General features: G+C 53.1%; 1 protein-coding gene across 1 annotated transcript; it reads right to left on the reverse strand.

Moving 5' to 3' along the window:
• Positions 1-40,596: 40,596 nt before the first annotated feature.
• DIPK1C (divergent protein kinase domain 1C) lies at positions 40,597-59,410 on the reverse strand. Its single transcript, XM_058277105.1, has 4 exons — positions 59,243-59,410; positions 50,255-50,908; positions 46,166-46,330; positions 40,597-42,895 (listed from the first exon to the last, which is right to left on the reverse strand). Exons 1-4 carry the CDS (start codon positions 59,408-59,410, stop codon positions 42,686-42,688), a joined length of 1,197 nt encoding a protein of 398 aa, XP_058133088.1. The 3' UTR covers positions 40,597-42,685.
• Positions 59,411-65,092: the final 5,682 nt, after the last annotated feature.

Below are 65,092 nucleotides of genomic sequence, written 5' to 3' on the forward strand. Positions count from 1 at the left end.
CTAGAGGGAAATTGACATTTTTATATTATAAAATTCTTTCAATACCTGATCTAGTTAACACTTTTACCTACTTAAGTCTCCTTATGTCTTCCTATGAAAATTTTCTTCTTAATAACTATGCACATCTTTTGCTAGATTTATTTGCTAAGTACTTAATTTTGTTGTTGAAGCTGTTATAAGTAGCATCTCTATCAATTACATTTTCTAAACATTTGTTGTTTCCAGCAAAATTGCTATGTTTTCTTTAATTCACTGTATTTATTCTTAATCAACTGACAATTACTTCTTGTTAATTATTTTGGGTTTTCAATTTAGATAATCATATGATTCTTTCTTTCCAGTACTTTTAACTTTTATTTCTATTTATTTTTATGACTACACTGGTTGGGCCTTCCTACCCAGTTTTGATCTCTCTCCACTAAGTCATTTTGTTTTCTAGTTGTCTTGTTTTTTATTTGGCTTTTTTGTTCTTCATTTGTATTTTCAATAGGACTTACCAAATTTTCTTTATTCCCCACCTTTTCCTCTACTTGGTAGGGAAGTTACAGTTTCTCTTTCTATTATATTTTAGCATTATTCTCAACTTTTAAAAGGTTGGAATATTAGCTCACTATTCACACCCCTCTCTGGGAAGTCTCAAGGCTCTGGAAGGTTCTGCTTAGATAACTGCAAATCATGTTGCTGTGAATGGCATCAACACTAGCAGCTTCAGCCTTTCTAAGCCAGGGATTTGGGTTTCTGGGCTTCCTTTCCAAGCACTGACGCTAGAGAAGACAAATACGACAATGTGGGGACATTGTACGGGATTTCTTCTCTAGCTCTGGTTCCATCTGAGATCAGTGGCCTGCAGCATCTAGCAGCTTCCTACTTAAAAATCACGGAATCTCCCGAAGGTCCTTAGTATTAACCTCTCACTAGTTGCTAGTGGGCCCCAGTTTCCTAGAGCATCCGGCAAGCAGCCCGTGACTCTTCTCCCAGTTGCCACCCAAATCCTGGGGAGATGGGGCACCAGCGTTGCCCCCATCCAGATGGCTGGATCCACTCGAGTGCTTCTCCCCTGAGGGAAAGACATTCAAGCCATGGAAAGATTGGAATTCTACTAGTTAAAACTGGGTGACAGCTTCTCCCCATGAGGCCTGGTTTGTCTGTTTCCTCATTTAACTCCTCTAAATCAGCAGAACGCTTTTCCTTCCCTTTCACAGCTTCCCCTTTGACTCATCCGATGCCTCACTCTTCCCACTCCAAATTTATTAGTCAGCATATTAATTCCCTGAACAAAACCACTCCCTTAGAATGCTTTCACTCCAAACTCCTTCCTAATTTCCAGGTTATTTTCTAAGTTCCCTCAAAATAGTAATTTTTGAGGGCTACATTTCTTTACATTTTCTGCCAGGCTTGATTGTTCTCTTCAGTCGTCCTGGGCCTGGCCTCAGCCACCGCCCCGGAGGGCTCCACGCCCTTCTCAGTGACCGCCCACTCAGGCACTGCCCCGAGCGGGCGGGACTGGCAAGCGTCTTAGGGTTGGTCGACTGAAAATATGTTTATTTCACTCTCAGTCTTGAATGATAAGCTAGCTGAGCCTCGAATTCTAGGCTGACAGTTTTTTTACCGCCACATTATTTGCCAGCATTTGTTATTGCTTATGAGAAGTCGGCTTTTAGTCTAATTGTCTTTCCTTTGTAAAGGATGTGCTCTTTCTCTCTAATGTTTTTTCCCCCTTATCTTTAATATTTCATAGTTTCAGTATGATCAGTCTAAGTGTATATTTGTTTTTATTTTTCCTGATCAAGACTTTGGATTCATCTTCAGCTTGAAGACCTAAGTTTTTCTTAAGTTCTAAAATTCTCAGCCTTTATTTCTTCAAATATTCCCTCTTCCCTATTCTCTCCATTCCATCCTTCTGAAGGAGCTCTGTGGGTTCCACTATTTCTAAACCAGGTCAAATATCCTTTGGATATATGCTGAGCTTTTCATTCTACCTGCTGTGTTGCTTGATCTCTCTTTTGTGTTTTCCATCTTTTTAATTCTCTGTGATCTATTGTGGGTGACTCTTCGGATCTATCTTCTAGTTCAGTAATCATCTCTTCAGCAGCATCTAGCTTTTTTGCCTACCTATTGGGTTCTCATTACACAAATCATATTTCTTCTTTCTAGAATTTCTGCTCAATTCCTTTCTTCTCTTTTTTTTTAAGGATTTATTTATTTATTTATCTCCCCTTCCCTGCTTCCCCCCTCCAGTTGTCTGCTCTCTGTGTCCATTTGCTTTGTGTTCTTCTGTGTCCACTTGTATTCTTGTCAGTGGCACTGGGAATCTGTGTCTCTTTTTTATTGTGTCATCTTGCTACGTCAGCTCTCCATGTGTGCGGTGCCACTCCTGGGCAGGCTGCACTTTTATTGCATGGGGCAGCTCTCCTTGCGGGGGTGCACTCCTTGCGTGTGGGGCTCCTGTATGCGGGGGACACCCCTGCATGGCAGGGCACTCCTTGCGAGTATCAGCACTGCACATGGGCCAGCTCACCACAGGTCAGGAGGCCCTGGGTTTGAACCCTGGACCTCCCATGTGGTAGACAGATGCCCTATCAGTTGAGCCAAATCCACTTCCCTCAGTTTCTTTCTAAACCTTTTTTCATTATTCTCTTTTAAGATTTCAAACACGTTTCTTTGAAGTCTGTTCTGGATTGCTCCATCGTGTGCGTTTCCTAGGGTGGCGTTACCCGTCGTGGCATCTGCTCTCCCTCCCACGCAGTTTGCTTCCTCACGTCCCATGTAACGTTTGGCTGCGGAATCAGCAGTACACACTGTTCCTTACAGTCCCTCCCTAGCGTCCCTCCCTAGCTCCCCCTGGTTTCACGTGTCAGCTTCAGCTCAGGGTTTCTGCACCTGGTGGTGCGAGTTCAGACCATACCCCTGCGGGTGGCCCAAGGTTCCGCTGCCTCTTGCGCCCGTGGGTGGGTGAGGAGCCCACCCTGAGCCAGGCGGGGTCTCTCCAGCCCTGCTCGCTCCCTGCTCTGTGCCGAGCGCGAGGGAGGACCCTGTGCTCCAGTTCTTTCTCTTGTCCCACCCAAAGGCAGGCATCCAGCTCAGCCCCGGGATTCTAGTTCCCAGCCATGGCTCTGAATTCCCTTCCCTTCTGGCACTGGAGCGTTTCCAGCTTGGATCTGAATTTCCAAGTGCTTTGTTATTTTATCGAGCGTTTTTACCAGTCTGGAGTGTGGCCAGGATGTGAAGCTGGTTTCCCATATCTGCTACATCTACAATGTATCTATTGAGATCATGGGGCAGAATGGGAGTTTTAATCACTAAAAGAACCAAGTGGAGCTTGATCCGACACACCTGAGGGGTTCAGCCTCTGGCCAGCGCAGCCTCTCCAGGCCTGAACCTCTGGGCCGCTGGGCGGGGACGGGTGACCCCCGCCTGCCCCCGCCGTTGTTCCTGTCTTGAGCCCCACGCTGGCCTGGCCTCGGCGCTCAGGCGGCAAGCTGCTTACAGGTGCAGGATCCTCACACCTTTTCGAAGCAGGCGTGTTTTCAATCCCCCTTTAAAAACACAGAGGCCGGAGCCAGGGAGATTAAGTAGCTTGCCCAAGCTCACTCGGCTGGAAAGCCGTGCCGTCTTCAGTGGCCGCCGGGCCCCACGCTCGGGGGCCTTCAGTGTCCGTGAGCAAGCTACCGGAGAGGAAGAGCCCCTCTGCATGACCTCCTGGGCGAAACGAGGCTCGGTAGAGGAACCGGGCCCTGGATTGTACCAGGGCTGACATGGGACGGGTACCGCTGAGCACTGAAAGGGCACCTGGGCAGAGCGATGGCAGGGGGTGCCACAGGCGTCCCACGTGGGGCCCCACGGTGGTGGCTCCTGTCCCTCCCTCGTCCTGGGGCTCTGGGACGCTAGTCAAAGCCACCTCTACACCTGCCAGAGCCTGCCACCGGCCGGACTTGATCCCCTGCCGGGTCCAATCGGGCAGCGCCCAGTGGCTGTCCCTGTGGCCGAGCTGGGGTGTGTCCCCTCTCAGCTGCCCAGCAGGCTTTCCTCTCCACACCCTGATCATGCCCGAGGGGCAGGCCTGAGTGGGGTGCAGGAGCAGGAGAGGATGAAGGAGAAGAAGGTGGAGGCCTGGAGGGCTTTCCCAGGCGCCCTGGGCTGAGAGGCGCGTGGGGCCCCCCGTGGAGGGCGCCTTGGTCCCAGTCCGGCAGAGCCATGCGCCAGGGCTCCGGGGCAAGGCCTGCCGGCCACGGGGCAGGGCCAAGGCTGCGGCGCTTCTTGGGAGTCCTTCAGCCTCTGCGGCGCCTCCGAGCCGCAGGGTCATTGCCCTTGGTGGCAGAGTGGGCCAAGCCCACCTCCCTTGCGTCCCCCTGCAGGGCCCCGTCCTCACCGGCTCTCGTGCAGGGCCCTGGGACCCCACTGCGCTGACCCCGGCGCACCCGGAGGGCCTCGGAGCCTGCCCAGGACCACCCACTCAGGGGTGACACTGTCCTGGGAGCTGCCGTGGCCCAACAAGGGGGCGGGGGGCAGAGGACAGCAGAAGGGACCTTCCCGGGGCCCCCAGCCCTCCTGGTGTGGATTCCCGCGAGCGCTGGGAGGCAACGAGAGCCTCTGCCGCTGTCCTCCTCTTTTCCTGCAGGCCTCCTGCCAGCGGGAGAGGCCCTGGCTCAGGGACACTGCGGCGGGGGCATGACGGCTCCAGACACTGGCCACGGCACATGCCGACCTTGGCGGGGCAGCAGAGGAAGGCGGCTGGCGGCCCCGGCCTGCTCCAGGGGGTCTCCCTCCTGCACAGCATGAGGGTTTGCGCCTGGGGGTGGCCTTGGAAGAGGACAGCGTGCTGCTTGGGCCTCCTTACCTGAAAGGGGCCCTCTCTGGAGTCGGGGTCGCCTCTTGGGACTCGCATTCTTCTGTAGCCTGGGTCTCGGCATCTCCGTCTCGTGGGTGTCCCCTGACACAGCTGGGAGGAGCCGGGCTGTGAGGGTGTACACACGCGGTGCACACACATGGCTCCGTGGGCGAGCAGCCAGCAGCCACCGAGCACGCCCCTTCTGCTCTAAAAACTAGGCAACAGGAGGACAAGACACTGCCCCCGGCCCCCTATGTCATGAGCAGGTGCGGACATCGGATCTGGGGTATCCCCGATCTGGGAGATGGCGGGGGGCGCTCGGGGCCCGGCGGAGTGGCCGGAGCTCAGCGGGGTCCCCGTGGCAGGAGGAGCCGCGTCCCACACTGCGCAGACGTGGGAGAAGAGGCCGTCACCGGTGGGGGTGGCCTGGCGCGGCCCCACGGCAAGGGGCCAATGATGGGTGGCCGCCTGGGGCCCGGGGCAGGTCTGGGGGGCCCGCCCTCTCCATGCCTGTCTTCCACATCGCGCAAACCGTCGAGCGTTCCAAAGCTGGCGGCTGCTCCGGGGCCTGGCGGGGGGGGGACAGCGCATATTCCAGGTTTTTTCCTTCTAAAATATGTTTTTCTTTCTTTCCGGTGTGCCTGGCATTATGAACTGCAAGGTCCTTCTTCATGGGCTCCCCTTTGTCTGTGCCTCGCCCTGAGGCGCCTTCGGCCTGAGGCCAGGCCTGCCAGCAAAAATTCCTTTTCAATGATGCAAACCTATAGCGCTGGAGCCTCCAAGAGCGCTTCCTTAGAGGCTCCCCACTGCCGGGTGCTTTCCATCCCCGGCCTTAAGGCCGCATCCCTGCTTTCCCCTCCAGCCCCTCATCGGCATTGGATGGGAGCCACGCGGTCCTCCAGAGCACTCTGAGGTCCACGTGGGCCCACCACCCTTCCAGATCAACACCCGGAGCACCCTGAGGTCCACGTGGGCCCACCACCCCTTCCAGATCAACACCCTGAGCACCCTGAGGTCCACGTGGGCCCACCACCCCTTCTAGATCAACACCCGGAGCACCCTGAGGTCCACGTGGGCCCACCACCCCTTCTAGATCAGCACCCGGAGCACCCTGAGGTCGACGTGGGCCCACCACCCCTTCCAGATCAACACCCAGAGCAGCCTGAGCTCCACATGGGCCCACCACCCCTTCCAGATCAACACCCGGAGCACCCTGAGGTCCACGTGGGCCCACCACCCCTTCCAGATCAGCACCCAGAGCAGCCTGAGGTCCACGTGGGCCCACCACCCCTTCTAGATCAACAGCCTGAGCACCCTGAGGTCCACGTGGGCCCACCACCCCTTCCAGATCAACACCCGGAGCACCCTGAGGTCCACGTGGACCCACCACCCCTTCCAGATCAGCACCCAGAGCAGCCTGAGGTCCACATGGGCCCACCACCCCTTCTAGATCAACAGCCTGAGCACCCTGAGGTCCACATGGGCCCACCACCCTTCCAGATCAACACCCGGAGCACCCTGAGGTCCACGTGGGCCCACCACCCCTTCTAGATCAACAGCCTGAGCACCCTGAGGTCCACGTGGGCCCACCACCCTTCCAGATTAGCACCCGGAGCACCCTGAGGTCCACGTGGGCCCACCACCCCTTCCAGATCAGCACCCGGAGCACCCTGAGGTCCACGTGGGCCCACCACCCCTTCTAGATCAACAGCCTGAGCACCCTGAGGTCCACATGGGCCCACCACCCTTCCAGATTAGCACCCGGAGCACCCTGAGGTCCACGTGGGCCCACCACCCCTTCCAGATCAACACCCTGAGCACCCTGAGGTTGATGTGGGCCCTCTGCCCCATCCAGATCAGCACCCGGATCACCCTGAGGTCGACGTGGGCCCACCACCCTTCCAGATTAACACCCGGAGCAGCCTGAGGTCCACGTGGGCCCACCACCCCTTCTAGATCAACACCCAGAGCACCCTGAGGTCCACGTGGGCCCACCACCCCTTCCAGATCAGCACCCGGAGCACCCTGAGGTCGACGTGGGCCCACCACCCCTTCCAGATCAACACCCAGAGCAGCTTGAGGTCCACATGGGCCCACCACCCCTTCTAGATGAATACCCAGAGCACGGAGCCCGGGGTTGGAAGATCCACGCCCAGAGCCGTGGGAACACCAAGCCTGAGCCGCCCAGGCCACCGCAGCTTGTCCCTGTGGAAGGTTCCCGCCGCCTGACTTGGCCAGGCAGACCCAGATCGGTGCGGCAGTGTGTGTGTGTGTGTGTGTGTGTGTGTGTGTGTCAAGGGGAGGGGGCCCAGACCCCACAGTGAGGGGTTTCCTCAGCTTCTTTGGCTGCTCCGAGCCCACTCAGGCCCTGCTGCCTGGGGGGCATCTGAGTCTACTCCAGCCCCCACTGCCCCGGGGAGGGAGTACCTGAGTCTACTCCAGCCCCTGCTCCCTGGGGGGGCATCTGGGTCTGCTCCAGCCCCCGCTGCCTCCAGCTTCCGCGCGTCGCTCAGGGCTGACCGCTGGGTGGCACATCTGGTCTCCACCCCCCGTTCCAGCCCTGCCCTCTCTACCCCAATGGAAGGGGGACCCCTGAGAGGCCAGCGACCCCTCGCCCTGTTCTCCAGAGACCCCCACGGCGAGAACCTCCCCAGGGGTCTCTTCTTCATGCCTCCCACACCAGCTCGTTTTCCCTCTGGGAGGCTTTCAAGAGAGGGAGCCCTTCCCAAGCACGACAGCGCAGACGAGCTTCTCATCTTAGATGGTTTTGTTTGGTGTCGAAGACCAAACATTATCCACCATTGCTTCAAGGAAAGGAATGTCCTTTTTAAAATATAATTATTTGAGTTCAGGAACTTTCTATTCACAATCTAGAGGGGTGTGTGTGTGTTTTTTATTCCCTCCCTTCCAATCTCACCAAAAAGACCTTGTCCAGACATCCTCGCTGATCTGTCGTCCGCTGGTCTCATTTTCGTATTTGCAGCCGGTGAGCTCAGGAACATGCGTCGAGTTATTCACACGAGCAAAATCTTGCTTCGCAGAATAGTTTCTGTAGTTTGAAAGGACAAATAAACCTAAGAGCGGATCCCCAACTCCTATTTCTTCCTGCCCCTGCTGGCAGGGAGTCTCCCACCCATGAAAAGAAAAGTTGCCAGAACTTGGCAAAAAAAAAAAAAAAAGGACAAATAAACCAAGTGGAAACAGCGCATTTCCTTTGAGGAGGCCGGAATGGCCGCATAGACGCTGTCCTGTGCGCAGGTAAGGCGCTGGCGACAGCAGCAGCCGCGGGCACGCAGGCGTCTCCTCCCGCCGCCTTCTTGCTCCACGTCTCTTCGAGCCTCCGGGTCTTGCCCACAGCGGGCGTGGGACAGTGACCATCGTCTCCCTCGCAAACCCTCCTGCAAACAGCAGGACTGGCCCCGCGCGCCCGCGCCTGGCCTTGCCCTCCGTGCTCCGCCGGGTGTGGGCGCAGCCGTCGCCCCCTTTGCAGGCACCACGCAGCCACGGCCATTGGCCCTTCAGCTCCCTCTGCTTGGAGCTGACCCAGGAGGTCAGCAGGCTCGGGACACGCCTGTCCGTGTCACTGTGCTCGGCCGAAGGTGGAGAGGAGCCCAGCGGTGGCCCCAGGATGCCCACGCGCTCCCTGCTGGAGCCTGAGGACGCACCTGCCACAGCCAGAGGGACCTTGTCCTGGGCCTCACTGCAGTCAAGGTGTCCTTGGGTGAGGACGCAGAGGAGGGAGGACGCCGGCCCAGAAGAGGAGGCAGCTGTGGCCCTGAGGCCGGAGCGGCCAGCGGGGGCTGTCCCTGGGTCCCCGGGAGGAGCGAGTGCAGGCGCTCGGCTTCAGCCAGGGGCCACTGATCTGGGCCTCCGGCCTCTGGACTGCTCAGGACACCTGTCACAGCTGCACGGAAGGCAGCGCAGGGGTGTCGCCGGCAGTTCTCTCGCCCTGAAACGCAGCACTGGTGTGTGCTCAGGGCGTCTTTGTCCTGGGAATCCTCTGCGGCTTGGGGAGGCGTCCATGGCGCAAAGTGCCCGCGGGGCGACACCCCCCACTAGCCAGCTCGGCCTCGCTTATGCCCGCAAGGCTGGCCCCGGCCGCCAGGGGCACCTTCGCCGCGGCGGACTTTTCTGTGCTAACTGCTGATAAACCCACCAGCGGGTCCTCAGAGTCACACAGGAAGCATTTCTCAAAAAAGAGAAAAAGAAAGAAAAAGGAAAATGATGAAAAGCAGACTCCAGAGTCCCTCGCATGGGCCTGTACCTGTGGCCTTTGCTAGAGCCCCTGGCAATTCGGGGGGCCCCGTTGAGGGGTGATTCCAAGGCTTCATTCACCTCATAGGGCAAGCGCTTCACCCATTTTCACAGCCAGCTGTTTGCACATCTGTCCCTTTCCTCCATCACCTAATGCGTCTAATGCCCCGCGTTCCTAGCCCTCAAGAACCAGATCTTGGGGTGGCGGACTTGGCCCAGGGGTTAGGGCGTCCGTCTACCACATGGGAGGTCTGCGGTTCAAACCCCGGGCCTCCTTGACCCGTGTGGAGCTGGCCCATGCGCAGTGCTGATGCACGCAGGGAGTGCCATGCCATGCAGGGGTGTCCCCCACGTAGGGGAGCCCCACGCGCAAGGAGTGCGCCCTGTAAGGAGAGCCGCCCAGCACGAAAGAAAGTGCAGCCTGCCCACGAATGGCGCCGCCCACACGGAGAGCTGACACAACAAGATGACGCAACAAAAAGAAACACAGATTCCCGTGCCGCTGACAACAACAGAAGCGGACAAAGAAGATGCAGCAAACAGACACAGAGAACAGATAACCGGGGTCGGGGCGGGGAGGAGAGAAATAAATAAATAAATAAATCTTTAAAAAAAAAAAAGAACCAGATCTTGGACGGGGTGTACCCCCAGAGACAGGCGTTCCTTAACCCATCCTGCACCCCGATCACAGCCACACAAGGAAATGCGTCGTTGCTCAGTTAAACTCCTTATTCTGCAGGCTACACCTGGTTTGCTCATGCGACATGTGTGTTGAGGAGGTAGAAGGGAACTAGACATAAAAACCCCTGCCTGAGGCCTGGCTTTGGCGCCCGTCCTGTCACCCACCAACGTGAAAGCTCCACAGAGGGTTTCTCCATTTCTCCTCCTGGGCCTGCCCACCTGGCCAGCCCACCAGCTTGGTGGCCCTCCTCTGTGACCTCTAGAGTTGGGACCTGCGTGGCGGCCATCCCAGGGCGGCGGCTTTCCTGATGACAGCTCCCGAAGCCCTCTGCCTCCCACCTGGCTCCAGCGGAGCGCCGGGGATACCTTGGGATATCAGGGCGCCTGCCCCACCGCAGCCTTTTGGGAAGACGACACAACCCGCCGACAACAACGGGTTGTGTGCAGAGCTAGGGTGGTGAGAAGGGGGCAGCAGGCTCTGCTGGGGGATCTGGAAAGTTCTCTGGGAAGACAGGTGGGAAAGGCCTTGAAGGAAGAGCCGGCCTTTCCCTGGTGGGGCAGGAGGGCCTGCCCCCGGCGAGTGGGAAGGCGCAGAGGCCCTGAGCCGGGCCCCTGCTGCCCGAGTATGGGCGACCCCAACCCCTGCAGTTCCAAGATCGACCCCGTAAAATCCCAGCTCAAAGGACCCCACCGCTCTCTGCAGGCCTGCTCCTGCCCGGTGCGTTAGCCGTCCGCAGCCAGCGGGTCACGATGGCGCTGCCGTAAGGGGAAAAACAACACGCACAGTGACAGTCAGCCTGTGCCTCTTGAACACGGTGGAGCGGCTCGCGGGGTGGAGTGGGGTTCAGCCGGGGTCTGCTGCCTCGCCTGGGGCCTGGCAGTCAGCAGGAGAGGAGGGGGAAGCGTGAGGGCCACGGTGGGGGGGAGCGCGGCACACGGTCATGCCAGCCTCCCCCGTCACCACCGTGCGCTGTGCTTATCACCCCGCTCAGCTCCCCGCAGCCCCAAGAGGCCTGAGCGTCAAGGACCCGCGCTCGTGAGGATTGAGCCCCAAAGCTTTGCAACCAGGAGGCGGGGGGCCCGGGAGGGGCCTGGGCGCCTGGCTCCAGAGGCCTGCGGCGACCCTGAACGGGGTTGAATGCTGTCCCCCAAAATGCCTGCCCAGCGGAACCCCCGGAGGTGGCCCTACCTGGAAACAGGATCTTTGCAGGTGGACGGAGCTGAGTTCCTGGGGGTGAGATCTTGCTGGGTGAGGGTGGGCCCCAAAAGCTGGTGTCCCTGAGAGAAGCCGCAAGGACAGGGACATGGAGGGCACCGCATGACGACGGAGGCGGGCTGGAGGGTGGCAGCCGCGCCGAGGAGCGCCGCGCGGTCGGGACGGGGGCCCTGGGCGGCCTGGAAGGACCCCCGCTGGGGCCTCGGGTGAGCGTGGCCCCGCCAGGCCCCCGTCCTGGGCTTCTGGCCTCCACGTGCTGTCGTTTAAGCCACCCATTTTGGTCCCAGGCCAAAAGCCCTCTGCCGCCCTGCCTCACCGAGCAAGGAGGAGGCCTCGGGAAGGAGACGGCTGCCCAGGAAAGTGCAGCTAAGCCCAGAGGGCGGAAGCGAGGCCGGGCGGGCCAGCTAACAGGGCCGGGGCCACCCAGCCACGGCCCACCTTCCCGAGGTCGCCCCGCCGGCCCCGCCCTGAGGACGACACGTGCTCACACCGCGTGTCCCACGAGGCAGACCTGCAAGCGTCCCCTCCGAAAAGGTGAGGACACTTTTTAGGAGTGAGGATGGGAGAGGTAGGCAATCTGTCAGGAATGGCGCGGCCTGATGCAGAGCTGGGACTGCGCAATTCAACACAGCCTGGCCCAGAAAGCTCCCATGGGGTCGTGTGGGGGCTTGCACCTAGGAACAGGGATTTTTTTTTCTTCTACAATTTGTTTATTTCTCTCCCCTTGCCCCCCGCTGTTGTCTGCTCTCTGTGTCCATTCGCTGGGTTTTCTTCTGTGTCCGCTTGCACCCTCGGCGGCACCAGGAAACTAAGTCTCTTTTTTGTTGCATCATCTTGCTGTGTCAGCTCTCTGTGTGTGTGGCACCATTCCTGGGCAGGCTACACTTTCTTTCGCGCTGGGTGACTCTCCTTACGGGGCTCACTCCTTGCGCGTGGGGCTCCCCTACACGGGGGACACACCTGCGTGGCAGGGCACTCCTTGCACTCCATCAGCACTGCGCATGGGCCAGCTCCACACGGGTCAAGGAGGCGGGGGGTATGAACCATGGACCTCCCATGTGGTAGGTGGACGCCCTAACCACTGGGCCAAGTCCGCTTTCCAGGAAGAGGATTTGAAAGCAGAGATGTGCGGATCATTGCAGGAAGACAGAGGAGCAGGGGTTGAAAGCATTAGCTGGCGTCAGGGAGCCAGTCGGGGAGCTCAGTTGGAGAGAGCGCACCGTCCCCACCATCCTCACGGCTCTCAGGTCCCCCGTCCTCAGACACAGGTGGCCCAGCAGAATTCCTTCAAGAGCTCCAGAAAGTTCCGTCTCCGTTTGAAGGTGGTGGAAGCGGCTTCCTGGCGCTGGGTTATTAGCGCAGACGGGTCCCACCATGAGTTAGTGAAACTGTCAAGGCACCCTCAGGTGAGAGCCCGACTCCCGTGACGACAGGCCCCGCCGTGGCCCGAGGGCGTCCCGTGGGGTGAGAGAGAAGCTCCTGTCACGCTCCATTAGGCTCTTGGCGCCACAGCTCTTGCCCACTGGAACTGGTCTCCACCGCTTCTCAATTTTATTTTTAGCTTTTCCCTCCTGACCAACTTGTTTGTTTGAATCTTCTTTTATTGGTTTCCATTTATTTCTTCCCAGAAATTAGAAGACTTAATGTCAATTCCAATTTCCAAAACTGGCAACGATCAAAAGAAGTGCTTTCTTCAGATCAGCCTCCTCCTGTCTTGGCATGGAGCTATTCGTAAGTACCCGGTGTGTGATTTCACCGGAAAATAGCGGGAGCCAGAAGACCTGCAGCGCGTGGGGGTGAGGCGAGCTGGCCTTCTCTGAAAGGCCTGAGACACTCAAAAGGAGCGGAGAGGGGCTTCTAGTCCACTGCCCCCTCGCTGTCCTCGGGGCTCGTCGCAGCCCAAAGAAACGAGGACCACTGGGCAGGACTCCCTCAAGAGTGCCCTGCCCGCTATGAGCCAGCACCCTTCTTCCTCTCGGGGGCTCCAGATGGGCCGCTTGGCTGGTTGTCTCAGCGATTAGAGGCTCCTGACAGCCGCCGGCTGACCTGGCGGGCTCCCTCCCAACTGACCGGAAGGCTTCAGATCTGCTGCATCAGAACGGGGAGCGGGGTCTGTGGCCACGGCCCCCTGGCTGGCCCCCGCAAGGCCTCCCCCAAGCCAGGCAGAGGGGAGAGGGGCCTGGTTCCCTGCAGCCCCCGCCCAGCCCTCCACGTCCACACCGCAAGGGAGCGGGGGTCCCACTGCAGGTTCAGAGTGACCGCAGGGAACCATGAGGCCGAAGAGAGTGTGTCAAGGGCACCATTTGTGGGACTGCCCCCAAGTCCAAGGGCAACAGCCCCCACAGCCTTGCCCCTTCTCTTCTCCAGGTCTTGCCCCAGCAGTTTTCCGTTTGGACTTTGCCTCAGGGTGTTGGAGGAAGGCTCTCAGGGCCTCCCCTTCCGCCTGTCTTTTTCTCCCACACGTCAAGCTGGCTCCGACGGGTGGGTCCCACGTGCACACACCCACGCTCAGCCTCGGAGGGGAGCACGAGGTAGAACCACACAGAGGAGGCGGCACTGTCTAAGTGGCCTGCTGAGCAGATAGGGGCGCCTCGGAAGGAGCCGGCCCTGACCAGGGCCCCACGCGGTGTGGCTGCTCCCCCCGCCCCTTCTAGCTGCTTCCTGGCGTTGCTGAGACATCACCTCTGGCCGCTGCTTCCTGAGCTCGGCTTTAAAATCATTCCACAAAGCCCTGGCAGCCCCTGGACCGCCTGGCCAGCTGCTGAGAGAGGGGCTGGAGAAGTGGGGGAGAAGGTGTCTGCGCTCCTCCTTAGACGAGGCGTTTGCACCTCGAAGGGGCCTTCTGCGGGGAGCAGGGGGCCGGGGAGGACCTCCCCAGGCCCCTTCCTCTTTCCAGCTGCCTGGGAATCTCTTGGCGGACTGGCCCCGCCACGGCATGATGGGGACCTTCACCCCAATTCTGAGAGGCCTCCAAGTCCTGTGCAATCCCTGTCATTTTTATTACCAGCACCTTTGAGGATTTTCCCCCAAGTAGTTCCATTGCACTCAATATTTTAAAATAAGATAACCGCTGCCTAAAGAAATACTATCCAATGATACGTGGCAGATGGACGGAGGGAGAGCAAGATGAGCGGCTCTCTCCAGCGCGAAGGCCTTCCAGCTGATTCCCCAAAGCAGCGGCCCGAGCCTCCTGGGGCCCGCTGCTCGGACACGGCCTCCTCTTGGACCTTCAGGCCCAGCTGCCGGTCCACACGGGAGTGGCCAGGAGTGGCGATGGCCGCACTGACAGCTCCAGCCGGCCTCCGCGTAGCGGGCTCCGAGGGAGTCCACGTTCGGATTTGGGACGCGCCCAGTAGACCCCTGGAAGCAGCAGCAGGAGCAGCTGTCCTGGCGGCCCTGAGCACGAGGGGCAGCTGGCCCCAGCGGGAGGTGCCGCAGCCCCTGCCGTGGACGCTCCAAGTCGCCGTGCGGTGCTTCTTGCCCCCCGCGAGCCCCTGCCGTGGTGGGGGCTGCAGGCCCGGGAAGCTTTGGGGAGCAGTCACAGGGATGTGTCCAAGAGCTGGGGGGGGGGCCGAGACGCAGCTGTGCTCCCGCTCATTTCCAGGACCGTCACCCCAGCCAGCCTTGGACACGGAGGGCCGAGCCTCATCGCAGCTCTCCTCGGGCCAGAGAGGACTCACGGTCCCTGGCTGCAGTCCAGCCCCCTCCGCTCACCGCGTGGGAGTCGGTGCATTCTCTAAAATATCCCCCAGCAGGAAAATTTTTTTTTAAAAAATCAAGCTTTTCAAAGATACACTAGGTGAATCAGCATCACAAATTTTACAAGCTCACTTTACCGCCTCCATGTTCTTAAAAGTCTTAAGAAAAGGCTTCACAAATCCTAAGTCTCGATCAATTACGCTATAACTTCAGAGAAGTGCCCCATCCTCGTGAGAGAGACAGGGGTTTAAAGACTTTCTTTAGATTTGATATGCAGCTTATATGTTCTTGTTGTCTGCTTTTCCTCCCCTAATTAAAAAATAATAATAAAAGAGGACATCAGTTACTTCAGAAAAATACAGAATTTAAAGGAAAAGCAATCCCGGAACTTAAGTCACATTTGATTAACAACATATTTGGGTAAAGAGTGCCTTGAATTTTAAAACATTTCAAGAGGAGTAGGAGGTTCAAATAAGGTGTTCTGTCAAATGGTGAACATAGCATATTCTAGAAGCTGTGCTGGGACAAGGTGTATCCACTAGAGGAAGAACCTCCGAGTTCCTGGAAACGTCATCACAGCCGACGTGAAGGTAAGCATCGGGGTGCCGCTGACGTTGTTCAGAGCTCCCTGGTACAGGCTTTGAATGAGAGAATTGTTTTGCTTCCCAAGCCATGTAGCAGTCCCATACTAAGGATTTGAGCAAAAATAACCTTGATTTTTATAGACTCGTATTTTTTTTCCAAGGCCTTGGCCCGTAATCTCATTAAATTCAGTGGTTTAAAATAAGTTTCCCTGGGAAACATAACTCTGAAAACTGAAAACGTTGACTTTTCAAATGTTATCCTTAACTTTTAAATACAAACATTGACTATCACCAACAAATTCAGAAATATACGATACCGAACAATACGATAAAAACGAGAACAGCCAAGCTTCAGCCTCCCCCGTGGCCTCGCCCCTCAGGGGTCATCAGTTTGTACATCCAGGGTAGACGTTCAGAGTTTTGAAGCACACACACTTGTATGTGTATACACACACACACAACGGGGGGGGGGCGTTTTTTCTTTAACAAAAATTGTAATATAACGTACTTGCTGCCTGCAGCCTGCAGAACAAACCCAGCCAATTTCCTGCGGGCGTCTTCTCGTCTACCCGGGGGGCTTCCTGCGTCTCCGATGCGTGGCCCTAACAGCTGTCACTGCCCAGCGCCTCACGGGGGGCTTTCGTCTCCAAGCCTCAGCCATTTCAAGTCCTGCGGCGGTGAGTTTCCTCGGCCACCCCGAGCCGCCACCCTCACCCCCAGTACAGCAGGGGGTGGGCCTGGCTGAGACGATGCAGGGGGCGGGGGCGCCCTGCCCGGCTTCGTATCCTCAAACACAGCCGATTGAGCACTCTGAGCCTCAGAAAAGGGGGGTTCCACTGTTACTTTTTTTTTTAAGATTTATTTGTATATATTTCTCTTCCCTTCCCCCTGTTGTCTGTTCTCTGTGTCCATTCGCTGTGTGTTCCGTGTCCACTTGCACCTTCGGTGGCACCGGGAAACTGTGTCTCTTTTTGTTGCATCATCTTGCTGCATCAGCTCTCCACGTGTGCGGCACCACTCCTGTGTGGGCTGCGCTTTTTTCATGCAAGGCAGCTCTCCTTGCAGGGCACACTCCTTGCACGTGGAACACCCCTGCATGGGGGTGCCCCCTGCGTGGCACGGCACTCCTTTGTGCGGCAGCTCCGTGAGTGGTCCAGCTCACCACACAGGCCAGGAGGCCCTGGGTTTGAACCCTGGACCTCCCATGTGGTAAGCAGATGCTCTATCAGTTGAGCCACGTCTGCTTCCCCATGTCAAATAAAAGCTGACCTGGACGACTTACATCTAAAAACAAAAGAAAAGTTGTTCTAATGAAATGGGGGGAGAGGGGCTCAGGGCCCAGCTCCCCCATCTCCAAGGAGGTGCTTCAAAACCATGCGGTTCTGAGAAAAGAAATCTGAGCCCTCAAAGTGGGAGCAGGCAGGGAGACATCGAAGCAGAGAGGACGAGGTCGGTGGCTGGTTGACACAGCCAGGGGTCCCAGGCAGGGCAGAACATGGAGGGGTGGCCGGGGCGACCGAGGCCACATGGGGCCTGTGGTCCTGAGCAGCTGCTCCCAGGGCACAAGGTGGGCTCTGAGCCGGGGGAGGCTGGACATGGGGAAGGGGCTGCAGGAGCTGCTCAGCTAGGCCTGGCGGTGCAGCTCCCTCCAAATTATGATCATGGATGCTACAGATTTCTAGTTCCTTCCTCTGCTCCCCGGCCTACCGTTAAAGGCCCAGACCGCGCCTGGTGGCACACCGTTTCCCCAGGCCAGGCCCACTGGGTCATCCGGTTACTGGGCAGGACCATGCTTGGTTCCTGGGGGCACAGTCTCGTGTCTTAGATACTCGTGTCGTAGAGTTGACGTGCACGTTGTTCACTGAGCAGCGACTATGTGCCAGGCATTGGTGAGCAGAGGAGACAAGGAAAGGTGAGCAGCTACGGACCCTGCCCTCCACTGCCTGGCAAGAGGGCAGGGTGCAGGGGGCTGCGATGGGGTCGCAGGAGAAGTTTCAGGGGAGGCTGCCCCCAGGGAGGAGCCTGGGGCGAGGGCCAGGGGATGAACGGGGTCTGGGAGGGTCAGCAGCACAGAGGCCTGCAGAGGGAGGCTCCTTTCAAGAAGAGGAGGTGGAATAAAACAAGGGGGTCGGCTGTCCTGGGAATAAGGGGAGAGTCAACTCCCGACCTCCCCCCAGCGTGCAGAGGTGTGTTTCTAAAGGGACAGCTCGTGGATGTTCTAGAATTCTGCATGGCCTAGACCAGAGAATCTTTGTGTCAACCGAGCTTTGACAACGAGGGGGCATGAGGGAATGGCAGCTGCAAGGCCTTGCTCAAGTACCTTCCCAGCTGAAAGTAGGTGAGTGCACACCTCCCTCCGCTCTCCTGACTGCACTGGCCTGGGGCCACCCCTGCTGACCAGGTGGGGCCAGGGGACACGCTCGTCAGAGGCTCAGGGCTGGCGCAGGCGTGGAGCCCCGGGCTCTGTGTCCTTGTGTCTCCCACTACAGGACGGAAGTCAAAGTGAGCTGGGCCTTTGCCTGGGGCGTAGGGCCGGCAGGAGCTGGTGGCCTCGAGCTCTTTGGTGGAAGGAGCAGATGCTGCATCTCCACGTCCACTGGGCCACAAGGGCTGGTCTGCAAGCCTTGGTTTCATTTCAAGATGATCCTTTCCAGAAAAGCTAAGGGCCTGGCAACTGACGGCAGGACGTGCCTGCACCAAAGCCGCAGACCCAATGGCGGCTACCACGTCGAGACGTGGAACGAGGGCGACCTCGCCAGGCCCAGAGAGCAGCGGGCCGCAGGCCACCCAGGAGCTTGCCACCTACTTCCGCCTCACCCCCAAGACCCTGACCAGTGGAACGAGGCGGTTTGCATTGGTAGGACACCCCCGGGTCCCCTCAGGGACCGTGCTTTGAGAGCCACTGCTGGGAGGACTTCTCTAGCAGCCGTCTTGCTCAGAGAGAGCTCCCATGACTGCGCATCTCAGACTTCCAGCTCGTCTTCTTTCCTGATGCCCTGTTTGGTGCCAGACTGGATGTAAAGTGCTTTCCTTCCCTTTAGGATTGGGTCTAGGGCCAGTTCCCAAAAATGGCAGTAAGAAAAGTGGTCAGAGAACACGTTGCTTCTGTAGAGGTTGTAACAGTAATCAAAATCACAACCAGAAATAGCCAGAATCCACGGCCGAGGATTGTGCTGCTCCGCGTGCGGGCTCCTCCCTCGTGCCCCGAGTGCCCCGCTGCGGTGGCTTTGAGGAGTGTGTGGCCGGGAGGGGGAGCCAGGCCCGGGCTACCTGCCGGTGCGGCGAGTCTGAGCCACCCCCTGGCATCCAGTGTGGTGATAGGAAGATGCCAAGGGCCCTGCACGAGTGGATGGCCCAGGTGTCCCCCCAAAGCATGGCACAGCACAATGACCTTCCCTCTTAGGGACTAAACTATACCTGGAAACTGTGTTTCAATCACAAGTGTTGTTCTTAACAGCAGGGAAAGGGTTCTTTCAGTTGTAGACTGAAAGACAAAAGAAAAGCTGACATTGGGGAGTAAAAAATAGTAAGTAGGGTGCCGCCATGGGAGTTCGGCTCACCCCCTTTGCCTGCAAGGTCCTGGTGCTCCTGGGACCCCCGCCGGCAGCGTGGCCCAGGATGGGACCGATTCACGCCGTTCATATGGACAAACAGTCGTGGAGTGAAAGGTTTGCATAGCCCCCTGCCAAGTTCAGAGACTCCTTCCCCTGCTTTCTCTCATTCGGTTCCTCGAAGAACATTTAATCACATTTTGCAGGTAAGAAAATTGGGTCCAGGGAAGGTAACTAGTTGTCTTGGCTAAAGTTGCCCAACTAGTTAGAGCCAGAACGAACTTTATGCCAAGGCTCTGGCTCCAGGTTCTTGAGCATCCCATAACCTCACTGCTGACTTTAAATGCCAGGTAAAAGTGTCCAGCTTGGCACACAGCAATAAAATAAAGCTGGAACTAAAGAGAGAAAATGATTTCAGGTGACTTATGGACAACTCACTCCTCTTGTGAGAAAACCTGTGCCAACGACAAGCCACCTTGGAACGACGTGCAGTGAAGATTGGTGTATTAATATTTTTCATGGTGCTTTGCTCCAGAAAGTTCTCTAAATATGATTCTTTTTCTGGGGCAACTGTAATTTCCAAAAGCAGTTTTTGTTTTTTTTTTTAAGGTTCCCCCTCCCATTGTCTGCTTTCTGTGTCCATTTGCTGTGTGTTCTTCTGTCTGCTTGTATTCTCATTAGGCAGCTCCAGGAATCCATCCTGGGACCTTCTGGGGTGGGAGAGAGGTGATCATTCTTTTGCGCCGCCTCAGCTCCCTAGTTCTTTGTGTCTCGTATTGTCTCTTCTCTGTGTCTCTTTGTTGCGTCATCTTGCTGCATCAGCTCTCTGTGTGGGCGGCACCATGCCTGGGCAGGTTGCACTCCTGCATGGGGCACACTCCCGTGTGGGGTGGCACTTCTACACAGGGGGCACCCCTGAGCGGGGAGGCACTCCTCGCGCAGTGCCAGCTCGCCACATGGGCCTGGAGGCCCTGAGTATCGAACCCTGGATCTTCTATATGGTAGACGGGAGCCCAATTACTTGAGCCACATTCATTTCCCAGTGTTTTCTTTTCAATAAAAATAACTCAAGTGTACTTTAATTGCACATTTTTGAGATTCTTCGCGTTCATAAATTTTGGGTTGAAAAATGCAGGCAGTGCAGACCTGGGGCGGGGAGCATTCTGCTTCTCTCAGGTTTCCTTAAAGGAAAATAAAGGGCAAAGAATCCAGGGGAGGGAGAGAGGTGCTTGGGCAAGTCCGGACCCCACAGCTCATTGCGCCGCGTGCGTGCGGCTCTCGGGCTCCGCAAGCCGTCCTGGCTGTCAGGTCTTTCTGAAACAGTAACAGGCTCCAGACTCCACGACGCAGGCAGCTCCCAGAAGGCACCTCCCAAGTGGCATGCACGTGTGCAAGAGCTCGCCCGGCCGGTGCCCGGGCCCTATGGTAGGGCCCCATGGCAGGACAGAAGCAGGAGCCTGTGCCACCACCTCTCTGTGGGTCAAAGCGGGGTGAGGGGCCCAGGGAGCCATCGAGGAAGGAGAGGGGGAGATAAATCCAGAGCGGCCGGCCGCAGGGACCCCAAGATGCCCTTCCCCCAGACCAGTGCCTCCCTCCCTGCGCCCAGCTCCCCAGGCAGCTGGCTCTTCTCTGTGGCCATGACACTTGGAGCACACACACCGTCGCCACCGCGGGCGGGAGGAAGCGCAGGCCTGGGCGGCTGCCGGCCTGGCGGCACAGGGCTGAGCGCACGCAGGAGCTGCGCCGTCTCCCGCTTCGCCCACGGCCCGGCTTTGAGCCTGCTCCATCCAGGCCAGCGCTCTTCCAAACGCTCCGGGGAGGGTCTCCAGTGTCAGAGGGGTCCTTTCCACCCCTTGCCCCTGCCGTCCCCGCCATCTCCCGGGGGCATATGTGCAGGCATGCCAACGTCCTTCCCATAGCATTTTGCACCCAGGAGTGACAAAGTGCCTTGAAGGTGTCCTTTCTAAACTGTCAACCAGCGCTTTGAGGATGGGGCCTCGGGCGGTGCGAAGCTGCAGGTAGATCCTGGGTTTTCCCTCAGGGGCACCCTGACTACCCGGTCAATAGCCACTATCCAAGGTCAAGGTGAAGCTGGCACTGTCTCTCCAAGGAGCTCACATTCCAAATGGCTGCAGGCCCAGAAATGGAACCCACCCTTCTTCTAGCTAGAGTTTTTAGTTTTTGATATTATTGTGGTGAAATATCTAATAAAATAAAATGTATCATTTTAGCTTTATTTATGTTTACAACTCAGTGGCATTAATTGTACTCACAATTCTGTACTGCCATCACCACTATCCATTACCAAAATCTTTTCATCCTTCTAAACACTCTGTCTGCATTAAGCTCTACCTCCCCCTTTCCCCTGCCCCACCTCTGGTCTCCTCTAATCAACCTTTGTCTGTGAATCTGCTTATTCTAGATATTTCACACAAGCAGAATCACACAGTATTTGTCCTCTGTGTCTAGTGTCTTTCACTTAGCATGACGTTTCCAAGGCTCATCGTGTTGTAGCAAGGATTAGAAGTTCACTCTTCGTGGCTGAGTGGTACACCATTGTACGGGGAGACCCCATTTGGTTTATCCATCTGTCGGTTCGCATCGTTTCCACCTGGGGCTACTGTGAACAAGGTGGCTCTGAGCATCAGTGTACATGTATCTCTTCAAGTCTCTGCATTCATCTCTTTGGGGTAAATACCTAGAAGTGGCATTGCTGGTTCATCTAGCTGGAATGCTGAGGTCTCCACATAGCTCGGCATTGAGAAATCAGAAATCCCATTCCTTAGGAGACAAAAAACTTTTAACTCTGCCCAGAGGAAGATTTCAGTTTTGTCCTTTCACTAGCACTTGGGTGGAGAGAGCCGGGACAAGCCTGGAGTGGGAGGAGAAGGTTCCTATTTGTTGTAAAAAAAGAAAACTTGTGTGGGAAAGGGGCACAGCTGTGCTATTACCATCAATCAATGCATTTATGTAAAGTAAAGGTATAAAAATGCACAGGGGACTTCCAGGATGATTACAAAAACCACAGAACTCTATCCTCTCACAGAAAAATAGCTAGAGAACAGGGAGAAATGGCCTAGAAAATAACTGTCCTCAGGTTTAGGACACCGGGGGAAGGCTGGACACCGCCCAGAAGACAGAGACACACAGGAAAGGAACCTTGACATTAAGACGTGAGGATGCTGCAGCTGTGGGTCCTGGCACCCCTCATCCACCCTACGAGGAGAAAGTGGATGAAGTAAGTAATGCATTCACAGTAATAACATTGAATGTTAATGGCTTAAACTCTCCAATCAAAAGACATAGACTGATGCTGTCCTCAAGAGACTCACTTAGGACATAAGGACACAGCCAGGTTAAAAGTGAAAGGCTGGAAAAAGATATTCCATGCAAATAGTAACCAAAAATGAGCTGGAGTAGTGATACTAATATCAGACAAGATAGATTTTAAATGCAAAATTGTTATAAGGGATGAAGAAGGTCATTATATATTCATAAAAGGGGCAATTCACAAAGAAAAATAACTATAATAAGTATCTATACACCTAACCTGAGTGCCCCGAGATACATGAGGCACACACTGGCAAAGCTGAAGGGAAACACAAACATCTCTATAACAATAGTTGGAGACTTCAATATACCACTCTCAGCATTGGATAGAACATCTGAACAGAGGATAAATAGAGGGCTTGAATAATATGATATATAAACTATACCTAACAGACATCGGTAGAGTATTGCACTCCAAAACAGCGGGATATACGTTCTTTTCAAGTACTTATGGAAACGTCTCCAAGATAGACCGTATGTTGGGTCACAAAACAAGTCTCAATAAATTTAAAAAGATTGAAATTATACAAAAAACCTTTCTCTGATCATAATGGAATGAAGCTGGAAATCAATAATGGACAGGAAATGGGAAAAATCATGAGTATATAGAGATTAAACAATACACTCTCAGATAATCAGTGGGCCAAAGAAGAAATCACAAGAGAATTTAGGAACAATCTTGAGACAAATGAAAATGAGAACAACACAATGTATCAAAACCTATGGGATACCACAGAGACAGTGATGAGAGGGAAATTTATATCCCTCAATGCTTACATTAAAAAAGAGGAAAAAGCTAAAATTGAAGTCTGAACCACACACCTGGATTAACCAGAAAAATAACAGTGAACTAATCCCAAACCATCCAAAGGAAGGACATAGTAAGATCAGAGCAAAAATAAACTAAATTGAGAATAAAAAAACAATAGAGAGAGTCAACAAAACCAAAAGTTTGTACTTCGAGAAGGTCAACAAAATAAAAAAAAAAACCCTTAGCTAGACTAACAAAAAAAGAAGATGCAAATAAATAAAATGAGAAATGAGAGGGGTAACATTACCACTGATCCAAGAGAATAAGAGAGATCATAAAAAGATATTATGAACAACTGTATGGCAAAAAAATGGACAATGTAGACGAGATGGACAAATTCCTACAAATACATGAACCACCTGCACTGGCCCTAGAAGAAACAGAAGACCTCAACAAACCAATCACAAGTGAAGAGATTGAAACAGTCATCAAAAACCTTCCAAAGATGAAAAGCCTGGGACCAGATGGCTTCACAGGTGAATTCTACCAAACATTCAAAGATGACCTAACACTAATCTTGGTCAAATTCTTCCAAAAAATTGAACAAGAAAGAACACTACCAAAATCATTCTATGAAACCAACATCACCCTAATTTCAAAACCAGATAAAGACACTATGAAAAAGGAAAGTTACAGACCAACATCCCTAATGAATACAGATGCAAAAAATCCTCAACAAAATACTTACAGAGCAAATCTGAAAACACACTAAAAGTACTATAAACCATGATCAAGTGGGTTTTATCCCAGGTATACAAGATGGTTCAACACAAGAAAATCAATTAATATAATAAACCACATTGATACATTAAAGAAGAAAAATCACATGAATCTTCTCAATTGATGCAGAAAAGGCATTTGACAAAATACAGGACCCTTTCTTGGTTAAAAAAAAAAAACTTCAATAGATAGGAATAGAAAGAAGCTTTCTCAATATGATAAATTGCATACATGAAAAACCTACAGCCAGCATTGTACTCAGTGGTGAAAGTATGAAAGCTTTCCCGCTAAGATAAGGAACAAGACAAGGATGCCCACTCTCACCATTGCTATTCAATATTGTGCTAGAGGGAAGTGGTTGTGGCTCAAGAGATAAGGCTAGCCTACCATATGGGAGGACCCAGGTTCAATCCCTGGGGACTCCTGGTGAAAAAGAAGAAGAGAAAGCGTGCCTGCACAGTAAATAAGTGCCTGTGTGGCAAGCCAAGAGCCCATGCAGTGAGCTAAGTGCCCATGCGGTGAGCTAAGTGCCCATGCGGTGAGCTAAGTGCCCATGAGGCTTATTGAGTGCCCATATGGGTGCCCGTGTGGTGAGCCAAGTGCCCCTGTGAGTGCCCACATGGTGACCCAGTGCCTGCAAGGCAAGCCAGTACCCACATGGGTGCCTGCGTGCTGAGCCAGTGCCCACACAGGTGAACCAGTGGCCAAGAGGCAAGCCAAGTTCCCACACAGCAAGCCGAGTGCCTGTGCGGTGAGACAGTGCCCACACAAGTGAGTCAAGCAAGAAGATGATGACACAACAAAAGAGAGACAAAGGGGAGAGTCAAGGTGCAGCACAGCAGAGACCAGGAACTGAGGTGATGCAATTGACAGGGAACCTCTCTCCACATCAGAGGTCCCCAGGATTGAATCCCAGTGAATCTTAGAGGAGAAAGATGAGAAGACAAAAAAGAAATAAATACAAAAAGATCGTACAGCAAATGGACACAGACAGCAAAAACAGCAGGGTGGAGAAGGGAGAGGGGAAGAAAAATAAATAAATATATATTTTGAAAAAAAGAAATATTGTGCTGGAAGTCCTAGCTAGAGCAATTAGGCTAGATGATGAAATAAAAACCATCCAAATAGAAAAAGCAAAACTTTCACTATTTGCAGATGATATGGTCCTATATTTAGAAAAAATCCTGAAAAATGCACAACAAAGCTACTAGAAATAATAGACAAGTTTAGCAAAGTGGATGGATACAAGAGTAATACGCAAAAACCAGTAGCATTTCTATATACTATGGATGTGCCATCTGAGGGAGAAATCAGAAAAAAAAACTTCACTTATAATAGCAAATAAAATAATCAAATATTTAGGAGGAAACTTAACCAAGGATGAAGGACTTGTGTTCAGAAAACTATAAAACATTGCTAAAAAACTGAAGAAGACTTAAATAAATGGAAGGACATTCCATAGTCATGGATTGAAAGACTAAATATCTTTAAGATGTCAATTCTACTCAAACTAATTTACAGATTCAATGCAATGCTTGTGAAAATCCCAAGAGACTTTTATGCAGAAATGGAAAAGCCAATACTCAAATTTATTTGGAAGGGTAAGGGACTTGAATAACCAAAGATATCTTTTAAAAGAAGAATGAAGTTGGAGGACTCTCGCTTACTGACATTAAAGCATTTTACTTAGCTACAGTGGTTAAAAAACAAAACAAAACAAAACAAAAAAACAGCTTGGTAATGGCATAAAGACACACAGGTTTACCAATGGAACTGAATCAAGAACTCAGAACTCAGACCTCACATCTACAGTCAAGTGGTTTTTGACAAGGCAGTCAAGCCCTCCCAGCTGGATCACAATAGTCTATTCAACAAATGGTCCTGGCAGAACTGGATAACCATATCCAAATGAAAGAACAAGGACCCCCATCTCACCCCTTATACAAAAATTAACTCAAAATGGAACAAGAACTTAAATATACAAGTGACAACTATAAAAGTCCTAGAAGAAAATACAGGAAAACATCTTCAAGATCTTGTGGTAGGTGGTAGTTTCTTAAACCTTACACCCAAAGCATGAGCAACAAAAGAAAAAATAGATAGATGGGACCTTCTCAAAATTAAACACTTTTGCACCTCAAAGGGCTTGCTAAATGGGTGAAAAGGCAGCTGACACAATGGGAGAAAATATTTGGAAGTCACATATCTGACAAGGGTTTAATATCCATGATATAGAAAGAGATCATACAACTGAACAATAGAAAGACTACCTGATTTTTTTTTTAATGAACAAAAGACTTGATAAGACAATTGTCCAGAGAAGAAATACAAATGCTGAAGAAACTCATGAAAAAAAGGTTCAACATCACTAGCAATTAGGGAAATGCAAATCAAAACTACAATGAAATATTTCACATCTATGAGAAGGGCCACTATTAAAAAGTTGAAAAACTATAAGTGTTAGGATGTGGAGAGATGGGAATGCTTATTCACTGTTGGTGGGAATGTAGAATGGTACAGCCACTGTAAAGGACTGTTTGGCAGTTCCTAAAGAGATGAGTATAGTTTTGTAACATGATCTGGCAATACCACTACTGGGTATATACCCAGAAGACCTGAGAGCAATGACAAAAACAGACATATGCACACCAATGTTCATGGCAGCTTTATTCATAATTGCCAAAAAATTGACACAATCCAGGTGTCCATCAACCAATGAATGGATAAACAAACAGTGGTATATTCACAGAATAGAATATTATGCAGCTGTACGAAGAAATGAAGTCATAAACCATAAGACAACATGGATGATCCTGGGGGACATTATGTTGAGTGAAGTAAGCCAGAACAAATATTGTATGATTGCATTATTATGAACTAAATATGTTACGTAAACCCATGGAATTAACTATTAGAATATAGGTCACCAGAAAGTAGAAGGAGGGTAGAGAATGGAAAGCTGATGGGTAATCTGTGCAAATGGATTAAAAGGTTGTTTGTAAATCTTTAGAAATGAATAGAAATGGAGAGACCACATCATGATGTTTGTGACTTGCAGAGCTATTATATGGGTATGACAATGATTGACTTGGAAAGCTTAAGGACATTTATATTACTAGAAGGAAAGCTAGAAAATATAACACAGGACTGTATTATATAGTGAAACCTCATGTAAAATATGACTATGGGTGATATAGCATATATAAGACTGTTTTTATAAATTATAAATACAAATAAACTAGAAGAAGAAAAAACAGCTATTAATGGCAGGGGAAGCATAGAGATACTGAGAGGTGGTGAGTTTTGTTTGTTTATTTGGATGGTTTTTTATTTTTAGTATTATTATTACTGGAATAATAAAAATGCTCTAAAATGATTGAAGTGATGAATGCACAACTATGCAGTTATACTGAATACCATTGATTGTACACTTTGGATGGGCTTATGCTTTATTATAATAATATGTATCAATTAAATTGAATTGTTAAGAAAGCACATTAGAGGCATACAACAGCAGACTCAGAATGATAGAAGAAAAAATAAGTAGAAGACAGAACAACTGAAATTAAAGAAAAGAAAAGAAAAGAGAGAGAGAGAGATGAATGGAAAAAATTGAGCTGGAGTTCAGAGAGTTGAATGATAACATGCAATGCAACAACGTATATGTCAGTGAATTTCCAGAGGGAGAAGAGAAGGGAAAAGCAGAAAGAGTATTTGAGGAAATAACGGCTGAAATTTTCCCAGCCCTCATGAAACAAATGAATTTACATGTCCAAGAAGTACAGCATACCCCAATCAGCATAAATCCAAATAGACCTACTCTAAGACACATACTACTAAGAAAGTCAAACATCAAAGATAAAGATAAAATGCTGAGAGCAGCAAAGGAAAAATAAACCATCACATACAAGGGACACCCAGTAAGACTTAGCATGGATTTCTCATCAGAAAACATGGAGGTGAGAAGACAGTGGTATGATACAATTATGATACTGAAAAAGAAAAACTGCCTGCCAAGAATTCTTTATCCTGGAAAATAGTCCTTCAGTTATGAAGGTGAGTTTGAAATATTTACAAACAAACCAAAACTAGGAGAGTTTGCAAAATAGAATTCCCCTTTGCAGGAAATATTAAAGGGAGCCTTATAGCAAGAAAGAATAAGACAGGATAGAGAGGCTTGGAGGAGAGAGTAGAACGCAAGAATAGCAAAAAGGATAACCAAGAGTAAAAAGACAGGCAAAAATAAGATATGACACATGAAAACCAAAGGAAGAAATGGTGGAAGTAATTAATGCATTTGCAGTAATATCATGGAATGTGAATGGATTAAACTCCACAATCAAATGATATAGGTTGACAGAATGGAATAAAAAAAAAAAAAATAGGTCATCCATCCTACAAGAGACTCACCTTAGACCCTGGGATACAAACAGGCTGAAAATGAAAGGTTGGAAAAAGACACTCCATGCAAACAATAACCAAAAAACATCAGGGGTAGCTATACAAATATTGGACAAAGCAAACTTTAAATGCAAAAATGTTATAGAAGATACAGAAGGCATTACATATTAATAAAAGGGACAATCCTCCAGGAACAAATAACAGCCCTAAACATTTATGCACCTAACCAGGATGCTGCAAAATACAAGAAGCAAACCCTGGCAAAACTTAAGGGAGAATTAGACATCTCTACAATAATAGTAGGAGACTTCAACACACCATCCACATCTTTAGGTAGAACAACTAGACAGAAGATCAACAAGGAAACAGAGAACTTGAATAATCAGATAAATGAGCTAGACCTAATAAGACATATACAGAATGTTACTTCCCAGTGGGTTATACATTCTTCTCAAGTGCTCATGCATTTTCTCCTTGATAGGCCATATGTTAGGTCACAAGGCATGTCTCAATAAACATATTATAAAAATTGACATTATACAAAGCATCTTTTCAGTTCATAATAGCATGAAACTGGAAATCAATAATAGATGGGAAACGGGAAATTTCACAAATGTGTGGAGGCTGAACAACACACTCCTAAACAATCAATGGGTCAAAGAGGAAATTGTCAGTGAAATTAGGAAATATATCCAGATGAATAAAAATGAGAACACAATTTACTAAAAAATATGGGATATAGTAAAGGCCGTCCTGATAGGGAAATTTAAAGTCCTTAATGGGCGTCCCCCTACCACATGGGAGGTCCACGGTTCAAACCCCGGGCCTCCTTGACCCGTGTGGAGCTGACCCATGCACAGTGCTGAGGCGCACAAGGAGTGCCCTGCCATGCAGGGGTGTCCCCCACAGAGGGAAGCCCCACATGCAAGGAGTGCACCCCCTAAGGAGAGCCGCCCAGCGTGAAAGAAAGTGCAGCCTGCCCAAGAATGGCGCCACACACACGGAGAGCTGACACAACAAGACGACACAACAAAAAGAAACACAGATTCCCAGTGCCACTGATAAGGATAGAAGCGGTCACAGAAAAGCACACAGCGAATGGACAAGGAGAGCAGACAACTAGGGGGGAGGAGAAGGGAGAGAAATAAATAAAAAATCTTTTTTAAAAAAAAGAATGAAAGAAGACCCCTATATCATCATATCATCCCCTACACAAGAATCAACTCAATAGGATGAAAGACCTAAATATAAAAGCCAAAACTCTAAAACTACTAGAATAAAACATAGGGAAGCATCTTAAAGATCTTGTGGTAGGTGGTGGTTTCTTGGACCTTACACCCACAGCACGAGCAACAAAAGAAAAAACAAAGGACTTTGTCAAAAGGGTGAGAAAGGCAACTGACTCACTGGGAGAAAATATTCAGAAATCACATATCTAATAAGGTTTTAATATCCACAATATATAACGAGATCATACAATTCAACAATAAAAAGACAAACGATCCAATCAAAAAATGGGCAAAAGACTTGAACAGACATTTGTCCAAAATAGAAATACAAATACTGAAGAAACACATGAAAAAAAGCTCAACATCATTAGCAATTAGGGAAATGTAAATCAAAGCTACAATGAGATGTCACTTCACATCTATTAGAATGGCCACTATTAAAAAAAGAGAAAATTCCAAGTGTTAGAGAGGATGTAAAGATATAGGAACACTTATTCACTGTTGGTGGGGATGTAGGATGGTCTAATCATTGCGGAGGATTGTTTGGCAATTCCTAAAGAAGTTGAATATAGATTTGCCAGATGATCTGGCTCTACATCTACTGGGTATATACCCAGAAGAACTAAGATCTGTGACATGAACAGACATCTGCACACTGATGTTCACAGCAACATTATTCATGATTGCCAAAAGCTGGAAACAACCCAGGTGTTCATCAACTTGTGAATGGATAAAAAAACTGCAGTGTATACACATGATGGAATATTATTTAGCTGCAAGAACAAATGAAGTCGTAAAGCACATGACAACATGGATGAACCTGGAGGACATTATGTTGAGTGCAGTAAGCCAGACACAAAAGGACAAATATTTTGTGATTGTGTTACTATGAACTAAATGTATTGTGTAATCTCGTAGAGTTAACTTGAATATGGGTCATCAGAAAATAGAATGAGATTAGAAAATGGAGAGCTGAGGGTTTATCTGTGCAGAATTGGTAAAAATTTTGTTTTTTAATTTTTGGAAATGAATGGGAAAGGTGAAAGCCAACGTGATGTTTGTAACTAGTAATACTATTATGAGGGTATGAAAGTGGTTTAAAGTCTAAGGTCATGTGTATTACTAAAAAAAAAAATCTAAAAATGTAATACGGACTGTATAGCATAGTAAAACCTCATGTGAAATATGAATATGGGTAATATGGCATATATAAGACAGTTTTTCTTTGAAAGTGAACAAGTGTATGTTAATGTTACAAGATGTTAATATCAGACAAAAAATTACGCTAAGTGTAAGAAACCAGACACAAAGTACTGCATTTTATATGATTCGATTTTTATAATATGTAAATATAAATCAATTTATAAAGATGAAATTAGATTAGTGGTTCTGCAGGGCTATGTATGGAAGGATAGAGGGACTGAGAGGTGATTGCTAAGGGATGTGGACTTTTTCTTTTTGGAGTAATGCATTTGTTCTAAAATTTTTTGTGGTGTTGAATACAAAACATTGTGATTATACTAAAAGCCATTAATTATACATTTTGTGTAGATTGTATGATATGTGTATATATCTCAAAAAGCTGCTTTAAAATAAATATATAAATTAATGTGTAAGAATAATCAGAAATAGCAGGGAAATCAAGATTGAGAGGTGAGGAATTTTTTGTTTGTTTCTTTTATTGGTATTATTATTATTAAAATAGTGAAAAAGCTCTAATAATGATTGAAGTGATGAACGCACAACTAGGTGATTATTTCAAATACCAATATGTGTCAACACAATTGATTTGTAAAAAAAAGCAATAACCTTAATCTAATCATGAGAAATTGTCAGCAACACCCAAGTTGAGAGGCATTCTAGAAATGATCTGACCAGTCATCTTAAAGGGGTCAAGGCCAGGAAGACAATGAAAGACATAGGAAGTGTCACACATCAGAGGAGGCTGAGGAGAAGTGACAGTATATGTGGGATGACAGTCCTGGAACAGAACCTTGGAACAGAATAAGGTCATCTCTGAAAAAACTGGGAAAATCCAGATAATGTCTGCAGTTTTTTAAGTAGTATTGTACTCATATTAACTTCTTAGCTTTGACTGTATTATGGTTATGTAAGATGTAACATAAGGGGAACTAGGGGAAGGTTATAAAGGAACTCTCGTATTTTGTAAAAAAAAAAAATTCACAGGAAAGACAAAAACACAAAATTCAGGAGAGCGGCTACCACATATTCATTTAAAACAAACCATGTGAAGCACTTGCAGCAAGATGGCATGCTGGGACAGAGCTGGCTTTCACATACTTCTCCGTACATTTAAAAGATTATGTGTTTGAAAGGAATGCTTTGGAGGTGTGGTGGTTTGGAACTGCATGTACCCGACAAAATCACGTTCTTAAGTGTAATCCTCTCCCGTGGGTATGAACGCATTGTGAGCAGGACCTTTTGATGAGGCTGCTTCAGTCAAGGTGTGACTCACCTTGTGCAGGATGACCTTAGTCCTGCTGCTGGAATCCTTTATAACTGGAATGAACACAGAAAGAGGGAGCAAAGCCAGGGGAGCAAGAAGAGAAGGGAGCGACCTGCAGACACTGCCGCGCGCCTTGCCAAGTGGCAGGGGCCCAGGACCTCCAGCAGCCAGTCTTCAGGAAGAAAGCTTGGCCTTGATGATGCCTTGCTTTGGATATTGTCACAGCCTCAAAACTGTGAGCGAATAAATTCCTATTGTTTAAGCCAAACCATTTCATGGGATCTGCTTTGAGTAGCCTAGGAAACTAAAACAGAGGAGAAGAGAATACAACTGATGTCCCAGTTTAGAAGAGAGGCAGAATTCATCCCAGGGAAGGCCCTGGCCTCATCCAGATGAGAGGCCTTGGGAGAAAGGGGAGCTAAATTTCTACATGATTGTAGCAGTTTGATATAATTGGTGAATTTCAAAAAGAAATATTCAGTTATGCTTGTAATCCGATCTATACCTGGGCATGATTGAGTTATGATTAGGGCTTTAATTGGGCCACATCATTAGGGCCTTGAGTCTCCACCCCTTGGTAGGTGGGGACTCACACATGAAAGGCATGGCAAAGAACAGAGCTGGGGGCTTTTAATGTTGGAGTTCTGATGTTGGAGTTTGATGCTGAAGACTTAAGCTGGAGCCCTGGGAAGTCAGCGCACAGAGGAAAGAGAAGCCAGCACCAGGAAGGAAGGAACCTTGAAGTCAGAGTAAAGCAAGCCCCAGGAACGTAGGAACCCAGGAAGCCTGAACCCTCACAACCATCTTGCTCCAGATAGACTTTGGTGAGGGAAGCAACTTAAGCTTCATGGCCTGGTACCTGTCAGCTCCTACCCCAAATAAATACCCTTTATAAAAACGAACCAGTTTCTGGTATTTTGCATCAGCACCCCTTTGGCTGACTAATACAGTGATAAACACACAAAACTTCTTAAGTTTTCCCCTGACGGTGGAGAGTTTGGGGGTGGAGTGGAGCCACTAAGGTCATGGAGGATTCGAGGTGGGGGAGAGCCCCCCACAGGGCTTGGCAGGGGGAGCCAGCCAGGCGGGATTGCCTCCGGGGGGAAAGGGCTGGCGAGGGCAAAATTGGCTCCCAGACCACCTGAGGTTCCCTGCCTCACCTGGACCCACAGCCGTGTTCAGTTCCTGATATTGAAAATGAAGGAGGAAGGCGTGCTGTGGTCACAGCAAGAGAAGCGTCTCCAACCAACTAAGGAAAACACGTATTTAACAGGGAGGGGCTGGGAAGGGCTTGGAGACAGGCAGGCACAACCCTGTGGGATGAAGTCATGGCTTCCGGCTCCTCTACAGGTCACAGTCAGGGATGAGACGCCAGGGCTGAGCAAGGACACTGACGGCAGTGGGGGCCCTGGGGCTGTGCTCAAGGGACATCCTGGCCCTGCCTCCAGCTACACGCCTGCCCTCTCGGCAGGAGCAGCCGAACCCCGACTGCGAGGATTAGGCTCGTGTGTCACCTTGGTCAGGCAATGGTGCCCAGTCGTCTGGTCAAGCAAGCACTAGGCTAACTGTAATCCAAGGATACTTCATGGGACTTAATCATAGTGAGTGACTGCATAGATGGCTGATTACATCTGCAATCAACCAAGGAGATTGCCATCCACAGTGAGGGATGTCTCATCCAATCAGTTGAAGGCCTGAAAGGCGAAGTGATTGCAGCATTCAGAGATAGAATTCCCAACTCCACTTCGGAGAGCCCATGTCTCCCGGGAACTCATCGGAATTTGGACTTGTGCATACCCATTGTTGAGTGAGAGAACTGTATAAAAGCTCGTACTATTTACACTTATCTCCTGTCGATTCTGATTCCCTAGAGAACCCTGACTAATACACCAACCCTTTCCCAAGTGTTTCCTGCAGTGTCAGATGCCTGCTGCTGCTATAACAAAGAACCACCAACGAGGAGCTCATAGCAGAAATGAGGAGCCAATGTGGCTCAAGCAGTTAAGCACCTGCTTCCTGCATGGGAGGTCCCAGGTTCCTTTCCCAGTGCCTCCTAGGAACAAAAAGAGAAATAAAAAGAGAGGAAGGAAGGGAGGGAAGGAGAGAAGGAGGAAGGAAAGACAAAAAACAAACAAGAAGCAAAGCAAAACAAAACAAAAACCCAACTCAGGGGGGTGGATATGGCTCACTGGTGGGTGCTGGCTCGCCACATGTGAGGTCCCAGGTTTGATCCCCAGCCCCAGTACCTCAGGAAAAAAAATACAACAATAAAAACCAACACAGGGAAGCGGCTGTGGCTCAGTCAGTTGGGCTCCCGTCTACCATATGCGAGGCCCTGGGTTCGCGTCCCGGGGCCTCCTTGCGAAGGCAGGCTCGCCCGCATGCTGTGGAGAGCCACTGGCCCGGGTGCTATGGAGTGCCACCCAGCCTGCAATCGCCGTGGAGAGCAGACTCAGCAAGATGACGCAACAAAAAGGGAGACAAGTAAAAACCCAGCAGAACGCACAGCAAATGGACAGAGAGCAGACAACAAGGAAGTCACAAGGCAGGGGGAGTAAATAAAAAGAAATACAGACACAGAAGAACGCACAGCGAATGGACACAGACAGCAGACAGCAAGCAAGCTGCAAGGGGGGGGGGGGATAAAAAAACAAACAACAGAAAAGCATCCCGACAGTTCTGGGCTCAGACGCCCAACGCCAGGTGTCAGCAGGACCAGGCTCCCTCCGCGGCTTTGGGGAGGGACCTTCCTTTTCTCCTCCAGCTCCAGGTGGCTCCGAGCGCTCCCCGTGCTGCGGCAGCGTCTCTCCAGGGTCTGCGTCCCTCTTCACGGGGCCTCCTCTTCTCAGGGCGCCCGTCATTGGATTTAGGGCCTGCCCAGATAACCAGGATGGGCTCAGGCTAGATTCACTTAATCACCTCTGCCAAGACCTTTTCCAAACAAGGTTCTCAGGTTCCAGGGATTAGGGCATGGACATATTTTTGGGAGCCACCACTGAGGTCCCAAGAGAGTAGCTGCCCCTGTGCTACCCTCAGCAGTCCCAGGCTCCAAGGTCACATTTTGGGGTGCAGCAGAGCAGAGGGACTTGGAGCATCTGGCACTAGGGGTGGGCTGGCAGGATAAAGGCCCCACGATGCCCATGTCCTAATCCCAGAACCTGTGGATATGTTGCCTCGCACGGCCCAGGGGGCTTCATGTCCATGCCGAGGGCTAGGGATGTGGAGATGCAGAGCTGGCCCCAGACTAGCTGGTGGGCTCGGCGTGAACACACGGGTCCTGAGAAGTGGAGAGCCTTTCCTGGCTGGGTGGGAGCCGTGGGGCACGAGAAGGATCTCACCACTCGTGCTGGCTCTGAAGACGCCGGGAGGGGCCACAAGCCAAGGAGCGTGGCCGCCTCGGGAGCTGAGAAAGACCCTCGGGCGCCAGCCAGCAGGACATGGGGCCTCCGTCCTACAACCTCCAGGAACTGAGCTCTGGAGGGCAGTAAGCTCAGGTGCTGACGCCGCTGAGGGCGTGGCTCATAACTGACTCAGTAGTGAGCCGGCAAGGAGGGCTCGGGGGAAGCAGGACAGGGAGGGAACGGAAACCACCCAGGGGCTCAGGGGGTGGCGGCAGAATCTGCGGGAGTGCTGGGATTCTCTGTTCCACGGGGCGGATGTGGAATTAATTCCCCTTGGTGGGAAGCGGATTTGGCTCAATGGATAGAGTATCCGCCTACCACATGGGAGGTCCAAACCCAGGGCCTCCTGACCTGTGTGCTGAGCTGACCCACGCGCAGTGCTATGGCACACAAGGAGTGCCGTGCCACGCAGGGGTGTCCTCCGTATAGGGGAGCCCCATGCACAAGGAGTGCGCCCCATAATGAGAGCCACCCTGCGCGAAAAAATTGCCGTCTGCCCAAGGAGTGGTGCCGCACACATTGAGAGCTGATGCAGCAAGATGACGCACCAAAAAACACAGATTTCCGGTGCTGCTGATAAGAATGCAAGTGACACAGAAGAACACACAGTGAGTGGACACAGAGAGCAGATAACTGGGGGAGAAGGGGAGAGAAATAAATAAAAATGAATCTTAAAAAAAAAAAGTAATTCCTCTTGGCTAGTCCAGAAAGAGGAGACCTGGAAGGAAGGCGAACCGGGCCCTCTGGGTTCTGCACATGCAGCTCTTCCCCTGGAGAGAGAAGAGTGCCCACGCACAGTGTTGGCCGGAAGCCCCACCTGTTGGGGGCAGGCGGTTGCAGGGTCCAGATCACGGACACCCTCCACCAGATCCCAGGCACGGGCTGTGCTCAGGATCCCCTGTGGGATTTCATACAGAGGCCCACGCTGGGGCCCACCTAGCCACTCTGATTCCCAGAGGAGAGTGGCCAGGCCGGTGGCTGCGGAAGCCCCATCGAGCCTGGCTGGAGCTCCGCCTGAGGACTGACCTGCCAGGTGTCCCAGCAGTGCGTCAGGGCTGTCCTTACAGCCTTAGCCCCTACGGGCAGGCAGTGGAAGAGGCTGCACAGAGGAGGGCGCCTGAGCGAGATGGGGCACAAGAGAGAAGCAGAGGACAGTGTCTGACCACAAAGCCAGGGTTTTGGCTAAAAGAGCTACTAGTCACCACCAATTTTTTTTTTTTAAGATTTATTTTACTTATTTCTCTCCCTTTCCGCCCCGTTGTCTGCTCTCTGTGTCCATTCGCTGTGTTCTTCTGCGTCCACTTGCATTATCAGGTGGCACTGGGAATCTGCATCTCTTTTTTGTTATGTCATCTTGCTGCCTCAGCATTCCGTGTGTGCGGCGCCACTCCTGGGTGGGCTGCACTTTTTTTCACGTGGGGCGGCTCTCCTTATGGGGTGCACACCTTGTGCATGGGGGTCCCCTACACAGGGGGCGCCCCTGTGTGGCCCGGCACTCCTTGCGCACATCAGCACTGCGCGTGGGCCAGTTCACCACACGGGTCAGGGGGCCCTGGGGATCAAACCCTGGACCCTCCACATGGTAGACGGATGCTCTATCAGTTGAGCCACGTCCGCTTCCCCGTCACCACCAATTTTGAGCTCATAACATCTGACACCCCTGTTACGTACTATCTCATTTAATCGCCACAACCATCTGCGAGATGACGGAATTGCAATAATTAACACATTTTTCAGAGCAGGGAGCTAAGGCACAGAGAGGTTAAGGAAGCTTCCCAGTGCCACGCTGTTCCAGGGTGTTGCTGAGATTTAAAAAGTTCCGATTGTCTGAGCTCGGCACTCAGGCTTTGAGCCCCAAGACCAGGAGACCGGGAGAGAGGTGCTGGCAAGCTGGGAAGAGAGAAGAGGTGAGGAGGCGTGAGGGCCCGGCGTTTGGGCGGCTGGAGACGTCTCAGCACTGGGGCAGCTTCTCCGGGCCCGGCACCGCGATTCTGCACCACGCCCGCTGCCCCCACGAAGCTCGAGCAGAGGGCGACGAGCGTGTTCGCTCTGCTCCCCGGGTTTCCTGTTGGATTTCTGAGGAAGCTGCGCTTCAGCAATTTGCAAGATTTGGAGTGAGGCAGGACCCGTGGAAAGCTGCCCAGAGCCCAGCAAAGAGCAGCGCGGGGGGAGAGAGCCGGCAGACCCCCCAAGTTTCGGGATTCGAACCGTGGGACAGCTGGGCAGAGGGTTTACACTCAAGGGAAGGCAAAAGCACAGCATCGAGGACGCGCCTGGCCCGGGGGTAGCCGGTCCTCCGTCGCCACATTGCAGACAGACGTCATCGGAGCAGCTGGCGCCTGCTGGGAAAGAGGCAGCAGCCCTTTCACCCAACAGGCCCAGAGCGCACCCAACCATCAGAGGAGAAGAGTGGCTCCTCGCCGCCATCGGCCGGCCCGTCCAGCTCAGCTTTCTGGCTGGCGGCGGCAGGTGGGCGTCTGCCTTCTGCTCGGCGCCCGTGGGTGGTCCAGAGTCCCTCACCAAGACACCAGCGACGGGGAGGCCACCTCCGCGGTACTGCGCGGTGACGACCTCAGCCTCGCCCACAGTGGGGCCTGGCCCCTGCCCTGGTCTCCTGGGACGTGACCTCTAGGAAGGGTGTCCCTTTTCTCGGGGGGCCGGGGCCATGCTGGGCAGCCGAACGGGAAGGGGGCTTTGGGCCACATGGGAGCCACTCGAAACCCAGGGAGGCTAGAAGCCGAAGGTCCACGTGTCCGAGCCCAGGGCCAACACGGCACTGAGGCTCCGCGAGCTGCCCCCGTGGGCAGCCTGTGGTGTGTGCTGTCCGCCCCCTCGCAGGGAGGGGACAGTGCTGTCCTCGGCCCCCAGGACAGGGCCACTGGGAGCTCCATGCGGGGCTATCCTCCAGACTCTGTCCCAGGAGTCAAATAATTGATGCTAAAGGCTAACTGCTGAGGATTTGTTAAAAAACAGTGGCTCTGTACGTATGTAAAGACTTGGAAACGTGTTTGGAACTCATTAGACGCTGAGCCAGCCTCGACCGTCAGCTCATTGCCCATTTTAATAAACTGAGTCTCGTGTCACCTCGTTCTCTGTTTGGGAATATTTTCATCCTATTCACCTCACATGCACACATTTTTTGTGTGTGGTTCCAAAAGAGGATAAAACCAGGGAAAACAACCCCCAGTGCCAGGAGATGCCTGGGCCCTCAAGGCCTGTCTGGGACAGGAATTCCACCCCGCGGGGCAGAGAAGGGACTTGGTCCCGAGCAAGGGCAGGTGGGGGGCTAATCTCAGGGCCCACTGCAGACACATGGGAAGTGAGGCGTCTTCCAGCTCCCCTTTCCACGTCTTCTGAGCCTGCCAGGCTGTTAGAAACCCCAGCACCATCTTTCCTGCCCCTGGAGAACACCTGGCTTGTGGGAAAAAAAGTTTAACTTTGACCTTATTGTAAATGTTGCACCTGTTCTGTTGTAAATGTTGCAGTTGTTCCTTATTGTAGATGTTGCAGTTGTTCTTTATTATTGTAGATGATGTTGCAGTTCTAATAGCAAACAGCTGTTCGGTAGTTTCCAATAAATGCAAGGTGGAAACTAGGGTCGAGGCTCTCAGTTCCAGAAGCTGTGCGTCCCCTGGTCCCATCTTTATCTCCTCTCTTGTGTCTCTCTCTGCCCTTTTGTTTGGTAAAGTTCTGCATTGCCTTCCCTTCCGGCCCACCTATTGTGAGCTGATTGCAGCACAGGCTCAGACCGTCTGAGGGCTGCCTCGGCGATGCTGTTTCCTAGCCAAGGAAGGATTCTTTTCCAGGGGGCCGGGGAGGCTGCAAGAGAAAGGCACATTCCCCAACGGGGCTAACCCATTCAAACACTGCGGACAACCTCTCCTCAGGGAGCATCGTGAGGGAACAACTCATCAGTGGCCGTGACCTTGGGCCCTTCCCCAGGCCTGCTCCCCGTGTTAGGACCCCAGGGAAATGGGGGAGAGAAGGCATGAGCCCAGTTATGCCCCTCTCCTACTCCCCCAAAGTGGAGGCATCTAACATGAAGATCCCGGCAGGGAACCAAAGGTGGTGGGCACACACCAGCCGGGAGCGAGCCCCCGGCGAATCCATCAGCCAGGACCAGGGCCAGCATGGGAGAAGCTACTAGGTACAGTGTCCTTGCGAAGATTCAGATCCTCCTACGTCATGTTTCTGAGAAAGACTGGGCTGGGCTGGCCAGTCCTGATGAACCCGGGTCACCTACCTTGAGTTCTTCTAACTGGCATCTGTTCACCCACACCGAGAAATACCCGGCACAGAACTGTTCCGAGCCAGGCGCTTGTTTTGCCAGACACCTGCCAAATTCTGTGTGCACATCACAACGATCTATGAGTGAGGGGATTATCTCCATGGTAGAGTTTAAAAAATGAACTTAGAGAGGTAAACTTTTCAACAATCATCAGATCCATCAGCTTCAGACTTAACGCATCGATTCTTTTTTAAAAGGTCCAGAAATAAAGTCTGGTTTAACAAAGAAAGCGCATGTGCGTGTGAGCCAGGCAGAGGCCTTCTTGCCCTGGCGCTGAATGCCATGAGGAGCCAGGCGGCATCTGTTTACCAACGTCAGGGGACGAGGGCAGCAACACGCATTTTAGATGTTCGTGGTTTCAGACATTTCCAACCACGGGCCATGCCATCCACGGGCCATGCCACGCTGTCTACAAGCGCCACTGTCCACGGGCTATGCCATCCATGGGGCCATGCTGCCCACAGGCCATGCTGTCCACGGGCTATGCCATCCACGGGGTCATGCTGCCCACAGGCCACGCTGTCCACGGGCCCCACTGTCCACGGGCTATGCCATCCACGGGGCCACGCAGTCCACAGGCCATGCTGTCCACGGGCCCCGCTGTCCACGGGCTATGCCATCCATGGGGCCACGCGGTCCACAGGCCATGCTGTCCACGGGCTATGCCATCCATGGGGCCACGCGGTCCACAGGCCATGCTGTCCACGGGCCCCACTGTCCACGGGCTATGCCATCCATGGGGCCACGCTGCCCACAGGCCATGCTGTCCACGGGCCCCACTGTCCACGGGCTATGCCATCCATGGGGCCACGCGGTCCACAGGCCATGCTGTCCACGGGCTATGCCATCCATGGGGCCACGCGGTCCACAGGCCATGCTGTCCACGGGCTATGCCATCCATGGGGCCACACCGTCCACATGCCTTGCCATCCACTCCCTCGTTGACCCGGCCTAGACGAGTTCAGGTGTCACCTGCCTCACGAGTTCAGAAACGTGTGTGAGGTATGTACCAATGCACAGGAGAACCCACTACAACCCAACAGGGCAGAAAATTCTGGAATCATTTCTTTAATAAAAAGATAATTTTAACTATAGCTTTTTAAGATAAGTCATTGAAATTGACTTCTGATGCAGGATTGGAGGTGGATAAACTATTTGCTTTATTTTTGATAAAACCTAAAAATGAACAGCCTGAGCTTGCTGAAAGTCCTCTATAATCTTTCTCAATTTCCATCAACACATCTGTGGGACTGATTTGTCTGTTATGAATGTTGTTAGAATGAAACAGAATCATTTCGATAGACATTTTCCTGTGAATAGAGTCGATCATAACCCAACTAGAGAAGCAGGAAGCAACCTTGTCTGTCACTTTAGAATATTAAACACTGATATACGCAATGTTTATTCATTGTATTTTATGAAAGTATCAATTTTTCAAGGGCTAGAAAAGTTATGAAGAGCAAAATCGATGCTTCAGCACAGATGGTTTGAGAGGCACTGACCTAAAAAGGGATTTCTCCAGCAAGGACGGGAAACGGGTGTGTGTGTGTATTTGTGTGTGTGTGTGTGTGTATTGGGTAGCCAAAGATAAAGGAAAGAGATAAAACTGCTCCTTTTTGGTAAAAAAAGAAACCAAAAAACTAAAAAACCACCATCGTGTTAGAAAATTATACATCGCGTTGTCTCCGCGGTGAACAAAACATTTGTTGCCAGTTAGGTCAAAATGGAAACCGACTCTCCCCCTTTCCCGCAGGCGCCGCCGCAGGCCAGTCACCTCGGAGCCAGCCCCGCGGGGCTGCCCCTCGCGCCAGTGGCCCTCGGCCAAAGGGACTCGCGGTGGCATCGGGGGGCCGGGCGGCCTGCTGGCCTCCCCCCCCCCTCTGCTCCTCACGGCTCCTCTTTGCTCATAGAAAGCCCCCGACTAGAGGGTGAACACGGCTCAGGGAGACCCCCTAGCCTCACAGGAAAATCACCCGCACCCACACCCGAGGAGGCGGCCGCAGCTCCGCACACACCCACCCTATTTTGTTAGAATCCGCGAGTCCGAAGCCTGTTCATCAAACTCCGGGTGTCCTTCTCCGCTGCCAAACCGGTGACTGACGAGGGGCTTATTTCCCCACAAGTGACACAAATGCCAAGTGAGCCGTGGACTTCATGGCTACAGGAGTCCCTTTCCGAAATGCGGGGCCATCTGGGAAAATGCCAAAGGTGCGGGGCGAGGGGCCTGGAAACAGCAGGGGGCTGTGAACCCTCAGGGAACGGCGGGCTCTGGCGCTGCCGCCGCCGGGGTCCCTCGCAGCCCCTCGCCCCGAGGGAGACCGAGCCCCGCGGGAGAAAGGGGCTGCTGTGTGCACACGAGCGGGGTAAGTCGTGTCCTCCAGCCCGCAGACGCCCCGCAGGCTGCCTCGTGCTCTCTGTCCCGCTCTTTCCTTTTGGAAAGGGATTTCTGAAGGGTCAGGACGGGCTCCCCACTCCTGCTGGGAAGGGAGCCGCCTGCGGGGAGGCCCCCCCCCAAAAAAACAGGCCCTGGGGCTGGGTCCTCGAGCCGCAGTGTGCCGCGGCGCCCCTTCCCTAAGCAGGGGCTGCGAGTGGGCGCACACCTGCACACGCTCACCTGCTCACACGCACCTGCTCACACGCACGTGCTCTCACGACCACTAGTGTAGCATGCAGTCACACTCCGGGGCAGAGTCGTCTGCACTCACACATGCACACATGCTCGCTCACACGTGTGCACTCACACCCAGTGCACGCAGTCTTCACTGGCACACACTGCCCCATGCACACTTTCTCACGTGGAAGCAGCGTTCAGGGAAGAGCAGCCGGGACGCTCGTGCCGACAGCCGCGTCCGAGTGCTCCCTTAGAGGGGACGTGTGCAAAGCGCTCTGGGTCGTTTTCTAACTGACCACCAAAAGGCATCACCTTGGCACTCCTGCACATGCAGGTTTTTTTTCACAAGGTACCAAGATCGAACCCAGGATCTCGCCCGTGGGAGGCAGGCACTCAACCATGGGGCTCCACTGCTCCACCCTTGTCTGTTTTGCAGTGGCTGTGGTCAGAGGCGGGTGCTGGGATGGCAGCCGCAGGCCGGAGGCAGGTGCCGCTGCAGCTGCTGCAGGGCCCTGAGGCAGCACCGAGCACCGAGCTGCAGCTGCACCGTGGAAAGTCTCGTCTCTGCCAGGAACACGGGCGATGCGCGGCGGGTCACGGCTCCCGTGTGAGTGCTAGGACGCCGGGAAGCGGGCCCTCAGCCTGGCTTGGAGCAGGCGGCGAAGCTTCCAGAACACGTCGGGGGCCGCAGCCAGGCCCCGGGGCGCCCCAGGGTCTGCGCACTCCCGCACGGCCTCCTGCAGCTGCCGCTGGAGCGGGGCGGACTCCGCAGAGCCCTGGAGCGGCGAGGAGAACCAGTGGCGGAAGATCTTGTCACAGATGACCTGAGGGAAGGAAGGGCCGGCAGTTAGCGGGGGGCAGCAAGTCCCCCCGAAAGGCCCAGGCCTGGCCTCAAAGGGCCTGTGCTTTCCCGCCCTCCCCCAGCGCCTTCGGGGCACGTGCCTCCGGAAGGCAACCTCTCAGCGCCACGGCTGAACCATTTCCAGCCCCTGAGCTGATGGAGAAGGTTTGGGGGAGGCACCGCAGAGAGGATGGAATACGTTTCTGAAGTGAAGAGGAACCCGAAGTCACAGAGTGACTGCTGCGTAACAAGCAAGCCCGGGGCCCTTTCCACGGCCAGCCGTCCTTAGACTAGTCATAGTGACCACAGCTGCCGACTGGGTTAGTGAGAGGACGTCAGGGAAAAGTGGGGTGCACATGTGAGCTAATACCTCTACGCACTTCACGGCTTGTGAACAAAGGTGTGTTTGAAGAAACGAGCCACAGAGCGAGGCTCCTTGAAGGAGCCTTTGGAAATGTTTTCTTTTAGGAGCAGAATTAGAAGTGGACTTGGCTCAATGGGTAGAGTGTCCGCCTACCATATGGGAGGTCCGCGGTTCAAACCCAGGGCCTCCTGACTCATGTGGTGAGCTGGCCCACACGCAGTACTGATGCGCGCAAGGAGTGCCGTGCCACGCAGGGGTGTCTCCCGTGTAGGGGACCCCCACGCACAAGGAGTGCGCCCTGTAAGGAGAGCCGCCCAGCGTGAAAGAAAGTGCAGCCTGCCCAGGAATGGCGCCACACACACGGAGAGCTGACACAACAAGATGACGCAACAGAAAGAGACAGATTCCCGGTGCCGCTGACAAGAATACAAGCAGACACAAAAGAACACACAGCGAATGGACACTGAGAGCAGACAATGTGGGGGGAGGGGAGAGAAATAAATAAATAATAAATCAATCTTAAAAAAAACTTAAGCCTCTCTCTCACGCTCTTTGATTCTAAGAGGGTGAGAAACTCTCTGATGCTGAAGATCTCTTTAAATTCTCAGTCTAAAGATGCTCTTTGTTTCGCAGCTTTCATGGTTTCCTCCCTGTTGATAGAGCTGAACTGGGACCTGCATAATTAATAGTGCTTTTCTTTTTCCACAGCACACTTTACATCAGATTCATCTAATAGGTGCCTCCATTTTATGGAGCTATTTCATAGAGGACAAGTAAGTTTAACTTCCATTTTTCAATTAATCTCTGCAGAGGCAGGGATTCTTTTTTAAAAAAACAAGTGGTTTTATTGCTTTTTAAGAATAGTAATACATTTTATTCACCATTCCACCCCTGGTACCAGAGCCTCGCACCTCCTCCTCTCAGAGGCAAACCACTCCTACCACTTTCTTGATTATCCCCCCGATACATTATTCAGTCTAGTTATGAATTTTTAAAATTCCCTTCTATTAATCTAGCAATCAACTTCTGCAGGACAGGACATGTTTTTAGTGAAATTTTAACTTAGAAAGTTAATACTATATGTGACTATATCTCAGTAAAACTGCTTTCAAAATAATAAAAAAGAAAATTAATACAGAACCACTGAAGTAATTTTGTGAAAGGTAGAAGAGAAAAAGAAAATAAAATTATCTGTGATCTCACCATCCAAGAATAGTTGCTGACATCTTGGTGGCGACCTGTCCAGTCCTGTACTATTTAACAAATAAAGGGTCATATTGTAAATAACGAATTGGGTAATCTGTTTTTTTTTCCCCACTTAATGCTTCATATTTTGTCATATCCTTAAAGAAAGTATAATTTCATTTTTAGAACTTTATTCAAAGGCAATAATGAGATACGTGCATAAATAAAATTGCTTGGCAAACAGTATAAGTAGTTTTAATATCGACATCCCTCCAGAACATAGTTGTCATTTAAAATCACACTGACAATATAAATGCTTATCTATTTCCCTGAATCCTCACTAGATAAATTATAGAGGAACGTTAATAGTGTTTTAAAGACTATTGCACATTGGTAAGTGAAATTTTTCATCTTTGGATTTTAACCCACATATTTTTGAATACTAAGATTAAGTAATCTTCCAAGTTCTTTGTCCATTTGGGTTTCATCTTCTATGTCTGGTTTGCATGTTCTTCCTTGGCCAATTTTCTCTGTGTTCCACTTGTCTCTTGATGAAGCTGCTAAATGCTTTACATATCCAGGAGAGCTTCCTTCTTCCAAGGTGTCCATGGGATACAGACCTTGATATATCCCATATGCCCCATGTATCCCAGGTACTCCAGGAAGGCGTCCGTGACGCAGTTGGCTTCCCACTGTATTGCAAGGGCAGGTGTGATGTGTGGTCCGATGAGAGTCATCTTGTTCCCTCAGCCTAAGGAGAACGGCCTGTGACAGACCCCCCAAGGGCATGAGTCCCCCTTAAAGAGGCCGGGATGGAGACCCTCCAAAGGCACCTGGAGGAGAGCACCCTGCGGGGCTCAGCCCTGGAGAGTGCGCGGGCTCGGGGCTGCTGCCCGGCCTGGGTCGGCACAGCTGTCCAGCTGCCCGCGTCGTGCTGCCCCCCTCGGCCCGCCCCATCTTCCTCCAGGGTAGCCGCTCTGGCCTGGGGGTGCATCGGGCTTCCAGGCTTGGGGACTGGAGGCAGACAGGACCAGAGGGGGATGCTGGGGGCAGCGGGCCAGCCAGGAGAGCAAACGGGGGTGCGTGGAGGGAGCACAGGTGAGCAAGAGCACGCAGCCCGGCATGGCGCGGGCAGCCAGCCCCTCAGCACCCCCCTTCTGGTTCACACCAGCCCCGGGGGGTCCACAGTCACCCACCCCAACCACGAGCCTCAGAAGAGGGCAGACGGCAGGTCCTCCTGCCAAGCGCAGTTGTGGGGCAGCCCACCCCAGGTTTGTGCTCTCCCCTCCCCGCACGTCCCCTCACTGTCACCTACTGGCCCTGCCCCCTCGCCTGTCCAGGCCGTGCTATGTGCCCACTGCCTCGTCTGGCTGCTGTCCCAGGCCTGCTTTGCACGCCTTCCAGCTTACCTGGAGGGACAGCTTTGTCCTCAACGTGTGTGCGTGCACACAGATGCAGAAACCAGCCCAGGGACAGTGGCCACCGTGTCCCCGTCTCCAGCAGCAGCGCTGAGCAGGAGCTCCAGCCCTGGGACCACCCTGGTTGGACGCTGAGGAACTGATGGCCATCCCTGCCCCACGGTGCCGGCCCCCTCTTGGGCAGATCTCCTTCAGCTCCTCCAAGGAATGCCAGCGGGCTCAGGGGCAGAGCGGGCCAGGCAGACCCGGACCCCCGTCCCGCCCCAGCCCCCGTCGCAGAGCTTACCTGCAGATTGCTGTTGACACGTTGTGCCCCACACCTGTTGATTCGCAAATCACACTTTGAAAAACAGTCAAAGAAATTGCAGTCTTCGTCTGCCGTGCAATTTTGCTCAAGAATTTCCCTCATTTTAGGTTCAAAAAAGGCCATGTCCACATCGATAGCCACCACCTACAATCAAAATAGCACACGGCTACCAAAATGACACTGATGGACCTGGGAGAGTGAACCTATTATAGAGCAAAGTTTTTCCCGTGATGGAGGTCGCAGGTGTTGGCCTTATTTACAGAACATTCCAGAACTCCAGCAGCCCTAAGGGGAAAGGCCACACCAGGTGCTGGGCAGTAGTTTGCTTCTCCCTAAAATATTTAAATTAATTATTTTTCTTCGTGCAAGCCACTGTCATAGATTATACTGCAAGGCTTTGGCTGCCTAAAGCAGCTTTGCTGCCACTGGCTAAAGCCTAGGCTTTGGAACTAGAGCTAGCACTTTTCAGCTACACCATTAAAGTAGGGTCTCTGAATGTCTTGAAGATGGCTTCCCCCTCCATTGCTTTTTTACTTTGATCTCTGACCAAGGGGTACAGACCAGGTGTCCCCATGAAGCTACACAATGCACGGGAACTAACTGCCCCAAGCAGCAGGTGGGCGGGGGGCACGAGATGTTAGGAAGGAGGTGGGGGGCCTGGGTTCCTCACTGCTGGGATCCTGACCCCCGAGTCAACTGGCTTCCAGCTGGTGAGACAGACGGAAACAGCAAGCACAGATAAGGGGCTCCATCCCAACTTGTCAAACGCAAGCTCCATTTTTAGCAGGACAACGTGATGACCCTGGGAATTTCAGATTTGCCTTCCTGGCTTCAAACCAAAGAGACTTCAAAACAGAAAAAGAAAAACCTCTAAGTCATGCGCATTTTCCTTCACCACCTGCATAAAATTAAAAAAAAAAAAAAAAAGACAAACTCAAACCTGGAAAAAACCTGGAGTCTGCCCAAATCAAGCAGCGTATAGCTTCCAGGTATCGAGAAGCTATGAGAAAGCATGATGAATTGGATGGAGTTGTTGGCATTTCACAAGCCTTCACAGGTCAAAATCAAATCAACCTTTCCTTCTCCCTGGGGTAGCGTCTCAAAAACGGGCTCATTTCCTCCCCAATTCTCTGCAATGTTGGGGAGTCACATTCCCTGGTTTGTGGTGGTGTTTTTTTCATGCAGATTAATGCTAGAAGGCAGTAAGGAATCCTGGGATTAGTCAGTAAAACAAAGCAGGAGGGAAAACAATTTATTTCAAAATATGTGGAGAATAAAGAACGTTGAACTTTACCCTGTTTGAGGGTGTTTTCTGCTTATTAATTCAGACGCAGCCAACAGAATTTATCACTTTAATCTTTCTTTCTCATCTCCCTAGTAAGCCAAAAAATAGGTAATTTCATCATTTACCCTGGTAACACACTAAAAATGAACAAGGGTCACATGATGCTAGTGAACCTATACTCTGTTTGTTATTTATTGTTGTGGCTATTAGAGCCTTTCTCTTTTTCAGTAGTTTCTGGCAATCCGGCCAGCCTCCCCTGGGCTTTTGAGATGGAATTTCAACTCCTTGCAACCTCTGTCTCCTATTTCTGATGGTTTCCTTCTCATATTCTTGGGAGGACCAGATTTTTAAAATTGATTTTCAGTGGATGACGTAGAGAGGCCTGCATCTACCATAAGCATAACCCTATATGCCTAAAATAAGACCAGTAACAAAACAAACCTCTGCATCATGTTTCTTAAGTAATATCAGAAGAATCAAAAGAATTCTTTCCGCATGAAATTACCTAACTTATCTCATCTCCTTCCAGCTGCATCCTGGCATCAGAATAGAAAGGCTATGGGGGGAATTATTTCCTCCTCCACAAAAGTAAGGCTCCAGACTAGGAAAATATGTCATCTACTGGAAAGGAGCGCTTGCTGGCTGCAGTTGGGAGTGTCAACATGACGACACTGCCTGGCTGTTGATTTGTAACCGTTGGATAAACTGTCAAGGCCTGCCAGAGCTGGGCTGTGGAAGGGTCGCCGTCCACCTCTCACTCTCCTGAGAGCCGGGGCCCTCCTGCTCGCCAGGCTGCACTCACCTGCAGAGCTTGCTTCCGTTCTGGTCTGGAGGGGGCCCATCATTTGCATTTCTAGCAGCATCTGGGGATGCTGAGGCTGTCGGCTTTGACTTAGAAGAGGTGAGACCTCAGGGAGAAGAATTAACTTCTTGACCTTGGTGTCTGTGAAGAGGTCAGCAGCACCCCCCAGCGAGCCTGAGGCGGAGGTCCCAGCGCAGGGGGCGCAGCGCCAGCCTCCAGATCGGGGGTGGGGGGTGAGCTGAGGACTGCAGGGCCATTCAGTCAGCAAAGGCCCAGCTCGGTGGACCGCGGAAGCCCACGACGGGATAGCCCCCGATGCTCAGAGCGACATCCGAGGGTGCCACTGCGTCTGGAAGTTTCCGCCTCCTCACAAGGTGCTTCCTGAGGCTCGACTCAGATGCACCTACTGGGTCCCACTCGCTGGCACCCAGCGCACACTCGCTGCCCAGGGCCGACACTGAGTCCCCACTCTCCCCCACTCTCGGGCTTGCTGTGGCCCGGGCCGGCTGGAAGGAGGAGAACAAGGGCCCTTGGTTTCCACACATCGTCTTCCTGCTCTCCAGACAGGGACGCCCGGCCGGGGCAGCTCGAAGAGGGGCGAGACCCCGCCCCTTCACAGGATGGAGCTGCGAGGTCCGTGGAGCTCTCCACTGCCCCGTGGGTGGATGCCCCGGAGCCTCCCACACTGGCAGGTACCCCCGTTTGTCAGCACCTCGGGGGCAGGCGGGGACGGGGCATTAGGACGAGGGCAAGATGCCCCAGTGCCCTTCAGAGCTGTACGGAAAGGCTGGATGACGGGAGGGATTCGCCGATGGCAAATCCAGGCTTCTAGATTTCAGGGTGCTTTAAGAAGGCCGTGTCATCCTCGTGCTGCCCGCCACGGAGCCGATGCCTGGCGGTCAGGGGGCCTTTCTGTGCTGCCCGATGTCCCGAGTCCTTACGAAGAGCGATACTCCACCACGAGCCCGTGCCCCAGCGGCCTGGAGCCATGTCTCCCACAGTGACCTTGAGCCTGTCCCCACAGGGACCTTGAGCCCACCCCTACAATGACCGTGAGTCCCTACCTGCAGTGACCTTGAGCCACCCCTACAGTGACCTTGAGCCACTCCTATGGTGACTTTGAGCCCATCCCCTGCAGTGACCTTGAGTCTGTCTCTGCAGTGACCTCGAGCCCGTCCCCACAGTGACCTCGTGCTGAGGGGGTGTGGACCTGGTCTGGCTGATCAGCCACAGCAGAACTAGCAAAGTAAGAGCTAACTCGTGGCAGCAGGGGTCCAGGGCGCAGGCCCTCCCCATCCCCTCCACGTCACCCTGCTGGCCCTCCCGGCCTTTGACCCTGGGCACGTGCTTGGACCCGTGTGCTCCTCCGAGCCCTGACCCACGTTGGGATCCCGGAGCGCTGCAGCACCGCCCGCCGCTGCCTTGGGCCTCCGGCCTCGTGGAAAACGCCCCAGCCCCTCTTGCCAGAGGCCAGAGCGGCACGTGGACGTGCACCTGCCCCGCACACAGCAGCGCCTCCGCGCGGGCCCTCGTGGAAGGCGCCCGAGCTCCGCCTGCCCTCCGCAAATCTCCTGCGCGGAGCGGATACCAATGCAGCATGTCCAGGAGGAAAGGTGCTGGGGCCGCGGCCGCTAGCGGCGTGTGCAGCAGGGTCGCCGCGCCGGCAGCTTCTCCACCGGCCCCTCAGCCCAGCCCGGCCCCTCATCAGGTCCTGAAGACCTTCCCTCCTCCCGGGGGACCCCGAGGAGCCCTGGGGGGCACCGCCCTCACCCTGCCCGCCCTCTGCCTCCTGCTAAGACCCCTCGACTTTGGGTGCTGCACGATGACACACCCTTTAAGCTCTCTCAGCAGCACCCTGCCAGGAAGAGGAGCCCTCGGGGGCGGGCAGGTGCACCCAGGATTTCAGAAACCTCTCGTTGACCACTCAACCCCCGCGGATCCAGAGTTCCCTCCCCCTAAGCCACCTCCCCGGGCCACGTACCGTGAAGTCACTCCTGATGGCGAAGTTCTCAGGCTTGACGTCGCAGAGGTGCAGGCGGTGCGAGAAGTCGTCCTCAAAGTGCCGCACCATGTCCAAGAAGCTGAGCGCGATGCTGCTGACCGCCCTGGCCTGGCCCTGGCCGCCCGCCAGCGGGAAGAGGGCGCGGTGGCGCGGGCTGCCGGCCGCCAGGCCCTCCACGGCGTAGAAGTGGCCGCAGGAGCCGAGCACGGGCGGCAGGTGCCGGCTGAGGTCCTGCAGCAGGCTGAGGTGGAGGAACTCCTCCTGCTGCAGCAGCGCCCACAGGCTCGCCAGCCGGCCCCTCCAGCGCGGGCCGCGGCGCCCCAGCCCCAGGGGCCCCAGGCTGCCCGGGGACAGCTCCAGGCCCAGCGCGCTCCTCACCTCGCCGGCCACCATCAGGGCCAGCTCGGCCTCGGGCACGTCCCGGCCGGCGCCCGCCTCCAGCGGGCCGAGGGGCTGGAAGCTGGAGAAGGCCTCCCGCTTGGACTTGAGGATGACGGGCCGGCCGCGCCAGTCGGCCTGCAGCACCTTCTTGCCCCTCTCGTAGTAGAGGCAGCGCCGGTACACGAGCCGCCCCGCCTCGCACAGGTCCTCGCACAGGTCCCCCACGAGCGCGCCGCCCCGGTAGTCCCGGCACTGCAAGGAAGGGGCGGCAGGTCAGGCCCCCGGCGCGGGCAGCCTGTTCCCAGGACGCCCACAGCCGTGGTCAGCGGGGCCTCTCCAGGGGGATGCAGAGGCTGTTGGTTGGGGTTAGTGATCACACCAAAGGGTCGACCAGCTGTCTCAGGGCTGTGAGCTTAGGCCCAGCACTGGGGCTCCAGAATTGAGAAACCTGGGACCAGGGGCATCCCCCATCTGGCTGTGTGGTTGTGGGGAAAGCCTCTGTCCACCTGGATTCGGCCGTGGACGGCGAGACGCCTGGACGGATGGGCCAGTGGCCCTCAAGGCTGGCTACCGACTAGACTCACCTGGAGCGTGGGAGACGCCCTGTAGCAGTTTGATATGGTTATGAATTCAAAAAGAAATATTGGATTGTGTTTGTAATCTGGTCTGTACCTGCGCGTGATTAAGTTATTGATTGGGCCACGTCATAGGGCGTTGAGTCCCTGCCCCTTGGTGGGTGGGGACTCACAGATAAAAGGCATGGCAAAGGACAGAGTGGAGGGTTTTCTGATGTTGGAGTTTTGATGTTGGAGTTTGATGCTGAAGCTTTAAACTGGAGCCCCAGGAAGTAAGCACATAGGGGAAAGAGCAGCCAGTCCCAAAAAGAGAAGAACCCTGAGCCCATGAAGAAGCAAGCCCAGGGAAGAGAGGAACCTTGAAACCAGACAGAAGCAGGACCCTAGAAGGGAGGAACCCAGGAAGCCTGAACCCTTGCAGACATCGGTAGCCATCTTGCTCCAACACGTGAAAATAGACTTTGGTGAGGGAAGTAACTTCTGCTTTATGGCCTGGTATCTGTAAGCTCCTACCCCAAATAAATACCCTTTTAAAAACCAACCAGTTTCCGGTATTTTGCATGAGCACCCCTTTGGCTGACTAATACACACCCCCATCCAAGAACAGACCGCATGGCTCTGGAGGTGGGAGCCCCGGTGATCCTGACGCACAGTCATGGTCCACTACAGCACCAACCCTTCCAGAACCTTCCCCAAGACTGCTGCTTTGACCCAGGATCGTGTGGTCTCTAAGGCTGGCACTAAGAGAATGGTGGCAGATCCGAGAACATTGCTGCATGATATAGCAGTGAGAACAAGGGCTGAGGGCAGAGGGCCTCAGGAGCACCCAGAACATTCTGGAGGTGTGCCAAGGGTTTGCATGCCAGCCGTGGGGAGGGCCGCCCAGGAGCCCTTAGACCACCAATCTCCAGCCATCCACGTGCGGCAACCTGGTGATCCTCCCACCACACCAGTCTTTCTAAGAAGACTCCCACCTGGCCCGCCCGAGGGTCCTGCAAGAGAGGGAGAGAGGGGAAGTGGGGGGAGAGGGGAAATGGGGGGAGAAGGGAAGTGGGGGGAGAGGGGGAGGGTGGTCAGAAAACCTAGACCTTTAGACCCACTTTTTAGACCCATTTTTATTAGGTCTCCATCATATTTTCTCACCCCTACTTTCCCCACGAATGAATCCTCCTCTCCTCACTTGCACCTGCCGACCCTCGTGGCATCCACAAGCACAGCTGCTCTTCCTTGCTAGAACTTCTGCACCACATGAAACGAAGGGATCACCCGGTCACAAGACCTTATTTTGTACCAAGGGCCCCGAGTTGTCCACCAAGGTGATGAGCAGATGGCGCCTGGATTAAGACTGGGACCGAATCAGGATGTGAAATTCCAGGCCGAGCTCTGCTGCCCCCCTAGCTGAGCGCACTCAGAGCCCCAAATTCCTCCTCCGTGCAAGATCCACTCTGCCTCCCTCACCAGCTTCTTGGAGGTGCGTGTGGAAGCGATGAAGTACACCCAAGTGCAAGGTGACGTGAGACCACCCTCGAGCCAAACTGCTGAACATTTAAGCACGCACGGCTCCAGGTCCTGTCTGCGTGTCTCGCACCTGCTGCTTCACTGACCCCAAGTATGTCGTGAACAGCTCCTTAACCTCAAAGAGCATGCCTCTCATGGACGTAAGTCATTCCAAACTCCAGAAAGCTCTGAGAAATGGAGAAGCTTTTTCATAACTCAGTTGGCAGCAAAACCTCACCTGGCCTCTTACGGTGTCAAAAACCCCGCCTGACAATCTGTGCGGCTACTTAAAGTCTTGACGTATTGACTTGGTGGAAATCTGCATACATTTTGCTGCAGAATTATTACTTTGTTTGATTACAGTGGTCTCCAGCCCTGCTGGTGGTCGTAGAAAATATAAGGTACGTGCACCACATTATCTTTCTAAAAGTGCCAAAAAAAAAGTTTGAGTTTCAAAACACAGCTGGCCCCAAGGTGTTAGATTAGAGATTGGGGACCTTTCTGAATACCATATGCTAACTTTTCAAAGCACTCATTACCAGGCAACTCAAAAAAGAGATACTCCCGGTTCTTAAAGCAAGCGGCCAGGTTTTCTGAACTGTTTCAGGCCGGAGCTCCCCCGCCAGGCCACCTGAGCCGCCCTCAGCTTTCCTGCCCCGGTGGGCTCTTGCCCCGTTCAGCCTCCGGCCAGCTTTGGATCTGAGCTTCTCTGATGGGATGAGGTGGGGACCCCTGCCAAAACAATGAGGGAAGCCGGCGGTAGAGATCTTAGATAGACAGGCAGGAACCTGATCCTCCAGCCAGTAAGTGCCACCCAGCTTGCCCAAGGCTGGCTTTTTGTCTTCAGAAAACAAACACCACAATGAAGCCGTATTAATATACAACCCCCCCCCACACACACACACACACACTGGCTTTCAATTGATTTAAAGGTGTGCAAGCATGCTGCTTGTCTTGGAATTTAATTTAACACAATTTTGGTAAAATACCTCCCTTTTATGTTTAATCCTGGCACCTCTTTCCAGGACTTGGAGTCATTAATCAAGCATAGAAAGGGCCAGGCTTTTTGGGTCAATCGCTCTCTTTGCCTATAATCACTTCTCTCTCTCCCCTTGGAAGAAAATAGCCGCTAATTCAAGCCACCGGCGGCCACTGGAGATGAGGGGAGGGTGAAAGGGGAGCGACGGTGATGGCCGGGGAACACCAAGATGGAGTGGAGAAATGATGTGGGGCGTTTATTCAACTTGTTTTTTCCCCTCTTTTTCTCGCATTTACAAACCCTTGTGTCTCCATAGCAAAATCGATAAGACAAAGCAATGTTTTATCTTAATTTCCTTGTAAATCTCAAAAGCCTTATAAGTGTGATATCCAAATGGTTTGGTCCCCTGAACCATTTTGTGGTGTCACCTGCAGCATCGTGATTTCCTCAGGAGTGCTTGTACAGGCAGTCCCGAGCGGAACTGGCAAACGGGAAGCAGGTGGGTGGCCCCGGTCTGCAGCAGAGGCCGGCGGGCGCCAAGCTTCAGCGCCCAGTCCCAGGAGAGCGGCAAGGCAGGGAAGGCTGCGGCCGGGTGGGGGCCTGTGCACAAGGGCAGCACTCCCGCCCCGGCCTGCACACCACGTCCATTTTCCAGCAAGGAGGGCCCTGCCCAAACCTCCCCAGCACCCTGACTTCTGGAGCTGCGGCGACGCAGGCGGGAAACCTGTGGGCCAAGGGGCCAGCCCCGCCCCCCGTGGCCTGGGGTGCGTGGACCAAAGGTCTCTGCACCGGCCAGGCAGGAAGGCCAACTTCTCTCACGCAGCAGAGTGTGCGACTCGCGGGGCGGCGGAGCGGCCGGGCCCAGAGGCCCCCAGAGCAGCGAGGACCCTCTTCCAAACAAGTAAACGGCGTTAGCGAGTGCGAGTGCCAGTTTGGGACACAGGCTCAGCTGGGGAGGCGGGCGGGTGGCCTCTGGGCTCCCCCACTGCCTGGCTGGGGGGGGGGCTTCCAGTCTGTAGAATGGGGTTCTGACACCTGCGTCACTGGAGCCTCTGACGATGGAATGAGGTGGCAGGGGGCCAGTGCCTGGCGTGGTGGCACATGCTAGTGCCCCCCTCCAGCCGCTCCAGCCCTACTTATCAAGAAGTGAGGGTCAGGGCAGGCCTCTTCCTGGAGGAGACAGGGCTGAGCTCAATTCTGAAAGGCACCCTAGGGGCCTGCCTAGCGGAAACCGAGGGAAGGGGTGGTTTCGTTACGGGGCCAAGCTGTGCAAAGGCCCAGGGCTGTGCAGCAGCCCGTGCGGTCCGAGGAGTGGACAGCAAAGCCGACGCAAGCTCCCGTGGCACGTGGCGCCGTCTCCCGGCCCTGCCTTCCAGGGTCAGCCGAGTGTCCCGCAGCCGGCCCCCTCCTCGCCAGGGAACTGCCTTTCCCCTCCTCACCCACTGGCTGGCAGGAGGTGATGGCCACACGGCTCCATGCGCTGCGCCTTCTCCTCCCGGCCGCGCAGCCGCGTGGGCCACGAAACGGCATCATCCGTGAAACCAGATGGAAGCCAAATGGAGAGCAGAACAAGACTGGCCCCTGCAAGTACGGGAGGCACTTCCAGAGAGGAGAGGTACAGCGTGTTGAGCGAGGGCACAGTCATTGGATTTGGCCGTTATCCTAGAGTTTGGCACACTGGTGTACACGCTGGCTTCTTGCTGGGACGCAGTGGCACCGGCGGCAAAGGACAGGAGGTAAAGAGCCAGCACCCAGGCCGAGGTGCCGGCTGCCGGGAGGGTCTTAGGTTTATGATCTATTCTGCGCCGCGGTGACTGCATTTGTCATATGAGTAAATTACAGTAAAAGCAAAGTCTACACTAAAAATTAGGAACAGATGTCGTCATGGCAAAGCCATTCTCTGCAGTCATCCTTCCTGATGAAATGATTTTATTGATTACTCTCCTTATTAGAATATAAAGCCTGTCTGTCCTGGCCTCTCTGTGTCCCGCATCACAGAGCACTGGCAGTTTTTATGCACATCTGCACCTACCAAGTACAGAGAAAGACTGAATTTGGCAATTAACACACAGAGAAGTATAAATCGCACGTTTAGAAGCTAATTAAAAACTTCCATCATGTCAGAGACAACAGTGAAATTATTTTATGAGCAGGCCATTCCTCTGAAGTAGTGAGCGTTTCTAACTCAACAAAAGTGGTTTATTCTCTCTCCATTTTTAAAGTCTTGTAGCAGACTCTTCCCTGCATTTGGAGGGTCCTACCAGCCAGCTTGGATTGGGGACACTGGCCGTGCTCTCTGGGGTGTGGCTTAGCCTTTCCCCAGCTTGTCCCACAGTTTCCGCTTCTCAGGCAAAGCCAAAACCTGCCCTGTCCTGTCCCCAGGACCCCAGAGTCCCCCCACAGGGCTGCTGAGCTCTGCTCGTCTGATGCTGCTTTTAGCTCCCTGTGCCTGGCGGGTTAGCGCCGTGCCTTCCCCAGCGGCTCCCTCATGCCTGGCAGCCTCTGGCCGTCCACCGGGCACCTCCACTTTGCCATGGACAGCCCAAGGATGCCCGTGACGAACGCAGCCCGAGCCCTCGGGGGTGGGCTCGCTGGCAGCTCTAGCATCTTCTGGGTTTGGCTCTGATGCTCAGGTCCTTTTGGGGCTGGGAAGCCTCCAGCACGGCCGATGTCCACCCCCCTGTGAACAAGGAATCCCGAACGCAGGCACCTAAGTTCAATGACCCGAGCCCTCACCAGCCCACAGGGGGTGGAGCCGGGCGAACAGCACAGTCACGGTCTGTGGGGGGGGCTTGGGGGTGCTTTGAGGTGCCATGGCAGGGTCTGTCCACTGGGCTGTCACTCGGGCTGGACTGCAGAAACTAGTGCGGGGGTCGATCGGCTCGGGCGTCGCTGCACAGGCTCACATCCTGGCTCCACAACGTCCTACCCAGGCCACCCCCCTGGGGCTCAGCCTTCGAGCCGTACGAGGGGTCCGTAAACGTACACGCCTCACGGAGGCTGCTGCTGCGGGGAGCCAAGGCAGCACCCGGGGGACGCCTCCACCCTGTGGGAAGAGGCAGAGTCCTCGTCAGCCTGGCCGTCCCCCTGGCCCCGTTCCCTGGAAAAGTAGGGCAGCACCAGAGACCCCAGGCTCCAGCCGGGGAGAGCGTGCATGTTGCTTGGTGGCGGCATGTGCCAAAAAGCAGCAGCCAAAAGGAGCCATTCTCCTGGATCCATTCGCATTGGCTGTTTGAATCCCCCCGTCTTCCAGGGGCTCTTGTCTGCGGAGTGTGGCTGGCGCCCAGGAACCTGCAGCTCTCCCCGGCTTTCTCCCAGAGGCCCCCCGGGCAGGCTTTCCATGCCACCTGCTGCGCGGCAGGGCCGGTGGGGAGCATTTACCACCAACGCTTCCAGCTCTGCCAGAAAGAGGTCTTCCCTTGGCCCCGTCGCTGGAGCTATTTCTTCTGGGCTCCTTTATTCCGAGTGAAAGCTAATGAGAGTCTGGAGGCCAGTCAGAAAAATAACAGGCACTTTCATTATTAGGGATGAAAGGCAAGCGAATGAATTGGAAAGTGCCTGGGGGCCCAGACAGAGGCGCATTGAGCTCGGGGCCTGGGAAGCCGCAGCGCCTGGGCCTCTGGACGGTGGAGCTGGACCTGTTTAAACTGTCTCCAGTTTAGACAGTCCTGGGTAAGAGTGAGAGGGCGCTTGGAGTCCTTGGCCACAGAAGATGAAAGAGGTGGGGAAGATGTGGCAGAGAAAGACAAGCCCCGGGCACCTGGGAAAAAAGCTGACTCGTCCGTCCCTAGGTCTCTCCCAGACAAATCGGCTCACCTGAGACATCAGATAAACTCTTAGGAAGATGGACATGGGAGTTTAAATCGTTTTTTGGGCAACCGGAATGATGTAGAGCTTTCAGAGGCAGAGCAAATCTTTTCAGCTTACGGAAGATTAAAAATGATCCAATATGAGTGCCATTTAAGATACATTGGCAAAGCCTCAAAACAGAATTGGTTCCCATTTATTACCTGGAATGCTGAGAAAGCTATGATTAGTCATTACTCAAATTATTTTAGGCTATTTCATTTCCATTAGGCCTTTCCCCAGATAACCAAAATATCTAGAAGAAAAATGGGGTTGGCTTTTTTATTTCAACCTAAAAGATCATTGCATATTTTCATATAGTAATCAACGGTGGCCAAACTATCAACTCGTGTTTACTGTAATTGGGCAATCAGGACCCCAAACCAGAAGATACCTTTACAGTGAAAGGAATTTCCAGATGAGTTACTGAGAAGAGCGATGACTCTTACAGCCTAAAGAAAGCACAACAGAACCTCAGTGCAGAAGTGGCATGCAGAGTGGGTGGGCGTGCAGAGAAACGGTCCTTAGAGGCCCACCCACGTGGGATCAACTCTTACATTTTTCCAATCTCACTTTCTAAAACAAGTGAACCGTTCATTTTATAGCCTTTATGCTCCCATGTTTTGAAATCCCACAATCTCAAAGAGCCCACCCATATGTAAGCAATTGGACCGAAAATTTCCCATGTGTTCCTTGAAGATCTCTTAGAAAATAGATTACTTTTCAAACCAAATGCTTAGACAGTCACTATTTCAGGAAGTGGATAATCACTTAAAAACTCGGTGGGCCGCAGCTGCCGCTATCTTCCTTTCAGGAACTGGGACCTTATTCAATCAGACCTAAGCTCCCCAAGCAAATGTAAGGTCTAGGAGCAGCCAACGTGTGGAATGAGCTCAAGAGTTTTCCTTCAGGGCATCTGTGGACCAGCCCACAGAGGGGTCTGCAAATGCCCTCTTCCCCTGAGGGCGTGGCTTGGATGGGGTGCTGTCCTGGGCAGCCCTGAGCTTCCAGCAGGTTGGCTGGGGCAGGGTCCTGGGCAGCCCTGAGCTCTCTGCATGGAGACCGCTCCCCCTCCAAGGCTGGGAGGCTCCGCAGCCTCTCCTCAGGCCCCCCTCTTCCTGGGCGTGCTCTTGGCCTTGGATTCCATAGACCTTGGCTTTGGGGCAGGGGGAGAGTACGCATGCCAATTAGCCACCCTGCATCGGGCTAGGATGCGGGACGGCGACCCAGCAGCCCGGGGTGGTGGAGACGGAGCAGCCCCGTGTGTCCTAGAACCATCGGTTCAGAAAAGAGCAGGCGACCGAGAGAGGCAGGGGCGGGACACCCGCCGGCACCGCCGCCCCGCACCAGCCTCGGCCCACCGCCCGCAGAGCGCCGCTCCACCGCGGGTCCTCGCGGGCAGCAGCGCGCAGAGCTGGGCCGCCCGGAGCCGCCCGCGGGGACGGAGGGGCGCCCTGGGGCCCCGGGACCCGAACCCGCCAACTTTCTGCGGGAGGACGGGAGAGGAGGCGGCGGGCAGGAGGACGGTCTGGGACCGTGGGGAGGAACCCCCCGCGTGGGCACAGAGGGCGCCCGGCTGAGTCCACTCGGGGAGGACCGTGTCTGCGCGCCCGGCGCTCCACGCACGTGCCGGGGAGGCTGCCCCACGCCCGCGCCCGGGGCGCCCCGCAGGGGGCCGGCGGGACCTACCAGCGCGGCCAGGATGCGCCGGCTCTTCGCGTCGGTGCAGCGCTCGGAGAGGACGCCCGGGTGCGCCCGCAGCAGCAGCGCGGCCGCCAGCACCCAGCCCGCGGTCCAGGCGGCGGCGGCCACCAGCGCGCAGCGCCCGCAGCGCCGCCGCCCCCGGCCCCGCGCCATGCCGCCGCCCGCGCCCGGCTCCTGCGCCCCCCGCTCGCCGCTCCCGGCTCGGCCCGCGCGGCGGGAGGGGCGGGGAGGGGCGGGGAGGGGCGGGGAGGGGCGGGCGCGGGAGGGAGGCCCCGCGCCCCGACGGCCCCGGCGGCGACAGCCCGCCCCAGGCCCGGCCCCGCGCGCGCCCGGACGGCAGCCCCCTCTCCAAGCACCCTCTGCCTTCCCACTTTTTTTTTTTGTCAAGAAGAGCAGCTCCCTTCTCGCCTGGAATCCGCGGAGACCGGCCTCCCACCCCCTTTTCCGCACGCCTGGCCCCTGGATAGGTACCTCCTCCCGCCCTCGCTGTCAGCCAGGGCCCCCCACCTTCTTCCCTGGGGCCTCTCGGTCCCCGCCGTCGCAGGTATCACTTTGCGGACCCCACCCCCCCGCCCCATCTCCACCCCGTACTGCCTTGGCGGCAGCTCTGTACCGCCTCCCCACAGAGTTTACACTCCACGGTACCCTCCCTCCTCCGAGTCTTCCCCCACTTGTGCTTCGTCCGCACCCCCGACCCCTGCGCTCTGATCCCCGGGGTGAGGTCCGGAACGAGGGGTGGGCCCAGCCCGGGCACGACTGCCACCACCCGCGCCCGCCCCTTCCCACGGGCCCCTCTGGAATCAAACTGTCACCTCCCAGGCTGCCCAACAGCTCATCTGGGACAAAAGGGACGCGCTCTGGGTTACGTCGAGGAGGAGGCGTCCGTCAACACGTGTCCACCTGTGGTTACTTGTCCTTTCACCCGGAAGCATGAAAGCGCAGCAGCTCTTCCAAGAGGCAGGCGCCTGCGGGCAGGGCTGTCCCCACAGCGCCAGCAGCCCCTCCAGTCCCTCCAAGCCCTTCTCCCCACGAGGGTGGCTCTCTTGGAGGTTCCAGGCCTGGCCCGGAGGGGCTCCAGCACAGCTGAAGGGTCCAGACAGCACGCTGCGCCCAGCGCTGGGGCCTCGGCGACACAGAGCTCAGCAGGCGCCCCGGGTATGTCAGGCGGTCCCAGCGGGCTTCTGCCCACCCTGGCTGTGAATTTCACACGATGCACTCCCGAATTCAGGGACAGCGTCCCACTGAGGACGCATTCCTACCTGGAACTGCCTACTGCACGTTGTTTCTTTTTTCTTTTTCTATCTTAGGAGCTACGAGACTGAACCCGGGGCCCCTTACTGCAACCCCGTGTTTTCACTTTATGTTTTCTGACTTGGTGGTACAGCCTCTAGGAATTATAAAACATCCCAGTAACGCAAGGAGCACTTTAGATACCCCACAAATTATCTGGGACGCAACAGACCTTGAGTTTGGGAATCCCTGGGTCGATGGCAATCTACATTTGCGGCGGCTCCCTCTGGCCGAGGGGGCTCCCACCCAGGACCCACCCAGCGCGGAAGAGGAGCTGCGAGAACTCCTCCTATCTCCTTTCTAGATATCTGTGTGGCACCAAAGCTGTTCTAGGCTTTAAACCTTGACATGGCTGGGTTTGCTTCCCTTTCCCAAGAATCTTATTTGGTGTGGAAATTGGTGGGGGCTGGGGAAGGGGATCGAGGCTAAGATACAGAAGTTTTAGGAGAACATGCCCACATATTTTTTATCGGTTAAGAATAAAAGTTGGTAGCACTGCAACTGGAAAAAGACCGTGACCAAAAAGGGGGAAAGGTAAAGACAAATGAGTTTATACGGTTAGGAGACTTCAGAAGTGAGCTGGGAGCGCATTCCAGAGGTGACGCTTAAGCACTTCTCCCCAGGATCTCACTGACGGCCACAGTAGTACTACCCCAAAGAGCCGGGCTGCTGAGGGCTCTGGAGACATCCAGATGCTATAGGCAGGGCAGACAGCTCAGGAGTTTAGCATCCTGCCAGCGGGCCCTACTTTGGAATGTATGCTCCCTGTTGTGACAGAGTTGGACTCAGTTGTAGTTTTCCTACACATGGCTCTTCTGCCCCTTCTATTTGAACCTATAATTAATACTGGAGTTGGTAAGTATTCGTACAAGAAACTTAAATCTTTGGGCTGTCCATGTGCCAGCTGGGCCCTGAATCTCAACTGAGTTGCAACACCTACTCTCCAGTTCCTTGGACTCACTCAGGACAACTAACAAGGAGATGGTGATGGACAACACCCATCCCAAGGAACAGAGAACCTGCAACTGCAAGCAAGGTAGTCCCATCCACTTGCCCCATGGGACTGAAGCCCCCCCCCCCCTCAATTACAGGTGAACTGGGCATCACCAACCATCCCAGAATCCTCAGGACTGGGAAATGAACTCTGGACTAGAATAGACATACTGGTATTCTACTATAGACTTATTGTGATTCTACTACTGGAAAAGCATATCACTGATGTGGAGGCAGTGGCCACTGGAGACTCTGAGAGCAGGGAAAGGGAAAAACAGGTGTAATACAGGGGCATTTTCGGGACTTGGGAATCGTCCTGAATGACATTGCAATGACAGATACAGGCCATTATATATCTAGCCATAACCTACAGAATTGTGTGGGAGAGAGTGTAACTACAATGTAAACTATAATCCACGCTTAGTGGCAGTGCTCCAAATGTGTTCACCAGTTGCAAAGAATGTACCACACTAATGAAGGATGTTGTTAATGTGGGAAAATGTGGGAGGTGTGGGAAGCAGGGCATTTGGGAATCCCCTATATTTTTTATGTGACATTTATGTAATCTAAGTATATTTTATATATATATATATATATATATATATATATATATATATATCAAGAAAGAGTAAAGGTTGGCAGGGGAAAGAGCAGAACTTGAATAATATTAGGATTTTCACAGTAAGTCTAACTTTTGTAAATTTTAAAAATATGTTATTGATCATGCCCCTCTTGGCATTTTATAAAGAAACTTATACAGAAGAAAAAATTATAACCCCACAATAAAGAGACCCTTTTAATGTTCAGCATTACGTTAATACAGAAGTGACGGTACTTTCTAGGGCCAAAATAAAATCCCTAGAGTGAAGGACCCAGGCAGGATGGCTGCCTGTCGGGCGATCCGTGCACTGCACACGTGGAGGGGGCTGGTCCACGGGGGTCAGCTCGCCTCGTTCTTCTCCTGGGAGCTCATCTGCCCGGACAATTGGTGAATTGCCTGTCTGAAGGGGGCTCCTTCTGATACACAAGAAGGTGCCAGGAGGCTAGAGGCTAGCTGGACTCTTGGTAATAAAGATAATCTCCTAGGGCGGTAAAAACAAAGTAAATACATAATTACATGAAAAATTAGATGTAAGCCTTTAGCTAAACAGACAAGGGAACCCAGGTTTGGGCGCACCTCCCATCGCCCCGCGTGCTGCCCCCGGCGCCTCCAGCAGGCTCCTGGTCCTGCGGGGGCTGGAAGGGCGGGCCCTCCCCGCAGGATTAAGGGGATTGGGCAGGGGGTAGCTCGGCCGGCCCGGTGCCCACTTCACGTCAAGTGGATGGGAAGGGCTTTGACGCCTTAACATAACTTTATGAAATTCCAGTGCTTTCCCCCACTCCCTGACCAAAGCCATGGAGACCAAAGTCACACTAGAAATGACCCCGTACAGCGACCCTCCGATCTTAATTTCAAACTGGATTCACATAGTAGGTCCTCCAATCGTTTTCCTTTGTCTTGAGGAGACGGAACTTTAGCTTTGCAAAAGTAACCACGTGAGGCCACGTCCTGGAAACAGAAAAAGGCCCCCATGTCCTGGAGCCGGCTGCCATGGGCAGTTCCCGGGGCTCAGGCACCCCAAGTCAACATCCCTTTTCCTTAGGGTCCACCTGCTTCTGCCCAACGTCTATACCACAGCCCCTAGGTTATATCCACTCGACTGGAGGCCTCTTGACTGCTCGGACCATGCTGGGGACTCAACCAAATCAAAGGCCCGTTCGGGTCGCGCCCCCGGTCCCGTGGGTGTGAGCCCTTCGTACACAGGATCTCTGAAGATGTTGTTAGTCCAGCCATGCCCAACCGAGAGAGCGGGGGCTTTGTCCAGTATGGGGGGCCAAGCAAAGTGGAACGTAAGGAGAAGCCACGAGGAGCAGCCAAGACACTGGACGCCAGCGGAACCTGGCGGAGAACGGCAATGACACTGCCACATGCTTTGCCGAGTGACAGAAAAACCACGGAACGAGGGTTGCCAGCAGCCAGCCCCAGGAAGCCCCAGTCTTTGGGGGAAAGCATCACCTTGCTGACACCTTGGATTTGGATTTCTCCTAACGTCAAAACCATGAGCCAGCAGGTTCCCGTTGTTTAAGCCAACACATTCTACAGCGTTTGATTTAGCAGCTGGGAAGCTAAGACCGTGTGTCTTACTTTCTTTTGCAATCCCATCACCTAATAGTTGCCTAAAACAAAGTCAGTCCTTAAAATGTTTGATGAATAAATGAGTGAAATATGTATATTAGTGTTTCCTCTAAGAGATCAGAAAACTTTCAGTGCCCTGTGGATTTTTCTTGAGAAAGTACATTTAACACATAAATATTTCTTTCTGATTTCCCAAGGCTAAGATGAGCGATTCAGACATATCACAGGGCTAGGAATATGTTTGAACATATCCTTTGAGTCCTGAGCTCTTCTATTGACAGTTGAATTTGTCATTGAGTGCAATAGGAATGTTTTTGCTTTTAGGCCATTACTGGAGGAAAAAATGAAATTGTATCATTTTTCTGATTTGACTATAGTAGACAATAGCTTTATTAATACTGTATTTTACTACATTTCTATGAGCATACAAAAATATTTTTCTTCCTAAAGGACTCTGACAACAAATATGTCTTTTGTTTGTAAAGTACTTGATATATTCACATACGTTAGCCTATACAGTTCTCCTAGCAACCTGGCAAGATAGATGGTGTGACATGATAGATAGATAGATGGTTGTGACATGATGCTTCATAGAAAAGGGAGAGAGACGAGAACCCACTCTCCCAGCTCTTAGTTTGATATGCAAATTCCTAAGCCTGTGTTGGAATTGCCCACTCTAGAAGTGAGCGTGTAAAGTGTTCTGGATATTTTTCAGTCATTTATTGATGTATTTTGCTCCAGGCTGAGAAAGTTTGGAAAATCTACCATCCTGACCAGTCATGTACAAGACCTAGCATCAGAACAAAATTTCATCTCCTGCTAAGTTTTGAGCCTGTCTCTCTTGCCCGGTAGCCCTGGCTATCACGCGTATAAAATGGTGCCAGCGTAGAGGACAGGCTGTCCCACAGAAGGGAAGGCGAGCTTCTGACCAGCCACGGGGTAGAGGAAGGGCAAGCCTGAAGAAGGAGGGAGGCTCACCCCCTCCCCTCTTAAACACTTCCCTGCACCTTAGAGCCACCAGCCGCATCATCGTGTGGGCTTTAATTTAACCAGATACTTATCTTGCACTTCTCTCAAGTGAGATCAGCCTCGTTTTAAAATGGCAGTTTGTTTGGAGAGGAAGGGAAAGTTCTTTCACAGCAGGGGCAGGTCTGGCTGGGGCGTCCAGTGCACGTCTCGCTGGGAGCCTTTTCCCACAGGGGACAGCTTGGGGTTCTGGAGGCGAGGAGGATGAGGGAAGGGGGTTAGGATATGTGGCGGGCTTGAAGCGGATGTGCCCCAGAAAGACGTGTTCCTAAAGTCAATCCATTCTGTGGCTGTGAGTAGGACCTTCCAACAAGGCTACTTCAGTTAAGTGCAGCCCACCTCATTCAGGA

The sequence above is a fragment of the Dasypus novemcinctus genome, chromosome 16 (assembly GCF_030445035.2).
Source record: "Dasypus novemcinctus isolate mDasNov1 chromosome 16, mDasNov1.1.hap2, whole genome shotgun sequence".
Taxonomy (NCBI): domain Eukaryota; kingdom Metazoa; phylum Chordata; class Mammalia; order Cingulata; family Dasypodidae; genus Dasypus; species Dasypus novemcinctus.

Excerpts from the sequence above, each read along its gene's own strand:
- DIPK1C (XM_058277105.1), bottom strand. The coding sequence starts at position 59,410 with ATGGCGCGGGGCCGGGGGCGGCGGCGCTGCGGGCGCTGCGCGCTGGTG. Across the intron at positions 50,909-59,242 it reads GGCGCATCCTGGCCGCGCTG|TGCCGGGACTACCGGGGCGG; the intron begins GTAGGTCCCGCC and ends CCTTCCTTGCAG. Across the intron at positions 42,896-46,165 it reads GTGTCAACAGCAATCTGCAG|GTCATCTGTGACAAGATCTT; the intron begins GTAAGCTCTGCG and ends TCCTTCCCTCAG.